The sequence below is a fragment of the Semicossyphus pulcher genome, unplaced genomic scaffold (genome assembly GCF_022749685.1).
Source record: "Semicossyphus pulcher isolate SPU_LCO1_2020_fin unplaced genomic scaffold, fSemPul1.0.p SCAF_29, whole genome shotgun sequence".
NCBI classification, from domain to species: domain Eukaryota; kingdom Metazoa; phylum Chordata; class Actinopteri; order Labriformes; family Labridae; genus Semicossyphus; species Semicossyphus pulcher.
In genome coordinates, this window is record NW_027211703.1 from 213,878 (window position 1) to 284,963 (window position 71,086).

At 39.6% G+C, this 71,086-nt stretch overlaps 6 protein-coding genes across 8 annotated transcripts in view; 4 read left to right on the top strand and 2 right to left on the bottom strand.

The window, feature by feature from the left end:
- Positions 1-59, bottom strand: part of mlh1 (mutL homolog 1, colon cancer, nonpolyposis type 2 (E. coli)) — a 10,192-nt gene extending 10,133 nt beyond the window's left edge. Inside the window, exon 1 of the mRNA XM_069677397.1 lies at positions 1-59. This exon is cut by the window's left edge and continues 274 nt beyond it. The gene's annotated coding sequence lies outside the window, so the exon portion shown is untranslated.
- A 4,168-nt stretch (positions 60-4,227) lies between these two features.
- Positions 4,228-12,855, top strand: fam83ha (family with sequence similarity 83 member Ha). Its single transcript, XM_069677402.1, has 6 exons — positions 4,228-4,400; positions 6,293-6,737; positions 6,963-7,127; positions 7,942-8,066; positions 8,206-12,016; positions 12,107-12,855. Exons 2-6 carry the CDS (start codon positions 6,294-6,296, stop codon positions 12,116-12,118), a joined length of 4,557 nt encoding a protein of 1,518 aa, XP_069533503.1. The 5' UTR covers positions 4,228-4,400; position 6,293; the 3' UTR covers positions 12,119-12,855.
- A 1,111-nt stretch (positions 12,856-13,966) lies between these two features.
- On the top strand, positions 13,967-15,506 carry LOC138605243 (androgen-dependent TFPI-regulating protein). Its single transcript, XM_069677370.1, has 5 exons — positions 13,967-14,119; positions 14,225-14,350; positions 14,434-14,535; positions 14,619-14,734; positions 15,305-15,506. The coding sequence occupies exons 1-5, from the start codon at positions 13,967-13,969 to the stop codon at positions 15,504-15,506; spliced, it is 699 nt and encodes a 232-aa protein (XP_069533471.1).
- Positions 15,507-18,172: 2,666 nt separating this feature from the next.
- On the top strand, positions 18,173-31,263 carry herc4 (HECT and RLD domain containing E3 ubiquitin protein ligase 4). Of its 2 annotated transcripts, XM_069677367.1 has the most exons (24): positions 18,173-18,296; positions 20,382-20,635; positions 20,749-20,908; positions 21,179-21,255; positions 21,380-21,601; positions 21,675-21,766; positions 22,369-22,499; positions 22,595-22,746; positions 22,983-23,059; positions 23,759-23,883; positions 23,981-24,040; positions 24,284-24,395; positions 25,061-25,250; positions 25,332-25,504; positions 25,572-25,691; positions 25,792-25,890; positions 25,990-26,157; positions 26,482-26,625; positions 26,884-27,050; positions 27,199-27,265; positions 27,369-27,451; positions 28,051-28,234; positions 28,459-28,561; positions 28,668-31,263. In XM_069677367.1, the coding sequence occupies exons 2-24, from the start codon at positions 20,410-20,412 to the stop codon at positions 28,874-28,876; spliced, it is 3,141 nt and encodes a 1,046-aa protein (XP_069533468.1). In that variant the 5' UTR covers positions 18,173-18,296; positions 20,382-20,409; the 3' UTR covers positions 28,877-31,263. The 2 variants fall into 2 exon arrangements, with proteins under 2 accessions (XP_069533468.1, XP_069533469.1); XM_069677368.1 differs by lacking the exons at positions 25,572-25,691; positions 25,792-25,890; positions 25,990-26,157; ... (5 more) ...; positions 28,459-28,561; positions 28,668-31,263 and having other exon boundaries at positions 25,061-25,243; positions 25,332-25,467.
- Positions 31,264-31,387: 124 nt separating this feature from the next.
- On the bottom strand, positions 31,388-32,721 carry LOC138605242 (cytochrome c oxidase subunit 5B, mitochondrial-like). The gene is made up of 4 exons (XM_069677369.1): positions 32,499-32,721; positions 31,911-31,981; positions 31,695-31,794; positions 31,388-31,618 (listed from the first exon to the last, which is right to left on the bottom strand). The coding sequence occupies exons 1-4, from the start codon at positions 32,629-32,631 to the stop codon at positions 31,506-31,508; spliced, it is 417 nt and encodes a 138-aa protein (XP_069533470.1). The 5' UTR covers positions 32,632-32,721; the 3' UTR covers positions 31,388-31,505.
- Positions 32,722-58,435: 25,714 nt separating this feature from the next.
- Positions 58,436-71,086, top strand: part of LOC138605248 (uncharacterized) — a 14,576-nt gene continuing 1,925 nt past the window's right edge. Inside the window, exons 1-7 of one of the 2 annotated variants that reach the window (XM_069677395.1) lie at positions 58,436-60,133; positions 61,588-61,623; positions 63,471-63,685; positions 65,345-65,446; positions 65,658-65,732; positions 69,744-69,800; positions 69,911-69,985. In XM_069677395.1, coding sequence (XP_069533496.1) covers positions 61,595-61,623; positions 63,471-63,685; positions 65,345-65,446; positions 65,658-65,732; positions 69,744-69,800; positions 69,911-69,985 — 553 coding nt within the window. In that variant the 5' untranslated portion in view covers positions 58,436-60,133; positions 61,588-61,594. Of the gene's footprint in view, positions 60,134-60,698; positions 61,624-63,470; positions 63,686-65,344; positions 65,447-65,657; positions 65,733-69,743; positions 69,801-69,910; positions 69,986-71,086 lie in introns of those variants that run through there. The other variant, XM_069677394.1, reaches the window with a different exon arrangement.

Genomic DNA, 71,086 nt, shown 5'->3' on the forward strand with positions numbered 1-71,086 from the left:
ATATCAAAGCACGCTTGAAGTATTATTCTCACAACAATCTTCGTCAGTAACCGCTTAAGTTAAACTACGTCACTCTCCTCATACAGCAGGAATCACAGGGAGGTTATTGTTTTATGTATTTTGTGGTTGTTGATGAAATAATGTTTCGTTACCTGTAATGAAGCAACTAACTGTATACGATCTTTGATAGTTATGCGCGGGTAGATATAGTGGGGGCGGGGCCTGTTATCTGCAGAAGGAAGACGTTTGCTGTGTTCGAAATGCCTGTACTAGCAGAACGGACACTATGAACAAAAATACTAGCAGTACGTACTGATTTGTCTAAAATGAAGTATGCAGTATGCAAACAAAAGCAAAATGTGCAGTATGCTTAAAAATACCCGGATGTCGTACTGATTCGGAAAAAATCTCCAGTATGCATCGTACCAGCCTACCTCGTCTACTGTATCCCACAATGCAAAGCGCTGGAACGTCACAGCGGCAGTTGAAATGACGGACAACAGCAGCATTCCACAGGAGGGGGCGCTTTAGCTAGAGAAGTAGCGGTTATTGGCCAAATCCCAATCTCCACACTCACGGATTTACGGACTTTGAGGCGCGTTCCCGGTAAATGCGTGAGTGCATAGTGCTGTCCCAATGTCAGATCAGCAAGTGTGTGAGGGCTCTGATGAAGTAGTTCAATAAAGTTTGACCAAAAAAAAAAAATTAAATGTAAATAATTCGAGCATGGACGGGGACGGGAACCGCAAATACGTTTATCTGTAAGTGACAACAATTAAATATTCGCAAATGATTAACATCAATGCCTTTCTGACTTTTGATAGTTTGTTAAATAAAGCTGATCTTATCTTATCTTAAAATAAACACCGTAGGACACACAAATACATGCTGCAGGTCAGCTTTTTTACATATTAAATTAAATGGCCCATCTGGTTTCCAGGCAACGTGTGATGTCATGATAGTGCGTCCCATTCGTCATTTTTATGCAGTTCTCAGACCCTCACGCACTCATGCACTGCACACCTGACGCCATTAAAGTCCGTGAACGTTCAGTGCTTAGGCTGGAGATTGGGATTGGGCCTTGGACTTTGAGGCGTGTTCTCGGTGAGTGTGTGAGTGCTTAGTGCTGTCCCACTGTAAGATCACAGAGTGTGTGAGGGCTCTGATGCGGACTTTTAAACGCCAAATCACTCCATGAGTCCGCATATCTGCAGACTTTCCTATGGGACTTATTCAGAGTTCATAGCGAACTTGGTGACGTATCCGAATGTGATTGCCCAGCCCCCCCACTAAATGTAAACAAATGTCGTAAATTGAAGTAGTATTCAAGAAAGTTTGAACACATGTAAACAATGCGAGCGTGGACGGAGATGGGAACCGCAAATATGTGTATCTGTAAGTCACAGCAATTAAATATTTGCAAATAATTAACATTAATGCCTTTCTGACTAGTGAAAAGCTCCTCCATACTTCATACTACCACCGAACGCAGTATGCAGTACATAGTACGTAGTATATAGTACAGCATTTCGAACTGGCAGAAACCAGGGGGACCCAGGTACACCCATCTACTGTCCGGAGAAGTCTGGCCACAAGTGGTCTTCATGGAAGGGCTGCAGCCAAAAAGCCTTCGACATGGAAACAAGGACAAGCCACTCAACGATGCACGAAAACATAGGAACTGGGCTGCAGAGAAATGGCAGCAGGTGCTCTGGACTGATGAGTCAGAATGTGAAATATTTGGCTGCAGCAGAAGGCAGTTTGTTCGCCGAAGGGCTGGAGAGCGCTACGATAATGAGTGTCTGCAGGCAGCAGTGAAGCATGCTGGAGGTTCCTTGCAAGTTTGGGGCTGCATTTCTGCAAATGGAGTCGGAGATTTGGTCAGGATTAATGGCGTCCTCAATGCTGAGAAATACAGGCAGATACTTATCCATCATGCAATACCATCAGGGAGGCGTATGATTGGCCCCAAATGTATTCTGCAGCAGGACAACAACCCCAAACATACAGCCAATGTCATGAAGAACTATCTTCAGGGTGAAGAAGAACAAGAAGTCCTGGAAGTGATGGTATGGCCCCCACAGAGCCCTGATCTCAACATCATGGAGTCTGTCTGGGAGACAGAAGGATCTGAGGAAGCCTACATCCACAGAAGATCTGTGGTTAGTTCTCCAACATGTTTGGAACAACCTACCAGCCGAGTTCCTTCAGAAACTGTGTGCAAGTGTACCGACAAGAATTGATGCTGTTTTGAAGGCAAAGGGTGGTCACACCAGATATTGATCTGATTTAGATTTCTCTTCTGTTCATTCACTGCATTTTGTTCACATATACATATATATATGTATATATATATATATATATTTTTTTTTTTAATGTGCTCTGTAATCTTTTGGAATGTTCTCTGTATTCATTACCATCTCTGCCTTGTGCAGATGATGTGGTTCTGTTGGCTTCATCCAGCTGGGACCTCCAGAAGACGGAGCTGAGCCTGAAGGCAAAGCTTGCAGTTCACCAGTTGATCTACGTTCCAACCCTCACCTGTTGTCATGTGTGGTCCCTTTGAAGGTTTTCCGGGCACGTCCAACTGGGAGGAGACCTCTGGGCAGACCCAGAGATCGCCAGTGGGATTATATATCCTACCAGGTCTGGTAACGCCTCAGGATACTCCAGGAGGAGCTGGAAAACGTTGTTACAGAGAGGGATGTCTGGGTCAACTGGTTTAGCTGAGACCCGACCAGACCCAACCCGACCCGACCCAGATAGAGGAAGAAAACGGGCGGATGGATTCAATATTTATTGTTTAAGATTTAACATTTGAAGTTCATCAGTTACTCAGCAGGATCGTCCTTATGACACAAGGAACACCGAAACACGTTTTATGAAGTGACTTCATCATCATCCTGTGGTCACATGACCCATATCAGTGACTGAGTGATGATTCATACGAGGCGGGGGGGGGGGGGTTGAACTCTGACTCATATTTTGGCATTTCATTATAAATCTGTCAGTGTAAGATTAAATAGCTGTGTGTGTGTGTGTGTGTGTGTGTGTGTGTGTGTTAGTTTCAGGGTTGAATAACTGATGTGATGGTGTGTGTCATATGTACTGTTGTACTGAAGCGTCTCTCTGTGAGTGTAAACTGTGTGTTGTGTGTGTTACAGATGGTGTGTGTCTGGTATGTGTGTTTGGTATGTTTGTGTAGTGTGTCTGGTATGTGTGTGTGTGTGTGTGTGTGTGTGTGTGTGGTCTGTACTCCCCTCTGTAAGTGTAAATGTGATGTTTGAACCTCGTCTCCTTCTGTTTGCTTTGGGAGGCGCCTGAGGAAACAATGAGGGATTGTCTTCTTCTTCTGCCCTCGAGCGGCCACTTGACATCACTTCCTGTTCCTCAGTTTAACAGACTTCATCCTGAGAGGCTATTTTAGGTCTCAGAGTGCAGCTACCATTAAAGGAAAACTGGTCCGCTGGTCCGTAGTCTCTCTCTCCTTTCAGGGTTGAAAAAAACATCTAGGGGCGCTGGTTTAGCTCAGTTGGTAGAGCAGGCGGCCCATGTACAGAGGCTGTAGTCCTCGTCGCACTGATCGCAGGTTCGACTCCAGGTCTGCCGATAATTTGGTGCATGCCATCCCCCCTTTCTACTTCCAACGTTTCCTGTCTATCTCCAGGTGTCCTATGAATAAAGGCACAAAAATAATCTTAAAATAAAAAAAAAAGAAACATCTACACAGTCCTGGAAACAAGAGTCTCCTTCAAAATAAAAGCCCTCTCACTAAACCATCAAAAATAGGATATAAAATCCTAGACTGTGTGTCATATCATATAATATAATAATAATAAATTAATAACAATGTTAATAATAATGATAACAATATTAATAATTAGAATAATAAACATAATGTTCATATTATTATTATTAACAATAATTATTATTATTATAAGGATATTAGCAGGAGGAGTTAATGAGACACTCGGCCGATAACATTTTATTTAGAGTCCAGAGATCAGGAGCCTCATATTAAATACTGTAGACATGTTCACAGTGAGGGTAATATGCAGTCTATATATACACAGAATGTATATATTCACAACATACAGACTCTATATGGCCACAGTATCCTGTATTTACAAGCTGTTTATTTGCTGAATGATCTGAAGCTGCGGTGGGGGCGGGGCCTGATTCGGGGGCGTGGCCTGATTGGTCGGTAGCTCTTCTCTCCAACATGCCTTCAGCATGACAGTAAACTGGTTTATCAAGTGAAGGAAAAGGTGAAGTAACAGAAAACTTTCGACGACTCCCACCTGGACGAGAAGCACGAGACGGTGAAGAAACACACGAGGAAGAAGATGAGTTCAAAGTTTAACCGAAGAAGAAGAGTGTGAGGAGTAAACAGCAGCAGGGTAAGTCGCTGAGCTCCGTCAGGCCTGTTTGGTTTAAGTGCCGAGTTCACTGTAAAGTTTAACATGTTAACATGGCAAGTCTAATATATGTACATGTATGTCTCGCGCTTGCTGTCTCGTGCCTCAGTGTTACGTGGCGGTGCCTAAGTTTCTTCCGTTAATCTCGGTGAAGTGTGTGTGTGTGTGTGTGTGTGTTTGATAAATAGCAGAAACAGCTGATTGTTTGTTGTCTGCGGAGTTTGTACTTTCTGTTTGATGAGTTTTTCTCGGTGAACTTTTAAATGTAGTTGAAGCTTCTTGTTCGGAGGAGCAGCCACACCCATCAGCCGTGTCCCCGGAGGTTAGACCCTGACTACATTCTGCGGTCACTGAAGCAACAGGAAGAATTTAACCCTTTAAATGAAGGTTTCAGAGTAAACTGAGCTGATAGCTGCTCCACATGTCGAAGTAAATGTTTCTGATGTTAAATTACAACATGAAAAAAAATAATTCAACCTTTTTACACCTGACGGAACAACAAATAAAGTTTCTCTTTTTATTAGTTTGAAATCACATGTTGTAATAAATTAAACCGACATATGTAACAACAGTGACTGTATATATAGATGGATAACGCGTCTCCATCTGCTCCCATTGTACAAAATTGATGCCAAAATAGCCCCTGTGATAGGCGCTGCCATCTTGCGATGGCGATGTCACATGGTGCCAGAGTCTGCGCAGTAGAGATCGGCGGGTGGCGCCGCCGTAGCCACTTCTGCTAACCCAAACACACACTTAACTTACTGAAACAACAGCAAGGATCCCGCACGCCGGCGTGTTTAACAGCAGAACAGCTTCTTGTGTTGGTCTGAGGTTAAAGTTCACAGGTATGGAAACTTCAATGACTGTAGTGATTGATTTAGTTACGTTTCCACTCGCGGATCATCCTCTGTTCTGCTCACCCGGAACTGATCGGCTGCAGGAGCCGAATGTGTCAACAGAGCTGTCAATCATCATTTTGACAGCATCAAATAACTAATTAAAAATAAACTTGTCAGAAAAATTAACACATGGACGTAAATCAGCAGGATAAGAACTAATTATAATGACAGAAACCATGTTTGAGAAAAATGTATTTTGATTTTATAGTTTGACTCATGTCCCATCTGTTAACATGGAGGAGGCGGGCTTTATGAGCTATACTGCAGCCAGTCAGCAGGGGGCGCCCGAAATGTTTTGGCTTCACTTTTAGGTAGCTGTCATGTCGTCCATCTTTTTATACAGTCTATGTTTAACAAAATAAAAGCACTCTTATACATATATATATATTTATATATATATATGTTCATATATATAGACACACACACACACACACACACACACACGTGTAAATGTATTTTTTTGTATAGGGACAATTATGAAGCAAGTAAACCGATGCCACACACTACAGCATTTATAGCCTTGGCTAATTCGCAATGCCCGTCCCTAGATGGGCTTTTAAAATACATAAAATCAACGACAAATGCACAAGAGTGCAAAACAGACTCAACCATAAAACAGATTCAGATTCAATATATCCTACAATAAAACCTACTGTAAAACAGGAAGCACAAAATCATACATGACTACAAGACTGAGCCCTCTTTAAAAACAGTTTCAGTTTGAGTTTAAAATGCTCCCGGTCAGTTTGAGCTGCAGGTAAGACATTCCACATATTGATTCCCTGAACAGTAAAAGCGCTTCATCCGAGTGATAATTTACGAAAGGGCACCCTACAATCTCCATTAGATGCTCCACGAGTTACAGAGCCTGATACTGTCAGTGGAACTACAAGGTCACTGAGCACCTGAATAGCCTGACGATATACAGTATGTATTACAGTAATATAATGGTGTCTGTTTGCGTCCCTTCAGGATGGCTCGGCGCTCTCAGTGCTCCTCTGCGGGGGACAACCCTCTGGACCCAAACTACCTCCCCCCTCACTACCGGGAGGAGTATCGCCTGGCTGTGGATGTGCTGGTGGAGGAGGACCTGGACGAGTACTATCACTTCCTGCTGAAAGCGGACGTGGTGGACTTCCTGTCCTCAGCTGAGATCGAGTACATTCAGCGCTCAGTTCGTGTCCCTCAGCACATCGAGCACCCTGAACAGCGTTTTCTGGAGGCGGGGGACGACGGCTCGTCCGACACCTACTGGCCGCTTCACTCAGACCTGGACGCTCCGGGTCTGGACCTCGGCTGGCCTCAGATTCACCACTTCATCGGCCCTACAGAGGTCACGACCCTGGTCAACCCTCCCGAGCCTGACATGCCGAGCATCAAGGAGCAGGCAAGACGTCTCATCAAGAACGCTCAGCAGGTACGCTTGTGTGTCCATGGTACTCTTTATTATTATTAATAGAAATCTATTATTTATTATTAGTTTATTTATAATTTAATTTAATTATTATATGTATTATGTTTCTGCTTTATATTTCACATGTAGGGTGTGTCCTGATTGCCTGCCTGACATTTTAATAAAGTTTGACTGATAGAATGTTGTTCCTCTTACTGTTTTTTTTTATGTGACCTTTGACCTCCTCAGGTGGTTGCCATAGTGATGGACATGTTTACGGATGTTGACATATTTGCAGATATTCTGAACGCGGCCATGAGGAACGTCGCCGTCTACGTTCTCTTAGACAAAGAGAACTGTCATCACTTCCTCAACATGGTCTCAAACTGCAGAGTCCACCTGCAGAGCATCCAGGTGAGAGTTTGTATGATAACATCACGATCATCAGAAGAAGAAGGCTTTCAGTATATTTTAAAACTTCAGGTCGTCTGGATTAATGAAGTTAATTAAGTGTTGTTAAAGTTCATTACCTCACACAAAGATCATTCTCTGGTTTACGTATTTTCCTCTTTCAGACTGTAAATAAACTCAGACTGTAACCTTTAAATAATTATCTAATTCTGAATTTAAAGTTAACGAGAGAAGCTGAAGATGAAACCTGCTGCCATGTTAAAACACATTTCTGAATTCTTAAAAAACAAATCTGGTGACTTTTTGTTTGACGGTCCAAACTAACATTAATGATAACATGATAACATTAAATATAAAATATATTAACATTAAATATAAAATATTATATTAATGTTACCTATAAAATACATCTGTCAGCTGCATGAGACTCATTTCTGTACAGAGGAAAATCATCAGTATTATGGATGTTTTTATCTGCTGTGTGTTTCATGTAAGTGATGTGTATGCTAAGCTATCAATGCTGTGTTGTTGTCTTTGTGTTTCTGAACCTGCTGAGAGGAGATTGAAGCGTGAGTGTTCTGGCACTTTTACATCACATTGATGTTAGTTAACTTGTGTTGTCCCTGAGTCAGACAGTAAAAGAGATATTTAAGTGTTTTCCCTCGATAGTTTTTACTGCATATGAAGGGAAGTTAAGAAGCCATTTTCTTTCTCCTTTGTTTAAAGTGGTGCTGCTAATGCAATGCTGCCCCCTAGCTGAGGTTGTATGTAAAGCACTACATTATGTACCAGCTGATTTAATGTGTGTGTGTTTCAGTGTCTGCGTGTGCGAACAGTCTGTGGAATCACGTATCAATGCCGCTCAGGGAAATCCTTCAGAGGTCAGATGATGGACCGCTTCCTGTTGACAGACTGCAGGGCGGTACTGAGTGGAAACTACAGGCAAGTCTGCTTAAAGAGACATCACACCTGGATTTGTCTGATTCTTTTATGTTCTAATAGATGTTTTCTATTTGTTTGACACACATATGCCATGAATTCAGTGCTTCTACTAAAACGGCTTTTTTGTGTCTTTGTGCAGCTTCATGTGGTCTTTTGAGAAGCTCCACCGCTGTATGGCACACCTGTTCCTTGGACAGCTGGTTTCCACCTTTGATGAAGAGTTTCGTATTCTGTTTGCTCAGTCCCAACCGCTGATAATGGAAAATGTGCTCCCTCCGATGGAAGACTTTAGCCTGTTACAGAAGAGACAATACCCCTCTGAAAGACATTTACCGTACAGGGAGCCAAGAAAATTCCTGTCACTGGATACCGCTCATCCAGACGACTGGGCGAGACATTCCCATGATGACCGTACAGATCCAGATCAGAGAATGATGCCCCTTAAAATACAGGAAGTGTTGTGTGGCCCAGCAGAGGTGTACAGCAGATATCTGTCCCAGCAATCACGCTTGGATCCGACTTTTGATCAGTGTCCCTCCAAGATGCAAATGATGGAAAATCCTGCCTTCAAACGTCACAGTTATGCCGAAGGAGGTCATGGTAGGTACTCATACCCATTTCTGCAGGGGGCACCAGAGCACGAGAACCAGGGGCGGCAGCTTCACAGGGGGCAGCAGCCGTTTGCAGGAGCGGAAAGAGAAGCAGATTGCAGTGGATATGACCGGTTCTGGAACCAAGACTTTCATACAGCAGATCAATATTCTGAACCTGGTTTACCACCAGAGATGGACCCACATGATGACTTCGACCCTGTTCTTAACTACTTATCATCCACCAGAAACGCAGACTTCAACCAAAGCTCAGAGAATTTGCCTGCGGCAGATTTACTGTCTAGTCCATCACAACACCGTAGACTGAGTTTAGGCCAGCCGTACGCCTGTCAAACGTCCCCAACCCCCTCAAATACAACTGATCAGAAAAAACATTTCTTAGAGACTAACACTGACCGCAAGGATCCGACGGTGAAAAGAGGGCTAAGAAACTGGAGGATTAACTCATACCTCAGTGCATATGATAATCCTGGAGATGATGGCCTACCATCAACACCACCTAATGCACCGAATCCTTTTGAGGATCCTTCTGAAACTATTCAACAGACAGCATCAGGCATAGATGTATCTGTCCCTAAAATTCCTAATGTCAGAGAGTTTAAGATTCCTGCAATTCCCAGGGCAAGTCAGATGCCAAGTTATGCCAAAACCACAGCACGAGAGCCGCCAAAGAAAACACCCGACGAACCTCCTGCAGCGACAGCAGAAGCCAAACCGACACCGACACCTTCAGAATCATCTTCCACGACTGAAGGGGAGAAGGCCGAGGAGGCAGAGCCAAAGGAACCTAAAACTGTTCAAAGGGAGGACTCGTTCCGCAGGAAGCACAATGCAGCTGTACAGAGGAGCTCCAGGTTACGCTCCTCTCTGATATTCAACTCTCTGGAGCAGCAGCATACTGCACAAGATACCAAAACTGCTCCAGGCCAACAGGATGAGGAAAGTAAGGCTGAACAGAAGAAACTACCTTATGTTTCTCAGGTTTTTGGACACAAGAGGTCTACAGCAAGAGAACCTTTTGAATGGAGCCGTTACATTAAGTCATCCACCTTAAATAATGCTGTCATAGACTCCAAACTGGATGATGGAAACATTAAAGCAGAAGATAAAGACTCAGCAAAGGACAAACATTCAAAGGATCTTTCAGAAAACTCTGAGGTAAAACCGCCAGTTGAGGAGAAAGTGAATTCATCAGCACCAATGCTTCAATCCAAGTCTCCTGATGCTGAGCCGCCCAAAGCTGGTCAGACACACAAACCTTCGCTCACTGGTCCAGTGTTTGTGGATATGAGTGATCCGGATAACAGGCTCATGTTTTTCAAAGAGTTAGCAGCAAAACGCAAAGCCGCTAAGGCAGCCGAGGCTGAAAAGAACAAAGACAAAATTCTCATGAAAACACCCACTGAACCAACTATCACTACTGTGAAAAAGGAGGAAGCAGTGCCAAACACACCCTCAGAGAAAATGGCTGATACCTCAGCATCTGAAGGTTTATCAGAAGAAAATGCCGCTAGAGTCAGTCAACATTTAGATCCCAGCGATAAAACTAACAAGGAGGATGTTCAGTCAAAGAATGATCCCAAAACCCCCCAAAGCTCTAACGACGAACAAAGCAGAATTTCAACTGATTCTGAGAAGAGAGAATCAAAGAACAGCCAATCAGAAGCAGCTCTGCACGTTTCTGCAGAGACAGAAACACCTCGGGTTGAAGCACCAAAAGAACAACAGCTGTCAAACCCTGCTGTGAATAAGAGAAGCCTCAGTCGTCCACCGACACTAACCAATGCTTTTCATGCTAATGTTCCTTCCATAGCACAAGGCACTGGGGAACCTGGAAGGCCACGCCTTGATTCTACCTCTCAGGATCCTGGTCCAGTGGAGATACCGTCATCCTCTCCTGCAGTGCTCCCTGAATGGCTCAATGAATCAGAACAAAACTCAGTTCACATTCTGTCACATCCTGGTCCACAGATCAGTCCTTCGCACTCTGGATCTGCTCCTTTTTCCACTTCAGCTGAGAACAAATCTTCTGATGTCAAATCTATTGAAGACTCAATCTCAACCCGGACTTCCAGCATTTTACCCCAAAATGCAAATGAATCCTGTAGCCCCTCTGAACCCTCCAAGTCAGTGAAGGAAATGTCTTCTTTCAGCCAAACACAGTCTGAGTTGACAAAAGCTCATCAACATTCAGTTTCCACTTTAACTTTGTCTAAAACCTGTTCAGCAGTTTTCTCTCGTGTTGAATCTGAGATTTCTCCTGGTTCACTCCCAGACCCTTCTTCATTGCAGACCTCTACAAAAATAAACTGTGGAGAAAAGCATGTTCCTGAATCAGAAAACAAACCTGTTGTAAAGGCTGTTATAGAGGGAAATGAGGTGGTTCATTCATCAAAGAACATTGAAGCTGATAGCACACCTCTTAGCATTAGCTCACCATTGTCCTGTTTACCTGAAGCATCTGATCTTGAAAGTAAATCCAGATCGGATCAAAATGAACCAATAACTCTACCCGGCTCCCCAGCAGACCCTCCGACTGAGCATCCAGATTTTACTTCTGGTTCCTCCACGTCAAATGCATCAAAACAAGTGACCCCTCCTCCTGAACCTCACCTCTCACCTGCAACTTCCTGTCCAGCTGAAACAGGATCAGCTTATTCCCCTCTGTCTGAAACACTTCTGTCCCCTGAGACTGAACAAACACACAGGTGCTCAGATTCGATCTGTCCTCCCAGCCCAAAGGACTCAGACCAAACTCTAATACTTCCATCAAAAGAAACTTCTGGCTTCACTGAGCCTGATCTGCTTCACACAACACCTCAGTCTATGACTGAAGACCCACCAGAGTCAACTGTACCTGCTGAAGACATTCAGAAAGAGTCTGGTGAGAAAGACACTGATGCAGAGACCACAAGCATCACCAATAAATCCACTGTACAAATCTGCAGCGAGAAAACAAACGACCAAAGCTCAGAGCTGCCAGAAATCCCATCAGATGAGGTGGCTCCTCAGTCTCCTCCGTCCAAGCTGCAGAAATCAAACCAGTCTCGCTACCACTCATCAACCGCCAACGTGCTCTCGAGCAGCAACCTCAGAGACGACACCAAGCTGCTTCTGGAACAAATTTCTGCAAACAGCCAAAGCAGGAACGAGGCGACCAAAGAGTCTGCGGTCACAGATGACGAGAAAGAAGATGAAAATGACAAAAATGCAAAGAGGGACAAAGATCGAGGAGTCCGGACGCGCAGAGAACCACCGAAGTCCGACCAGGAGCGCGACAAGCTGCTGGAGAGGATTCAGAGCATGAGGAAGGAGAGGAAGGTTTACAGCCGGTTTGAGGTATGAACACATCAATACTTTTATGAACTGTCTAAACGCATGTTTGGTTTCCCTGTAGTTATTCAGTCTGTGTCTGTGTAACTTTCACAGATGGCACCTTAAATGGATGAGAAGATGAGCGGATGAAGAGTGAATACAGTTTGATAGAAATGGAGACCAAGACACAAAAGAGGAAAGAGGTCTATTCATGTCACATAAACTTATTATGTGAAGAGGATCTGTGACAGAGACGAGCTTAAAATCTGTGATATAAACCAGTACAGACCAGATGTCCCAGTCATGTGTGCTGGTTCTTACTGTGTGAACGGACTCAGACTTAATGTATGTGATCAAATGTGTTTTTGTGACTGCGTGGGGACGTGCAATGTTTGCTGCAAGTTCTTTCTGAGAAGACGAGCGCCGACAGCCTCACTGTAATAAACTGTAATGACTCATTTAAAGTAGCAAACATACTGCAGTATGTATTTTATCACATGTATTCCACTGTTATATTAAACAAAGATGCTGATAATTTCACGTGTTTGTAAAAGAGGTGGATTTTAAATTCATCCATGCAGGTGATTTTGTGATGTAAATAAATCAAACTTTAATTTTGATGTAAAAATAGGATTTCATCCTGTGTTTACATCCAACTTTATTACGTATCTTTATGTTATTGACATAATGCAGCTGGAGTGTCTGGGGTCAAAGGTCAACTTCCATTAAAGGTAAATTCACCCAAATTACATTAATCAAATTTTGTTTAATTAAAGACAAACAAATAAATGTTTAAATGTAAAACAATATTTTTATGAGATTTTAAATCAAACCTGTCAAACGTGTTCATCAGATGTATGATACCTGTCAATAAAACATTTTAAACTGTTAACTGGTTCAGTTCTTAAGAATATAAATATATTAAAGTGCAGACATGTTGAAAGTTCTGATATATATTAATAAAGACTCTTTAACAGATCTGCACTGACGGAGAGACAACATGAAAATGTCTTTATTTAATCATCAAAAGCTTTTATAACTTTATTTATGATGTCTATTTAAAGTGATTCTTGAATAATTACGTGATTCCGTTTCCTCGTGAATACACGAACATCTTATTTAGAGGATATAAGGAACTTTTAATTTATATTATAATAATTGAATGTAGTATTTTTATATTATATTTTTGTATAATATTTGTATATCCTGTTATGTACTGAGTTTTAATGTATTGTTCTTTATTGCATCTATAGTAATTAATCGCTTGATAACATCATAAGGAACATGTTGGTGGGATGAAACCATAACTTACTTTGCCTGTGATTCCCAAGCCTACACACCTGTCCTCTAGCGCTGCCCTTAGGCCAAAAGTGTGGGTTACCACTTTTCACCAAATCCTTCAATTCATCTCACAAGGAGAAATAATATAAATCCAGAAATTACATTTATGAGCCTTCCAGTGGTAAGAAATAAAACCAATTAAATTAAGTCTTTATTTCTTCTTTAAAACATGTTTTTTTGTAAAATAATATTAAAGCTTCACAAAGCAGCCAGAACACATTTATTTTGACGTCACACATTAGAAGCATGAAGGACTTTAACTGATTTACTCACTTTATTCAAATTAATTTAAATTAAATAAACTGATTAACAAGTTTACTTTAAAGGACCTGACTGACTTGGTGGGGCTCCTGTTGTGAAGCCCTGTGAACATTTAATCCCAGCTGTGATGAAATGTGCTGCTGTGCTGGTTATGAAAGAGTGGCCGTGCTGCGTCATGAGGAACAGTCGGCCTCTTGTCTTTAATGTCGTTTTTCCTTCACAGCTTGAAAATGTCCCAATAATCTCGTGCTGCTTTACACTAATCTCTGCCTCACTGCATGAAAGACCTCTCAGGGGAAACTCCGGCTGTGAGGAAAACGTTTATTCAGAATTTCATGAACTTTTTGTTTGTTGGTGAAAGTTTGCACAATAATGACTTTAAACCTGAGGAAACTGTACCACATCACAGTGTTCAGCTGGTACGCTTTTGTTGTTAAAAGTCTGGCTGCCAAAGACGGAGAGGAGTTACCTCCTGGGATCTTTGTTTATGGAGGACCTTGGAAGTACCTCACGTTTTTGAATTTGGTGAGTCAGTTATCAATATCATCTGATATTTACAGTATGAGTGTGCAGTTATGTCTTTTGCAGCTATGACCACTGAAAACTATCATGTTATTTGTGATATTTAAGTTGTTGCAGATGTGTTTCTTTGGCCTGGCGGCTGTGAATGATCTTCAACACGGGAAGAACTCGGACAGTTCTCTGAGCAGATGTAAAGACCTTCTCTTCTCTGTCTTTGCCTTCCCCGTGGGCATGGTGAGAAAAACGTTAATTATTTTATTGTTTCCATCATTAAACAAGAGCTGTGCTTTACTTACCTCCACGTTCTGCTTGTTCAGTTTGTTGTTCTGCTTTTCTGGACAATCTTCGCCTACGACAGAGAATTAGTGTACCCAGCTTCTATCGACGCCTTCTTCCCCCCCTGGATTAATCATGCGATGGTCTGTAAACCTGCATTTTAATTACCTTAAACCAACAATAATTCTAATAAGCTGTTCTTTATAATGATTTACTGTTTTCTCAGCACACGTTCGTCCTTCCTGTTTTACTGGGAGAAGTGTTGCTGCAGCCTCACGTCTACCCGCAGATGAAACCTGCATTAGCAGCGTTAGCGGCTGTGGGATTAGCTTACTTATTCTGGTGAGTGTTGAGTCGACATAAAACCTACAGAGAAACTCGAATTTTAATATGGATAGGGTTAACTCACAAACGGCATGACATTTAAAAACATCTTTCAGGTGTCTTAAGGCTAAAAACAGTGTCAAAGTGTTAATTCATTCATTTATGTGCTAATTCAACATTTCAAGGACTTGAACTTTACTTGGATGTTTTCATTTGTGCTTCTTTTACCTTCCACAACAATTCAAGGGAAATATTTGGGCTGCACTTCGTTTTTTCACGGAGAAACGATGGATTAAAACCTCAGAAACAAACTCAGTGTATTTCATACAGAAAAATTGTTTCTATTTAAATTATGTTTTTACAAGACTGGACGAGTCTGCAGCCGTTCATCACAAACTGCTGGAGGGTAAAAATAAAAATGACAAACTACTGTAAAACTTTATTATTTACTGTCCATTTATCATGTTTAAAACATGAATTTCATATTTACTGTTTCAGTCTGTGTGGGTGGAAACTCTAAATATTTGCATTTCTGAGAGAGTCAGAAGACGTCCTGACAGAGTTTGTCTCTCTGAACGGGTTCTGCAGGATCGTCTGGGTGTTCCTGTCGGTGGGAGTTTGGGTGTATCCCCTTCTTGGACATTTCAGCCCCGCAGGTCTGGTGGGCTTTTTCTTTTTCAACATGTTGGTGGTGACGTCGCTCTACGTGCTGGGAGACAAACTCAACGCCCTCGTGTGGAGTAAGAAACAGTTAAATGTAGGAACGATGGTGGCTTTAATCTGTGTCTAACCTCTGTCTTTGTCTCTTTTAGGGAAGGACACGAACACACAAACACAATAATTCATAAAAACGTAAACCTGTATCTTTCAAAGGACGAACAGGCTCTTTTTACAAATAACAGTTTAATTCATAAACGATAAAATGCACCAGAGCTCAGTGAAACACAGTCTGTTTGAGCAGAAGCTTAAATGTTAACAACACTGAGTAAATATTGTTTTATACACATAACTGAATCATACCTCTAAATATAACATTTATCCTTTTAAATGTTTCTTCTCAACTTGTATAACATCATAGTTTTGGCTAAATGCTAACTTCTGTTAACAAACTGTAAGCTACTCTTTAGCATGAGCTCAGATCTAGCTAACATTATGCTAGTACTATCGATAGAGGCCGTGTTATCCTGTGCTCAACAAAAACACATAATCTCAGCATGTAAAGGGCTCATTAAAAACATTAAACAAGAGTTTTTAAAAAAAAGGCCTTTTAACTGTGAACACTTTATAAAACAATTAAAACATTAAAACAAGAAGAACTTTTTCTGTATTTCATTTAACAGTTTCCTGATTGAAAGATGTAAATGTTGTAAATTAATTGAATTAATTAATAAATAACTGAAGTCAGGATTCAACACAATCACAGCACAATGGACTTGGGTCATGTGACCATTGACCTTTAAGTGCATGTTTGTCCTTTAATTTGGTATCCTCTTATTTTGTGTAAATCCAAAAACACGCTGCTGAAGAGCCCAGATTGGATGCCATCATAAATCTGTCAGTTTGTCCTTTAATGACTGGTATAAGATTGTTTTAAAGATCATCCTCCGTTCAGGTCTCTGAAGCCTTTCAGATGTTGGAGGTAGTTTGGATCCGCGTCGACCAAACCGACCGAAAGGATTCTGGCCAATAAATGAACGTCTTCTTCACTAAGATCCTTCTGCAGACGACAGGATTCAAAAATACTTTTATATCATATATATTTATATTTCTTATCAACAACTTGATGAAGTTTGGAGACTTACCTTCTTGTTGGCAGATGATTCAGGAAGTTGTGATCTTTGACTTTTATTTCCCTGTCAAGAAAATCACACTTTTTTCCTCCAGCTGCTGCTATATTGTTATTTTCTGTCTTTTAAAGGTGGATTTACATCTTTACTCTTAAACAAAGAAATACTGAAGCGATTTACTCACCTCTTTGAGTCCTTTGGAGAAGCACATGATGATGAAGAGAAGGCCGACAACAATCTGAGCATGAAAACACACGTCATGATTCGAACTCACAGCTAGAAGTTTGAATATAAATTAAATTAAGTCTCAAATATGTTTAAATAGAAATTTTACTCACTCCCAGCAGGTGAAACATGAGTGTTTCTGTGGTTCTGTCCTTCCTGCACTGATTTCTTCTTCTGTTTGTGAAGAAAGTTTTCAGTCAGTCCGAGACGTGACAAGAAAAACACCGAAGAACCAGCCAAACAGGAAACGCAGCATTTCACCTCAGATGGTAATCATGACACAAAGTGCTGCAAACGTCTGCGTAAAACGTCTGTTCTGTCATTAATAATCATTAATAATCAGTGTTAACACAGTTTTTATTTATTCATTCATTCAACATGGACAGAACAAAACATTTAAACAGCATCATTAAAACGGTTTTATTTCACAGCACCTGTCCACAGGGGAAACATTAAAAAACATTATATAACAGCCATACACAGAAGAGTACAAGATGTTGGAACAGTGTAGTCTGTCTTTCAGCCATAATACCTTTTTTCAGGAAATAAAAAATTAGATAACAAAGGGAAGTGTGACAACAGATCGATTAAATAAGTCCAAGTTTCTTTAACACCTTAAATAGTTTAAAGGTTTACATGAAACAATATGTTATAAAATACTTTATGTAGCACTGCTACTTCTAACCATCTGAGCTCATGTGATGAATCTTGATCACATGATGAAGTCTCCCTGATCTGAATGAAACTAAGTAAAATGACCCACCTGCAGTAGTAGGTACAGGTTTGAGGTCCTCACCTGAGTTCTTTATGTCACTTTTGTTCCAGAACATTTATCGACAGTTTCAGTTACTCTTAATACAAAATTTGATGATTCTACAACAATGATTCTACGAAATCAGACCCTGCTAATGGTTTGTGTTTGTGTGTGTGTGTGTGTCAGGGGGGCATTAATTAATTATTATCCTGATCTACCTGATCTAACCCTAACTTACTTGTGGGATTTTCTGTCGCCAAACTCGTTTATAAATATGTTTTAAAATGTGAGTTAAATTGATATAAAGAATAAATGTAACAGCAGAGAGGCGCATGCGCGCGTGCGCCCCATCTAGAACATTGTGGATGCGTCGCGACGTTTCTTTACCTCTCCGTAAAGCGTTTGTAAAAGCCGTTGTACTTCCGGTTACATGGGTGTGCCTTTATATTAAAAGTCATCACATTCACAGCGAAGCTAAAGAACGTTTAAATACACGCTTTAAAATTAAAGCGCTCAGATTCTCCGGGTTTTTCTTTGAGTGAAGGAGAAACCGGAGGGCGTTGTCACACTCTACTGTACGCCTGGCCGGCGTGCTCCACCAGACTGAACTTTGTTTCTAAAGAATAAACCGGATATTCAGAGTGCAGTGACGGTAGCTTTACCGCTTCCTGTTGAACCGTTCAGCAGTTGTTGACAGTGTGTGGACGGGTTATATTGTCCGAACTAGCTGCTCGTTGTCTTTGGATAATAAATAATTAGCTGCTATGTTCTTTTTTAACAATCGGAGCAGATAAATAAAAAGTCACGCTGAGTGGTAAGATTTGTTTTACTGTTTTAACGTCACAGAGCTGGTTTTAACTTAAAGGACTGGCGGCTCGTTAAGTTCACACACTTAGCTCTGCAGTAACGTTACAGTATAAACTTACATTATGTTTGGTTAATGTTAGCTTTCTAACTATGTAAACTATAAGCCACATAATCTTACTATAAAGCTAGCTTGCTAACATTAACGTCAGTATACTGTACAGATGTCACCACGTGTCGAACGCATTCAATATATATTTGATTTAATCGTTAGCCGTCAATGCTAACTGTAACCATCACACGGTAATCAGCGCCTTATTAACTTGGCCAGTCAGCACTGATCTGTAATCATCGATGTAAAATAACGTCACAGACATGCTGCTGTTTGTATCCAGTCAACACAAAGAAAGTACTTCCGGTTTAATATTATTAACATTTTCTGTAACGTGCCCTACCTGTCAGCACCAATGTCCGATCGCACCTGAAGCTGTTTGTTGGCACTAACTGACTTTGTTTCCTCCTGTCTTGATCGTTACTTGTGTTGTATTAAATCTCAGCTGTACGTCGCTTTGGACAATAGCATCTGCTAAATGAAATTGTAACGTTGCAACATTGTGATTGTCACAGGAAACGTGACAGTTATAATTTATAAACACAGCGCTCATTTATGTTATAGATAGATGAATATGATTTAGAACAAATGTGGGCATCAAATTTATTTATAAAAAAAGTGTGCTTTATTTTGGAAGTCAAAACTTCTAAAGGAAACTTTGTTATTTCATGACGTTAACTAAAGTCACTCTCACCTTTGATTTGCAGCAAGTTCACCTGGCTTGCAGCAGGGCAGGAGGAATCATAACAAATGTATATCTTGAAATCGAAGACAGTGACAAACAAACTGTACATATGAGTCACTAGCCATATTTAAATCCATAGCCTCACCTCACCGATATGCGTGGTATCGAACAGAGCAGCTATCTCAACTTCTATTTGCGGTACTGCAACTTTTTGGGTATCTTGTTTTTTACTGTTAAATATTACAAGTAAGCACACATTATTTGTTGGAAAAGCTGTATAGTTGTCCTCAACTGAGCAATACATGTTAAGGGATTTACAATTTATTTTCAAATGAATTGTGGTTCCAAACGATTAGGCCCACACTATTTCCAATTTTCTTGTTTAAATTTAGTCAATCAGTGTAGATTTCTTTCATGACTAAAGAAGACATAGAAGAAGAAGATATATATATATCATATATATATATATATATATATATATGTATGTACTTTAGAAAAATTAGACGCATTTACAGATTGGGTTCCTCTAAAGCCATCCATGTGCTGTGAATTAGATATCCAGGAAGCCAGTTGTTGTTTCTTGTGGCTTAACCTTCAAGCTTACATGTTTTCCTCCTCTCCTACAATGTTTGTTCAATTGGAATACTCTGAAATTATTGCAGAAATATTTGCATCTTCCCAGTTATGAGCCTTCTTTGGTAATCTTGAGTGGGTTCCACACATTTTGTATTTTAAGACTTCTTTTCTCTGCGCCCACCTAACATGCACACTCATGTTAGACTGCTGAAACAAGGTGAAATGTCGTGCGTCTGATAACGAGGCTTGAAGCTTGGTTGGACCTCATCATCATGTGGTTTGTTGCTATTTTCCAGGTTCTTTACTTTTTCATTCATTCATCTTGAATGATTCTCCCGCGTCGGTGAGGGAGTGTTGGGATGTTAGGCGACGTATAATGACCAAATTATATTTACACTGTCAATAAATTGTAGCGGGAGACCAATGGTGTTGAATTACAGTGGAAATTCTTTTTTTATTGTCTAAATCTTTCTATCAAAAAAAACTTCACCTGGCTAACAGTTCACTGTATTTGTGTTAACCAGACTTAAATTCTGAGACATTAATGAAGCTAACCGCACTACGGTTATGTAGCCATGACGTCATATAGCCATAACTCTAACCCTAACCCTAACACCTGAGTCATGTGACACCAGCTGAGGTTTATCTTCAACTAAATTGTTTGTGTGAATGTGATAATATATAGATGAGTGAGTGCATTATCTGACCTCATGTTTTCACAGAGCAGTGGTCTGTTAGCAGGAAGCTAACATGCTGTGTTGGGGGAACGCTGCGTACGGTCAGCTGGGTTTGGGGGGCATCGATGAGGAGATTGTCGTCGAGCCTCGCAGGTGTGAATTCTTTCAGGGGAAGTGTGTGAGTGACGTTGGGTGTGGCCACAGACACACAGCGTTCCTGCTGGAGGACGGGACGGTTTACACCTGTGGCTGTAACGACCTGGGACAGCTGGGACATGACAAGTCCAGGAAGAAACCAGGTGAGGCTTTAGTGTTATGAAAACACCTGGTGATCCTTCATTGTGTCGTTTGTCTCCTAAGAGCAGGTGGTAGATCATCTTCATCGTGTGAATGTGAATCTTTGTCTCCTCAGAGCAGGTGGTGGCTCTGGACGCTCAGATCATCGTGGCGGTGGCGTGCGGACAGTCTCACACACTCGCTCTGAACGATAAAGGTCAGGTGTTCTCGTGGGGTCTCGGCTCGGACGGACAGCTCGGCCTCAATAACTTTGATGAATGTGTTCGTGTGCCTCGGTGAGTCCTGCAGTTACACTTATACGCGATGTAAATGTATGCGTGTGTGTTTAAATGTGATAAAAAATAAATATATGTCAATTTATATATAGATGTATACATCTATATATAAATATATAAATGTATACGAATACATATCAATATATAAACGTATAAATATATCTAAAAAATACATAAATGTATATAAATATATAAATACTGTATATAAATGTATAAATATATGTAAATATAGAAATGTATATGATCTTCTGTCTCCATGTGAAAAACCAGAAACATAAAGACTCTGTCAGATGTTCAGGTGGCTCAGGTAGCCTGTGGTTATTGGCACTCTCACGCACTTTCAAGAGGTAAGGATGGTTTTATTGACATTATTGACATTATTGACATTATTCTCATTATTCACATTATTCACATATGATTGCATTTATTGAGTTTATCGTATCTTCCTCATGTCTCGTTGTTTCTCTGCAGCTGGTCAGGTCTTTTCGTGGGGACACAATCGGTTCGGACAGCTCGGTTTAGGGACGAAGGGTCACAGTGTTTCCACGCCTCAGATCATTCAGTCTCTGCAGGGCGTTCCTTTCGCTCAGATATCAGCAGGGGGCGCTCACAGCTTCGCCCTCACTCTGTCGGGGGCGGTGTTTGGTTGGGGGCGTAATAAGTTTGGTCAGCTGGGTCTCAATGACACTAATGGTGGGTGAGCACAACTAACAAGTGTTTGAGAGTGTTAAAGATTGAAACTCTAAATGTCAGGCGCTGTTTTCAGATCGATGCTTTCCGGCTCTGCTGAAGTCGCTCAGATCTCAGAGAGTGATTTACATCTCCTGTGGAGAAGATCACACCGCCGTGCTCACAAAGGTACGTTATTCACTCTTTGATAAACGGAGCAGATTTTGTAACAGCATCTTCTATTTAGTCCTGATTGTTCTTATTTAATGTTGTAAAACACTTTTTCAATATGTGGTCAGTCTGAAAAGAAACCAAGAAATCTGAGCAGATAATGTGAAGGTGGAGATGATGTATGAAGAAAGTCTCATCAGTTTTAATGTTACACTTTGTTTATATTATTTTTTATACTTATGCTTCATGTAGAAGGTCAGTGTTTAACTAAGAAATACACTTCCCATCTAATAGAAGGTTTAAGGTAAAACATCCAGCTTTGTCTTTCATAATCGACTCCATTTATCAGCAGTTAAAGTCCAGAGTATTTATTACTTTTTTTCATGACTTACTGACTTTCAGAAAGAAAATAACTGAAACTTTTCTGACGTTTAACGCAGTGGTGAACTTAAAAACTGGCTGGTGAATAAAGAATGTGTCTGTTAAAGTTTTTTTATGATGACCTCAAGCTAAAAATCCAATCCGTTTACTGTAAATAGATAACTCAAATCACACATATGCTAACATGCTAATGCTAAATGCTGTCTCTGCTAACAGACAATCTGCTGCTGGTTTTACAGGAAGGAGGTGTGTTTACATTTGGAGCTGGAGGTTACGGACAGCTCGGACACAACTCCACCAACCATGAGATCAACCCCAGGAAGGTGTTTGAGCTCATGGGAAATGTAGTCACGCAGATTTCATGTGGAAGGTAAATGATTGTGTTTTAACAAGGAAAACGTGTACATGCTGTTATATTTCATAGTTTGAAAAGGTGAACAGGAATAATTGAATTTGCACTTGAAGGCAGCACACGTTGGCTTTCACCCCGTCCTCCGAAAAGATGGACTCTTTCGGACTCGGGGGGAACGGGCAGCTCGGTACTCGCTCCACCTGCAACAGAAAAAGCCCCGCCCCCGTCAAAGGCCCCTGGGTGTCCGCAGCACACCTGGACTCAGGTGAGACAGTAAATAAAGCTGCATCTGATTTTATAATTATAATTTAGTACAAAAACGCAACTTTTGTTTTGTAACCCTAACCTTCAGGGTTGTTTGTAGATTTGAGTGAAAGTGTGAAAACATTTCCCATTATACAAACTAATTTCAAATAAATTAATATAATACTTAATGATGTGTCGTACTTCTACTCAGGTTCATTTGTTCATTAATTAGTTTCTTTATGTTTGTGCCTGCAGACTTGGAGTCGGGCTGTTGTGTGAAGAGGATTTACGCTGGAGGAGACCAAAGCTTTGCTCACTATCGCACCGCTAACGTAAGCTTCCATAAATAAAGGGCTTCAATCATTTTTAGGATTCTCAGAGACACTCATGAATGTTTTTAAGTTGTAAAAATTTTATCTTTAACCATTGAGACTCTGTAACAGCTGAGGTTGCCTTCGTACACTAAACCAAAAAAAAAATCAGCTGTCGCTGATGTCACACTGCTCGCCCGTTTACACAGACGAGTAAAGACAACCCCATCAACAGTTAGGGTTTCATAACAATAATAATAATAATAATGATAATTAATTCCCCAAAACACAAATATTAATAGAAATATGAATTTGTTGTGGTGAAACCTCAGATTAAAGTGTATTTTAGGAAAGGGTTATGATTTCAATCTTTTAACTTAATTTATTCTAACAAACGTTGTCAAAGGTCATGTTGTCTACGTCTGACCGATTCTCATGAAGGTGATATCTCACCTGGGGGGAGGGGGGTATTTTTCTAACTTGTTTATTTGGTTCAAATAAACTCTGTCATTATGAAGAGTATTTCTTGACAGTCTGAAGATCTGCAGAGAAACAGACTTCTCTAGTTTCATGATGTTCACAAACAACCACTCAAAGTGCTGTTTTGTTTTTAGTCTAATTTATTCTTTCAGATATTGTAAATATAAAAAATGTCCCTGTAAAATATGTAAAGTGACACTTTTCTGCCTGATTCTGGTTTATTTTTATCTGTTTTTGTAGAAGCTGCAGAACTTTGAAGATGCGACGATAAAAGATCCAAACAGGAAAATCTGCTGCTTGAATGAAGAAAAAATTCAGAGATGGTTGAACCACTCACCAGGACGACTCCCTCAGGAAGTGTCCAAGTAAACCATCATGTTGATCCTATAGTTTCAATAGTTTCTATAGTTTTAACACTTTCCGTTTGGTCGCACTAAATATCTTATTTTATTTGTCCTGTAGTGAGATCGACCTTGTGTTCTCGGCAGCGAGCTGCCTGAACGGATCTTTTCTGTCAATGAGGTGATCACATGTCGATGATTTAAAACATCTTTTCTTTATAATCACTTTATGTCGACTCTGTCAGCGAGATGTTTAATTAACTCTGCTTTAATTCACTTTATTTATATCTCCTACAGTCATCCAGATCACACTACTCCTCTGCTTAATTATTAAACACATTTGAATGATTCTCAGTCATCCGGATCACTTTGGTCGATTCATGTTAACTCAATTAACTTCTTATTTTCTGTTTATTTAAAACAGTCATCCGGATCACTTCAGCACCAGCAGTAAATGTTCTGGTGTGGACATGAACGCAGCTCGCCTCCTGTTTCACAGGTTGATCACACCTGATCACCCTGAGGTCAATCAGCAGGTCAGAGGTCACACAAACAGTTATTACATCACTGTACACCTAACACTATACATTTTCCATATTATACATGACACCTTTTTAGGGCACATGCTGATCACCTTTTCTGCTCTTTTCAGCTTTGATAGAAAGAATTTCATTTGAAAAAGAAAATATTTACTTTTAGTTTCATACTTAATTAACACAACACTAATAATATTAATAATTCTAATACTTATAATATATATGAGTCTAACAATAATATTAATAATGTCCCAGTGAGTGACTTCTTTCACTTTACTCATTTGAATTTCTTTATTTAATTACAAAAATGGATCAAGCTTTATTGAAATTATGTAATTTTATATCATGCTTCTAAACTAATCGCAGTTTTTAGTTCATTACTTCAGAAACACTGAAGAATCAGAAGAATAAAGTGTGATATAAATGTTAAAACATAATATATTAGTAAGATGAAACTATGGTCACTGACAGTAATTAAGCTTCTTTATGAGCTCACATTAGAGGCTGTTTATTCTTTCATCATGTGAGATTCACCTTTATATACATTTATATTTAAAAAAAACTCGGATAGAAAAACTCAACACTTCTCCCTTGAAAGTCACAAACACAGACAGGAAGTCAGGCCGGTCTGAGCAATAAATCAGATCCACTGTTTCCTGTTTCAGATTGCTGCCAGTCTGGAGAAGAACCTGATTCCCAGGTTGAGCAGCTCTCCTCCGGACATCGAAGCTCTGAGACTCTTCCTCACGCTGCCAGAATGCCCCCTCTTCAGCGACAGGAACAACTACGTGACCATCGCCATCCCGTTCGCCAAGTCGCTGCTGAGCCTGAAGGAGGCTCCGCTCAAGGTGCTCGGTAGGAGGAAGGATTCTGCTTTATTCTCACAGGTCTGATTATCTGCTCTCCCTCTTTTTGACAGTTTATTTCTGGTGACAGGAAACTGGTGGTCTGCGCTCGAGCCCCCCGTCTTCCAACGGCTAGTTGAGCTGTATAAGGAGGTTGTGGTTTACTTGCTTCAGATGCACAAAGTTGGGATTCCTTCAGCAGAACAGAGAATCTTCACCTGTTTCCTCGACACGTCGCTGCGCCTGCTGGAGATACTGCACAAGGTAAATCAAGACAAAAATTAAATCTGTGTCACTTTCAGAAAGTGTAAACGACAGTTTAACCCTGTAGGTGAGCGAGCGAGCGGGACACATCATCCAGTACGATAAATTCTACATCCATGAGTTAGACGAGTTGATCGACATCAGAAACGACTACGTCAGCTGGATCCAGAGGCAGATGTACCCCATGGTGAGTCTGTGCTCGGCTTATTCACTCTGTGGTGATGGTGCATGAATAAAAAGTGATTGATTGATTGACTCACTGATGGATTATCTTTCCTGTGTCTCAGGGTCAGGACGGCGTGGTGACTCTGTGCAGGTTTCCGTTTGTGTTCGATGCTCAGGCGAAGACGACGCTGCTGCAGACCGACGCTGTGATTCAGATGCAGGTATTAATCACTGAATGAAGGTTTCTGTGTTTCTGTCATAGGATTATTCACTGCTGTATCTCTATAAAAGTCTGGATTGATCCCTGGTTTAATGGATAGATGGCAGTGGACCAAGCTCAGATGCAGAACTTCAGCTCGATGTTCCTACCAGCGGTGGAGTCTGTGAATCCATGTCTTATCCTGATCGTACGGAGGGAAAACATTGTCGGAGACACGATGGAAGTCCTCAGGAAGTCGAAGAATGTCGACTACAAGAAACCACTGAAGGTGAAAGCTGCTTTAATCAATATTTTATTTTAACGGTGGATCGTGTGACTGAAATGTTTCTGGCTGTTCGTTAATCTGCCGTTCTTCTGAACCAGTGTTTTAGTGTCTTTAAGCTCAGTTTTACAGTTTCAAACACCTGATCATCATCACAAATTAAAACCTGATGTTAATGTCATGTTTCAATCACTGATGGAGACACATACTTAATCCCTGACTGCTGATAACCTGGTGTTCAAACATTGACTGCAGGTGATAATTTTATCTGATGGCTGTTGTTCTTGTGATGTTAGGTGATTATTTAATCCCTGATTTAATTCCTGACAGGTGATTTTTGTGGGGGAGGAGGCTGTGGATGCCGGAGGGGTAAGGAAGGAGTTCTTCTTGCTGATCATGAAGGAGCTGCTGGATCCTAAATATGGGATGTTTCGTTACCATGACGACTCAAGGCTCATCTGGTTTTCAAATAAGGTGCCAACGATGTAATTTAATCTGAAATGTCCGGATTAAGGTGTAAAAATACTAAATAATTAAGTGTTTCATTATCAATTGGAATCCTGTTTAAAAGCACATAATGCAGAGTTACACATCCTGATCCATAATCTGAGCTGTAACATTAATCATTAAAAACAGATGAACACAGATTAATACAGATTTACACACCTTCTATATAACTTTTCTGTATAAAAATGAATGTATGACACACTGAGTCTTCGGTCACTCCTGCAGACGTTTGAGGACATCGACCTGTTTAATCTGATCGGGCTAATCTGCGGTCTGGCCATCTATAACCTCACCATCGTGGAGCTGAACTTTCCTGTGGCTCTGTACAAGAAGCTGCTGAAAAAGAAGCCAACGCTGGACGACCTGAAAGAGTTAATGCCTGACGTGGGAAGGTCAGAGGTCGCTCGCATTCAGTGCATCTGCAGTTAAATAGATTTATGTTGTACAAATATAAACACACAGAGTGTTAATGAAATATGTCTCATAATATAAATAATATTAAGTGCATTATAATAACATAAATATAATAATGTATACCAGGAGTCTGCAGCAGTTACTGGACTACACTGAAGACGACCTGGAGGAAACTTTCTGCCTGAACTTCACTGTAAGATCATCAGAAATCAACATAACATATTCAAGATTCAACAAATGTAACAAAGAGTTATAGATAAAGTTCACATAACTGAAATCTAAACACTATTTTTCAGATCACAGAAGAAAACTACGGAGCCACTGAGGTGTTGGAACTCGTTCCAAACGGTGAAGAAATCAATGTGAATAAATCCAACAGGTACAAAAATCCTGTTCAAGTTCAACACATTTTTCTTAGCTTTCCTGCCAAGAGTCAGTTGAGAAGATCAATCAAGCAATTAATCAGTCCATCAATCTATCAATTATCAATCAATCCATCAGTCAATCGGTCCACCAATCAGTCCACCAATCAGTCCGTTAATCAGTTCATCAATCCGTCCATCCATCCGTCCATCAATTAAGCCATCATCAATCAATCAATCCATCCATCAATTAGTCCATCAATTAGTCCATCAATTAATCCATCAATCAGTCCATCAATCTATCTATCAATCAATCCATCAATCAATCCGTCCACCAATCAGTCCACCAATCAGTTCATCAATCCGTCCATCAATCAAGCCATCATCAATCAATGAATCCATCAATCAGTCCATCAATTAATCCATCAAACATCAACAGTCAGAACTTCATGTTTTCATGAATCTGGACTTTTCCTAAAAAGTTGAACTCTTTCTTTGGAGCTAATCAGTTGATCTTTTTAACATTAATAATTAAACTCATGTTTTTGTGTTTTGTTCATGTTCACATGTTCACAAACTTCCCTCTACTTTTATATGAAACCTTTTTCCTCTTCAGGCAAGACTTTGTCAGTGCGTACGTCGACTACGTGTTCAACACATCGGTGGCTCCGCTGTTTGAATGTTTCTATGCCGGCTTTCATAAAGTGTGCGGAGGGAAAGTTCTAGAACTTTTCCAGCCCAATGAACTGCAGGCCATGGTGATTGGAAACACCAACTATGACTGGACGGAGCTCCAAAAGGTCTTTTTTTCAAATTCTGATTCATGGAAATACTAAATGTACTTGCTCATTATTACACTCTGCAATCCAGAGAGAAAGTTAATTGAATGTGTGTAAAGACGAAAAACGTCTTAATTTCAATAGTTAATAAAATCCTCTTATATAATATATGAATGTATTTTAACATGTAACTAAAGGAAACCTCGTAATTTAAACTATTACACTGGTCTTGTGTGACTCCTCAGAGTACCGAGTACAAAGGAGAATTCTGGACGGATCATCCCACCATCAAACTCTTCTGGGAAGTTTTTCATGAACTTCCTTTAGAGAAGAAGAAACAGTTTCTGTGTACGTGTCCAACATGCAGACCTTCATTTAAAATGTGTCCTTTTCATTTAAATACTATAAAGATAAATAATCAGTCATATTAAGTAAAAGGATGTGTCTGTCTCAGTGTTCCTCACAGGAAGTGACCGTATTCCCATCCTGGGCATGAAGAGTCTGAAGCTGGTGATTCAGCCCACAGGAGGAGGTGAGCAGTACTTACCTGTGGCTCACACCTGCTTCAACCTGCTGGACCTGCCAAAGTACACAAGAGCAGAAACCCTGAGAGAGAAACTCTTACAGGCGATAGATCACAATCAAGGCTTTAATCTGGCCTGAGGACTTTTATTTAACGTGGAACACTCCTGAAGGTCAGTTTGGAGAAAGACTAGAGTGTGGAGAGGAGAGCTGAGGGGGAGACGCAAGGAGGAGAGGAGGAAGAGAGGAGAGTCGAGGGGGAAACACAAGGAGAGGAGGAGACAAGAGGAGAGGAGGAAACAAGAGGAGAAGAGGAAGAGACGGGGAGGACAGGAGAGGAGAGGAGGAGGAAACACTAAAGATGTGGAAGAGTTGATGTCCAGACTTTTTGATTTTGAAGCTTTGTTGATGCCCTCGCAGTATTTCAGACGTTCTTTCAGACTTCAGACGTTGTTTCAGACTTCAGATGTTCTTTCAGACGTTCTTTCAGACGTTCTTTTAGACTTCAGATGTTCTTTTAGACTTCAGACATTCTTTTAGACGTTCTTTCAGACTTCAGACGTTATTCCAGACGTTCTTTCAGACTTCAGACGTTATTCCAGACGTTCTTTCAGACTTCAGACGTTATTCCAGACGTTCTTTCAGACTTCAGACGTTCTTTCAGATGTTCTTTTAGACTTCAGATGTTCTTTTAGACTTCAGACGTTCTTTTAGACGTTATTTCAGACTTCAGACGTTATTCCAGACGTTCTTTCAGACTTCGGATGTTCTTTTAGACTTCAGATTGTTTTTCAGACATTCTTTCAGACTTCAGACGTTCTTTAAGACATTATTTCAGACTTCTGACGTTCTTTCAGACGTTATTCCAGACGTTCTTTCTGACTTCAGACGTTATTTCAGACTTCAGACGTTCTTTCAGACGTTATTCCAGACGTTCTTTCAGACTTCAGACGTTCTTTTAGACGTTATTTCAGACTTCAGGTGTTCTTTCAGACGTTCTTTCAGACTTCAGACGTTCTTTTAGAAGTTCTTTCAGACTTCAGACGTTCTTTCAGACGTTCTTTCAGACGTTCTTTCAGACTTCAGACGTTCTTTTAGAAGTTCTTTCAGACTTCAGACGTTCTTTCAGACGTTATTCCAGACGTTCTTTCAGACTTCAGACGTTCTTTTAGACGTTATTTCAGACTTCAGGTGTTCTTTCAGACGTTCTTTCAGACTTCAGACGTTCTTTTAGAAGTTCTTTCAGACTTCAGACGTTCTTTTAGAAGTTCTTTTAGACTTCAGACGTTCTTTCAGACGTTATTTCAGACTTTCTTTTAGACTTCAGACTTTCTTTTAGAAGTTCTTTTAGACTTCAGACTTTCTTTTAGACGTTCTTTTAGACTTCAGACGTTATTCCAGATGTTCTTTCAGACTTCAGACTAGGGCTGCACGATATTGGAAAAAACATACATTGCAATATCTTTTTGTTCTGCGTTATTAATGCGATATTTATTGCGATTTTAAAAAATACAGTAAAGTATACCAGATAAACACGTGTGTTTTCATGTTTAAATATAAACAATTAACAATCATACTTTTTATTATTTGGGACTTTTAAGTCTATTAGCTTATGATAAAACAAACCCCCCCTCCTACTTTTATCCCGCTTGGTTTGGACTCTGACAGCCGCCTGAAACAGTAGAGAGTACAGGTGAAGCGACACGTCTTTATAAAACAAATACTAACAGACTTGTGGGCTGCAGTTGTGTGATAAATACGGTATGTCATCAACCATTGCTAATGATGATCAAATGTATGTTTACTCATCGTGATCAGCCCGGTGACAGTCACTGTATGAAACGAAAACTCGCGTCTCCTGCTAGGTGACAAGCAGCTTACTGTGTTTCACTTAATTTGCTTCAATATCTCACGTCCTGCGATGTGAATATTGCACATGCGCACTTTGCAATTGCGGTTGTTAAACGATATATCATGCAGCCCTTCTTCAGACGTTCTTTCAGACATTCTTTCATAAGTTATTTCAGGTCCATCACATTTGATATGACTGCTGATCTGCTCTTCTTCATGTGTGGATATGAAAGTATGATGAAGATAACTGCAGGTGAATACAGCAACATGAACACCTGCAAACATGATGACACGCAGCTGCACTACTTTATGAAGCTTAAAATGTTATAAGATGTTTCTGTTTATCTGTTGTGGTGCAAAGATTAATGAGAAACAACTTAAAAATATAAACTGATTCAAAATTATTTTAATCTGACAGAAACGTCACTTTTTAAGCTTCTGTGTGTGAATCTACAGTGTTTTACAGGAGTTCATGTTTTCATTTTGAACTATTTTAAGTTTGGACTGAGAAGTGAAAGTGTTTTAAATCCTCGCTGGATGTTCTCGGCTGTAAGCCTTAAATTATCCACAAATAAAAGCAAAGTACAGCCACTGGAATAAATGAGTTACTGTGGAGATAAAATAGTGTTGTTAAAGAAGTGATTTAGTATTAAAGTACCTGTAAACACGGTAGGAAAAGTGATGTTATCTCTGCAGTTTGTCTTTTCTATCACATTCAAACAGCATCAGTGAGTTAAGCAGGAATAAAATAACTTAACTTTACAACTTAAACACAACAGGAGGATCAAAAACTACACAAAGTGATGTTCAGGTAAATATTTTAATGATAAACTGTTCAATGATAAGCAGACATTACAGTATGTGGCCATGAGGGGGTGGTATATAAATGTCTGATGTGTACAGAGTGTGTGTTAAAGATTCAATGTGGCAGCTCGTGATGGACCAGTTTATAATGAGACCCACAGGAAGGACAGCGCTGAGCGTCGCCTTCATGGAGCCAGAACCAGACGATTGCAGTGTTGTCCTCCTCACCTGCAGAGTGAATGAAGGTTACCTGCTGTGTAATGTACACAATGATTGTTTGATTGTCCATATGAGTATCACTTACAGAGGCAGCCCACCAGCCGCTTGTTTCCGATGCATGGCACGATGTGAGGGTCGTCCCTGGTTCCAGCATACTCCTTTGGCTTCAGTATGCTGTAGGGGTCCTGTGCAGTGGATTCAAACATTACATTGACAACATTATATATCTCTCTATATATGGTATAAATATATATACACACACACACACACACACACACACACACACTCAAAATGGATGTACCTTCCCCTGTTTGAGGGCCTGCAGGGCGCGGCGCTCCAGTCCAGTGGCCTGCTCTTCATCAGTTGGGATTCCTGAAAATGAAAGGACAGATTTGCTGAAATCAGAAAAAGTGTTCAGGTTGCATTCAAGTCAAAAACACCTCCCATACAGACCTGCCCCCCCCCCCCAGGAAACACTGAAAGGAAGAGGAGGGTCTATCAAAGTCCAGATGACCTTCACTGTTTATTGCAAACATCTCCTGTTGTCCCATACGTCAATATGTATTATATATTACCACAAACCCACTTTATTATAAAAATTCAAATATCGTTTCTAACTGAATATAATAAATCTTCATAATAATGTTAGAGCAGTGACAGCGAGCTGACGTCACATTATGGACGTCGTGTTTGATAGACACCGAACTGCGCACTGAACTATAAATATCCCGTTTATAAACTCTAAATACTGAAAATGAAATCATTTAAATACCGTAAGTCTGACAGTTTAACATTAAGACCTTAGAAGGCTGCTCAGTTTGATTTATTATGTTTAAATCTGAGGTCATTAAAGTTATTTGAATGTCTCCGGTTATAAACGGACTCTGACCTTTCACTGTAGACATGAAACGGTGTAACGGTCGAGCAACCGCGTCGCTCCTCAGCTGTAATGTTGCTATAGTTGTTGTAGTTGTTGCTCTTGTTGCTGTAAAAGCTCGGAGAAGAAGCAGACGTCCCGCCATGCTGTCTCACTTTCAGGTAACGTTACCGAGAATGACCTGAAACTATCAGCTGGCCTGAGATGACCCGACACCGTCTGACTGACAGAGTGACGCACTAATGAGAGCAGACATGCGGCTGCGCTGGCCAATCAAAAAGACAGGAACGGGCACGAGGAACAGGTAGTAAAAACAGGTTTAATCTTACAGACATGATAATCATACACGTACAATTTAGTACTCTGTGATACTTCACGTTTTGAAAGTTAAAAATAATTTTTGAGAAGAAACTGTCTTCAAAGTTTTATCTCGGTAGTGGCACAAATACAGTGAAAATCCTGGATTCAATAAATAACATTTGGATTAATGTGGAGGAATGCATAAGCTAATGAAATGTCCGTTTGTGTGGAGGAGCCCTTGAACCCAGCAGGGGCTGGCTCAATTTGTGGCAGCGGCACCTAGCTGCGGCATCTCTTGTGGCACCCTCAGATGCCGCAGCTAGGTGCCGCTAGCAGTCGCGGCAGATGCCACTGTTTGGTAGAGCTGCCACTGCGGGTGCCACTGTTTGGTGGAGGTGCCACTGCGGGTGCCACTGCGGGTGTCACTGTTTGGTGGAGGTGTCACTATATGCTATCGGGATTTTACCATTATTTTGCAAGGTTTTCTTGATTAACCACCAACCAGGGACCATCTTAATTTTAGCAACACTCGAATTGATTGGGAGCAAAAATGTCCTTGAAAAAATTGCTATAAAAATGTATTTTTCTATTTTGCATAATTCTCTTATTTCCACCTTTCCATTGAAATAGTTTTCATCAACATTTATTGACAAATGCAACCATTCAAGATGGACAGAATAAAAGTAAACAAACATTTTATAACATTTTAAAATTTTAATATAAGATTTGGTTGTGAGTGTGTGTGTGTGTGTGTGTGTGTGTGTGTGTGTGTGTGTGTACGAGGATCACTCCTCCTCAAATCTTGAGAACACTTTTAAGTGTCTTTGGTCAAGAATCTCGTTGTTGAATTTTTCATAGTCCGTCTTTTTTCGGAAAGCAAAACACAGCTGTTCTGCTGGAGAAGATTCATCGTGGTCACCATCCCAGGCGTGCAGCTCCTGCAGTAGTTCTTTTTTCCCCTCTTCATCCATAGAGAGGACAGCAGGCAGTTTGAGTGTCCCCTCAAACTGTGTCTGGCGGCACCAGTCAGCTGCAACCACAACGTCTCTCAAAAACGCGCTTTCCTGCAGTAAAGATGAAACATGGTCCAGGTATGATATTGATGTCATTCCCAAGTAATGCTTTAAATTTAGAAAATATATATGTGTATATATTTTGTAAGTAAGAATGCTGTCTTTATCAACAACTGTGTCATTCAGCAACGTCAATTGTTCATTCACAGAAATAAGCAATGGGTATGTGATTGAATGAACACACACCTGACATATAATCAAATTTATGTCAATAGTTCATGTAAATACTTCAAAGTAATGTTTGCAACACATCTCTAGTCGGAGCTTGATCACTACACATCATTTAGTTGCCTACCACTGTTATATTGGGAGTCCACAAAAGCTGCCTCATGCCACAGTAGTTAAGTGATGCTGTATTGTCTTATGATGACGCAACATACATCTTATGGAAAGGTTATATGAGATTCATAAGGTTAATGTTAATTTTTTTTGTATTTTTTGGATCCCTCAGGAGGACTTGGAGGGTGTTGCTGGGGTGAAGGATGTCTCGGTTTCCAATAAGATACCATTGTGATCTCGTTCCGGATAAGCAGCAGAAGATAGATGGATGGACTTCATCTACCAGGTTTATATTCAGCTCCACTGTTATTTCTTTACATGCATATAAAATAATGAGTCTGGCAAAATGTACAGATGTCTGTGCTTCAGGTGACATAATTTAATATTTATGATGTTTTGATGTCTGTAAATGTGCTGTACGGCTTCTGCCATCAGGTGTCACCATTGAGCAAGTCAAGTGGGCTATGACACGAGCTGTAATACAAGATTATTATGTTTTGCATTTCATACTAAGAAGCAATAGTACATTCTGAGAGCCAATATATATGTCAAGCTTTTTTGTTAAGTGCAGAGATTGTAACTTCTTACCTCTTCCGTGGTCTCTGTGTCCCCTGTTATCATCTCCTCAGCACTGGAAAATAAAAAATAAAATGATATGTAAATGGATGGATGCAAAACCACTATATGCCACGGCTGGCATAATGGATTATTAAATGTCACACATTGGCATGTACACCCACAATGCAAATAATGTTGTGTACCTTTTCTCTTCCTTAGCAGATGTGCTCTTCAGAAGCATCGATTCGGCTCGATATCGGCACATGTTGCTGTTGGTTTGCAACCACCGAATAAAAACCTAAAAACCAAAAAAAGTAATATTAATAATAACAACAAAGTGTGTGTAAAACAGTAACAACATTAACCACATTGAAATCATCAGTCTTTTATACATGTCTTTTACAGTGGGAAGTCATGTTTCCATTTTGTTGTAGTTGTGGTATTTCTCCGAATTGTGTTCTCAAAATTTGAAAAAGTCCATTGACACTCATAGCTCTTACAGGCATATGCCATCAGTCACTCACTATTTTTTGCTGTAAATGTAAATTCTTGTAGTAATTATAAATTCTGGCAAAAGGACCTCAGTAAGAAACAGCTGCTTCTCAGCTACTGTTCCAGGCATGGACAGGAGTTTCTCCAAGCGCTGGATAATCTGTTCTGTCTGGGATAACCATTGAAGAAACATGAAAATCTATATATAACCTGCTGATATAGGACATTAATAATTCAAGAATTCAAGGCTCAATGTGTGAAATTGGCACACAGACAAATTATGAACTGACAAGGTAACATTCACTCCCCCCACCTAAAGTCATTTAATGCATCAGTTCAGTCATGTTATTACTATACTAGCCTATATTAGTTTCAAATTCTTTATGAACACATAATTACCACCAAAACTGTCTTAGGCATCCATGTGCTCTTTTACCTTTCCTCCTGATTCTTCCATCTTTTTTTGTTTTCGAAAAAATTGTATATCTTGTTACACAAATGCTTGTCTTTTGTTGTTTTTATAGGGGGGTTGGAGTTCATTTTTATCATGTTAATGTTTGCATTTTGAAAGTCATTAAAATGTGATATTTTCAAAAAATAATTGCTTGTGTATGTGTAGCTAACAGATGTGTTCCGTAAGTCATAAATGGTCTAAGAAACAACAGTAATTTCTTCCCTTTCCCAGGGTTAAAATAACCTTAGCTGTGCAGTTTTGCTGTTGAATGTGTGATATCATGTCATCCTTGTTTACCGCGTGTTGAATTTTAACTAAAAAATCCAAATTAAATAAGAATAAGAATAATTATAACAATAATACAAACAGACAACACTACTAACCTTTATGTCATCGAATACAGTGAGATGTTCACTGTATAGCTTTTTTACAGCTGGGTCAAACCCCCTGTGTCTCCACAGATACATTCTGCCCACTCAGCAGGTTTCTCTCCAAATCCTGTAGAATGTCAGATGGATATTTACGGTTAGATCAAGTTTGGCGGCTGCAATGGTATATGCAATCAGGGAATGGCATTTATGAGACAAAACATAATACAGCTCACTGGAGAAAGTTCACTGTAGGCCTGATATGTTATTACCTTTATCTCTCCATCGGACAGAATGTCATCTGCTTTAACGGACTTCAGGATGTTGTCTCTGTTTTACACAAAGCATTGCAAAAATTTGACCAAAATCTTTACATGTTTTACTTTGACATCATAGACTTTAAATTACCAAATATATCTAATTGTTAATTGATAATACTAATACTAATAATAATAGTTATAATAATTTATAACTAGCCTGATGTCTGATTAGGCTACATGTATCCAAGAGCTAAGAATCTCTTGTGTAAATAGCTTTCTATGTCTTAAAAAGGTATTTAATTGTTGTTTACTTAGTTCTTTAATATGGCAAATGTTTATGTTCTCCATAAGATTTCCTACTCCTGTGAACCCACGATGATGTGAAATATATTCTTTCTTTGATATTTAATGTAAAGGAACTGAAATTGACTGGACACATTAAGGTAAATTCCTCCCTAATCCTCTTTATCAAACTAATACAGTTATCATGTTGACTTCAATGGCTGCCATGGGTCTGACATGAGATTATTCTTACACATCTTGTACAACGTTGCATCCACAAAAGAAGTCTTTTGATGTCCAGTCACCCTCCACACCAGCACACTGAAAATGCAGCCAGTTTTTACAAACTGTGCATTGCACCCATGGGTACGTCTTGATGTGCTCATGGAAAACACTGGTGAAAAACAGAAGTGGGAAAGCGTTAACAATATTCTATAAGACAAATTGTACAATCAAGTTTGTCCATTTCAAATACTCCCAAAAGTGTTGTTACATATAATCATAAGTGACTTAACAATAAATGACCTTGTCAACTGTGTTGTGTGTAAAAAGCTATACAAATAAGATGAGTCGTCCTGTGTTTTATCTACACACCTGGTTGTCCTGGTTGCTCGCTGGAATAAGCATGATTTTATTTTCCAGGCCAGGCAATTGCTGCTGGAGTCTTTTTCTCTTGCATCCACTTCCTGCAGCTTTGCTTCTTTTTTTTTCCACCTTTAACAGGTCTTCCTTTGTCGGTGGGAAGTCCTGTACAACAAAGACCTTTGCTGTAACCATTTCTGTTATTACCAGTATAGATTTTGACATATTAAGACATAAATTAGTCTAACCTCAGCATTCAGGTTTTTCATCATCTGGGTGGCATGGTGCAGACGCAGAGTCCTGCACTGGTTCAGGGTTAGGGCCTCCACAGTCACCTCCAGATTTGTTACCTCATTTTCAGCTGCCTGTTTGGTAACAAAACAAACGACATTCATGTACCCACAGACAACACATGCACTGAACAGTAAGAGAAGCAGCTCACAGAATTGGCAACTCACAGAACACACGAAAACACCACAGTTGACTGAGTCCTGCTGCTTCCACTGTGAAGGATACTTGACACTCCAACCTTGGAGGCCACCAGATAATCTGAAGACATTTCTACAAAGGAAGAAGGTGGCCATTGTTTAGTATCACCATACGGTGAAATTACCTTTCTAATAAATGATAAATGTTGTATGAAATGCTACTCTCCCTTTACCTGAGGAGGTCCATGTCATTGTCTTCGATCCTTGTGTAAACCGTAAGTGAGTCGTAGATCCTAATTTGTTTGACTTTGAAGTCAAACACCTACAAGACAATAAATGTGTCATCACTACATATCAAAACACATAACAAAGTTGTAGCTCAACTGATATAAGTTTATATGTAGGTCATGGTATAGGTTATGGCTTTTGGTGTTTCAGCATCATTTAATGTAGGTTGATGAACAAAAGCATTTCGGCCAAAAATGTCACACTGAAATATTTACCTATCTAATTCTATTAAAGTCAAACAATAAAATAAAACCTTGAAAGTTATGGTGGCTCACCCAAAGAATGAAGTGGTTCCCTGTCTCTGGAGTTGAATGACCCACTATTCTTGGAAGGAAGATCTTGTCTGCGACCTATAGCACGACAATAACATCAGGTGGGACAACACATTCCATGTTAATAGCAGATGTGTTTTGTTAATTTCTACAAAATTTCTTCTATCATGCAAACAAAGAAAGGACCTACAGGAATGCGCTTCACAAGAACGTCACTGACAGCTTCACTGTTTCGCCATTCACGGTGCCACAAAATGTAGTCATACTGACCCAAAGAACCACACTAAAACAGAAAACATAGCATTAATATTTTAATAAACCTTTATCTGACATTAAAAATCATATATGGAAGGAGGAAAATAAAATCTATTACCATGTGCTCTTGAGCCAGCTGTGCTACTCGATAGTTTACAGCCTGGAATACAATATACTTGTTATAATACAAATCTGAATTTGTGATAAAGAAATAAATAATACAAACACTGCTGTAAATGTCATAACAGTTCATTTCATTGCAGCAGTATTATTTATGTTCTCTTACATCATCAGTCAGCCATGGCATACACAGTGAAGACTGTCCCAACAAATCTGGTGGTCAAACACTTCGAAGGTCCTCTATAGTCAATGGAAATCTCCTTGGGCAATGAGCCAGGGGTTGTTTTTCATCCCGAGATCCAGTGAATAGCTCCTTCAGTTTTGCCTTAATAAACACATAATAATGGAATAGGAACTGTTAACACCTATAATGTATGGCTTCATTTAAGACCAAAGGAGAACAAGACAGAGAATAATTACCTTGTCATTATCCCCAACAGCATATGATTGTGCTACAAATGAGGATTGCACAGTGTTTCCAGGTTGGGAACCTACAGGGGCAGACTGAAGACCTACTCCTTAACAAAAAAGAAAAAGAAAGAAAGATTTCCTGAAAACCGGGTTTACATTGTTACAACATATATGTTGTTGACCCCTGTTTGGGTCACACCAACAAGATTACAGACGGTTGTACATTCTTAACATTTTATCACTCTGCCTACTTTTATATTATTATCAATTAGTCTGTAATATGATATACTGACCAAAGTCACCAGCAGACTGGAGTCCCAGCATCCCATGCAGGCCAATACACAACTGTGTACTGCACAACGCCTCCATTTCTTCCTTAAAACCCCTGTTGATCTTCTCATTATGCAGGTCAATCAGCACCCTCACAGTCTGTTTGAAGTGCGTCTCTTTCATCTGGCACAATGAGTATCTTACAGACGCAAGTTCACGATTGAACTGCTCTGCAACCGAAGAGTTAACTTCTGTTCTCAGGGTGGGACAGATGTTGAGGCTTCTCAGCTTCTCCTCTGGACGTTTCTGATTTTTTTGATGAAACCTATCATACAGGGAGTATCTCTCAGTTGTCCCTGTTATTGGATGTCTCCCTGACATTCTGTCACTTTCTGCCAGTAGTGGGAATGGGGACCTCAGGTTCTTTACCCACTGCATATTGACCTTGAGTTCCTTCTTGGCTGCCAGTTTAATATTGTCAGTGGTTGGGGCACACAGTCTGCCGTCATGAGGTTGGAAAAACAACTGTTTTGTGCGATTGTTGGTGTGGCGAGCAACCTGTCCAGCTACGTCAGAAATGTAACAGGTGGGAAAGTGCTTAAAACTTAGCAGCCCGTCTGTGTGGTCTCTTGCTGACTCCGTCCAAAAGAGAAAGTTTACATAGTACACAACACCATGTACACAGGAAAAATGAAGGACACCACCTGAAGAAAAAAAAAACAACCTTGAATACCACATTAATGTTATTGGAAGGTAACAACAAAACAGGAAATTCATTAACCAAGGTATGACTTACCACCAGCTTTCTGTAGCTTCACAAAAAGCTTGGGATATACGTCCTTGAAGTTTAAGAGTTCCTGAAGCCTGTTCATCATATCTGCAATGGACCCCTCAGAGGACACACCCAGGGCGTAACAAGCCTCCTGGAGTTCTTTTTTCTGAGGCTGCAAAAGACCCATTTACATCATATGAAGCACCCATTACATCAACATCTTGTACTAAACACACACACACCAAAAAAAGGTTATGAGGACTAGCAACACTGCATATGTCTATATAGTCAAAGTATACTAACATATATATATTAGCACACTCTATACCTTCTTAGAGTCAATGATGTCGAGTATTATGTCCTCATTCATTTCTTTGGTAGGGTGCTTGGTGTCATCTGTCCTTCTTTTCAGGGCCTTTTTGACCTCAGTTTTAGGGAGAATATTTCCCACTCTGGTGTGCTCTCCCATCCATGGTGCCAAAGTGGAGCGGCCAACAGATGTGTGATAGGGGTTTGTCAGAGATGTTCCTTTTAGTGAAACATATAACATTGTAAATTCCTTTTTAAGAAGACTTTGTTAATGTAGCAAACATTTACCCAAAAGTTTATGGTTGACATCATTAGGGCCCGAGCACCAACGGGTGCGAGGACCCTATTGTAACTGTAGGGATTATTATTATTAGGGCCCGAGCACCAACGGGTGCGAGGACCCTATTGTATCTGTAAGGATTATTATTATTATTAGGGCCCGAGCACCGAAGGCGGTGCGAGGACCTCTTGAAATTGAAGGAATTATTATTCTTTGTTTGTTTGTTTGTTTGTTTGTTTCTGGTGCCAAATGAATCGCATATTTGGCGGCTTTAACATGCCCCAAAACTCATCAAATTTGGACTGTGCATCAGGTCTGGTGAAAAATTTGATATTTTGTGGGTTTCGCAGATGACTGTTGCAAAATGGCTCCATAGCGCCCCCTAGAAATTTTCAAAAACGCCTCCCCATAGAGGTTACTTTCACCTAGGTGTATGAAATTTGGTAAACATATTGAACAGCCCAAGACGCACTAAAAAGCCTCTTGCACCCATACCTCAAACATACAGGGTCTTGTCAGCCTGAAACTTTATATGTACGACATATGTCACTGCCTGAACACTCCTGCGTGTTGAAAATCAGTCTGTCGTCAGAGCGCCACCTACTGGTTCGAGGTATTCAGCCTCATGTGTCATGCATCCTTGACTTGACTGGCCGTACATGCTACTATGTGACCCAGACTTTCCAGGTATGATAAGGCTCCTGCCCTGAACACATTAATATGCCATAATTCACTGATGCGCCTAGCGCCACCTACTGGCGATAGTAAATATCAGGCAATTTCATGTTTTACGCTACAAGCTACTGCTCCAAGACGGTACAACATATCCTCCTCAAATTTCTCTCAGTAGAGTACGGTTTGGAAAAAAAAACCGGTGACTCTACCTCAAGAGGCATGGTCAAGGTGGCACATCAAAAAAAAAGTTGCCACAATCCTTCGCCATAAACATTCAAACTGCTATAACTCGCCTGTACATCAACATATCTGCATCATATGTCATGTGCTTAATAAGAGTCCCATTCTGAACACATCTACACTGAACATTTGCATAACAGGCACATTGCCATCTAGTGGCAACAGGAAGTCACTCTTTCTACTTTTACATGTCCAGTTCCTATTAGGTTTTTTGTAACCCCTTCATATTTGGTCAAAGGCCTTTGACATGCTCCATTTTAAAACTCATAGGTCTATGTCCCACGTTGTTGCCGTGGCGACATGTTGGTCGCCACTAACAGGAAGTACATTTTTCAGGTGCTTAATATACTGATACAGCCCTGAAAATCGGTAAACATGTCCCCAGTGGGGTAATGGGAATGTATGTATAGGTTTTGTTAGTGGGCGTGGCTAAATGGCTCAGCGGCGCCCCCTACAATGTTTCTAATATACAGCCCATGCAGAACATTACACCGAATCTGTGGCTGCACATTGCTCTGCGACTGCGACACGCCCCGGCGTCTGCGTCGCTGGTGCGAGGGCCCGTTCAATGCTGCTTGCAGCACTAGTTTAACTTTTTGCTCTATTCTACATTTTTGATTATCTAGAGCACTAAGAAGTCCAAACCTGATATGAGGCCTTCTGCTATGAGTGACCTGTCCAGATCCGACCATGCCTTCACAATGTCCACTTCAAGGTCTTTCTCTGATATCGTATCTGGATCAGGCCGTTTAAATGTCCCAACTACAAGTGAATTTTTTAACACAATTACAAGGGCATGACAACCACACAACCTTTCAAAAAGAAGCATATTCAATGCTATCAGTATGTCATTCCAAAAAATATGCAAAGTATTCCACAGCAACAACATTCAGAAGGAAGTTATTATTAAATCCTTGCCTCCCAAACATCCTTGATATGGGTTCAGGTTTGTATAGGCTATGTGCATAAGGTATCACAAGTAGCATCATTAATTGATTTTTAAAAAACATGAATTACATATACCAAAGAAATACTTACGTGGGACATCAAAGGCCAATTTCCAGTTAGCATCTGCTACCACCACAGCTGGGTGGTATCCACACTGGTAACAACAGAAGTTGTACTGAAAATCTGTCAGGGACAAAAAATGGTGGAAGGCTCTCCTCACTAGCTGATGGTGGTAGCGGTTGTCATTGAAGAATGACAGAGTGTCCAGCATGCGTCCACTGGTTGTCTTGTTCTGTAATTAAACATATTAAGTGATATATATATATAACAGGTCACTGCAACTTGATTTATTCACAAAGTTATATATTATGCTTAATTTTTTTCTGACGGAAACTGTATTACACAAAGGTTTTATGGCTGCCTTACCGCCAAACCTGACAGCAGAAGCTCACACAGTGGCAGTGTTAGGAACACACGGTTGTTAAAGTTGTGGAATCCTGATGAATATTCTTGGAACCTCACGACGTTTGAACATACTGGGCACTCTTTTATAGCGACAGAGACACCTGTTAATTAAAAGAATTGTATGTTTGGTTTTTTAACAAGAAATTAGTGAAGCAGTATTACATAAGCATTAGTATTACATAAACACAAAAACTTCAATTCTTCACTGTTACAGCTGTTATTGATGCCGGGTATGAATGTAATATCATGATGGAGTTAAACAAGCTAAACTATAGAGTTAGTTTTTTCATTGACTTACCTTTTTTTTTACATAATTCATCCCATACACCATAGCTTGAGTGGTCACTACTTTGGAGGGATTAAGTGCTGGAGGGGTGGGCCCTGGACAGTAGGGGCAGGTGTTCTCAGAGGGTGCAAAACATGGTGGTGGTTGTTCCTCCTGAGTCCTCAGCTTCACCGGTAGGTCCTGCAGGCATGGGATGCGCTTTTGTGCTATGAGGTAGTCTGTCATTACACAGATTTTTTGTGCATTTATTCTTTGTGGGTCACAGGTGATGATGCTTTCCAGCATGTGACTTTCCAAGTCATCTATATCATCCACTTGGATGTCAGAGGTGGCCGCTAGGGTGCCTGGGGACTCCTGGAAAATCCACCACATTCCCATCATACGATGGATGCAACGGTGAGATCTTCCGGTTCCCCGACACGGACAGTTCCACTGCCCGGCCACTGAATCAAATGTGACCCTGGTCCGCCCAAATTGACACCAGTTGTCGGTTTCATTGGTGAACACTGAAAAAAAGTGCCAACGTTGGGAGTGTTCTCCATCTTCCACAAAAACCGGGAAAACACTGTCAACTCCACAATGTATTGCAGCAGTGTTCAGTTCTGCACACTTGTCACCCCACTCAGAGGACATCAGCCCTTTGCTCAGCATGTCTTGTAGTGATGCACTTGTGAGGACTGCAGGCTTGATATATGATTTTGCCTTAGATGTTCTTTCCAGATGTGAGCACTCCTTTCCTGGGTTTCCAGAAGACCATGCTATTTGCATACATTTTCTGCACTTTGGTACTTCACAGTCTATTTTTTGCAAAGTTGTGGATTTGATGACATGAATGGGGAACACGGGACTATGGTCGTATTTGGGGGTGACATAAATTCCGTTCTTGACATCAACACACACCATGGGTGTGCAGTCAATGTCGTCGACATCTCTGATGTGACGCTTGAGGTTCTTCTGGGCACTTAAAACAGCTGTACAATGTGGACACGCAAAATGTCCAGGCTTGGACTTCACAAACTGCAGTTGCTGTGTTGACTCATCTGTCATGCTCTCAGCTTTTCTTTTGGTAGTACTGCTTGGCTTCTCTGCAAAAAAAACCACGAAAAAACAGCTGTTACAGTAAAACATGTAAACACTTTTAAGAGTTACAGCCATACTCAACCTACAGTACCTCTGCAATGCACAGATGGCATATGGGTGGTTCTGTAGGTGTGGGTTTAGAAGTAGAGAGACACAGACTTTAGAGTTAGTTTTTGCCACACAATGGGAACTGCAATTTATGACATTGCAGGTGAAAGCTCAACACTGTTGACCACCAGACACACCATCAAATGTTATGCTTATTTATCACAACTGGTGGAACAGAGACATATGGAATGGAATATGCTGTTAGTGCATGCTGCTGACAGTTAAGGCTCAGTCCAGACTACTCTTATTTATAGTACAGTGTAGTAAGTGAAGTAACCTTTTGTATTACCTTTTCTCTTCTGTGGTTCAATACCTGCAGGAAAATGCAGCACACATTAGGATTACATGATTATATAGGTTATACAATCAAAGTTGACATTTTTAAAACTAAAACATGTACCCCATAGTCAGAACAAAATAAAACAAAAAGATTCACTAATCTTACTACAAAACAGTATTTTTCCCCTTATGTAGTATTGATTTATACTGGTTTTGAGAATAAGCAGCATTCCGTGTGCTCCTCACTACCTACAGGCTCACACTACTACTGATTACCTCTTATTTTAAAACAACTTTTGATGTGCTGCCTATCACCACATGAACAAAACCTATACTCCACCTTTGTATTCAGAGTGAGCTATATACAAACACATTCAATAGTCAAATTCAGATGGCTCATACAGTGCCTGATTACCTAAATAAAACACCTGATAATAAAATGTCTCTTAAATTTTGTAGCTGTAATGAGAAGTACTATTGTTGACTGTCAATTTCACATGGTCACTTGTTTCTATTGTTTTTCTGTATGCTCATTAAAATTCATGAAATTATTATATTTTATTATTTACTTTGCATCTAGCCTACATATTTGCTTGGTTTTACTCTTAAACATGAGGCACTGTCAATTAGCCTACACCATACAAAGATCATCCTTCCATGTTTGTCCATCCCACTGCTGACTTAGTTTTAAAAGAAAAATCTCCCTCTCATGTTTGAGAATTTGCCTACATTTCAAAATAAGATGGTGATGTTGTTTGACATCAACATTAAATGTTTGTAGATGGCACAGCAGAACACCTACCATGTATGGCTTTTAAATGCTTTATAAATCCAGCTGACCGTGAAATAGATTTAAAATGACATAATGGGCAATGGTAGTGGCTTCTGGATTTTTGCTTGCTGTCCTTGCAGAAGCAGGCCACCACAAATTTCTCTGAAAAACAAATTCAAGACATTGGTAAAATGCTTTACTTTCTCCAAATTAAAACCAAAAAAAATTACATAATCTGCCTTTTAATACCTCAACTGTACTCCATACCTTCATTGTTTAAAACAAAATGAATTGCATCTTTGAGATGCTTTTTCTGGAGGTGTTCCTTATTTGCCAGTTCCTTTTTTTCACAGAACATACATTGAGGACCAGCACAGGCCAACAATGAGGCAACATCAGAGAACGTCTGATTTGAACCTGTGAAGAACAGTAACAGTGTTACTAAACCACCCCTCCCCCATCACGTGAGCTTTACAACCTTAGAATTAACATTTAAAGTTGATATTGCTCATAAATCAGCCGGAATATTTACACATAGTATAAAATTTATTGCACTGTTTTTTTTCATGTAGCTAGCCTACTTGTAAAATGTTGGTTTATGCTGCATCAGAATTAACTAGCAACTATTGGTTGCCGTTCTCACCTTCCATTTTCAGCTGAAAACAGACGCAGCAGCAACTGAAGTCTCTGTGGATATATTGAAGTGAATGGTCAACAAGAAATGACAATAAATGATTGAATAGCCTATCACTTTTCATTTGTACAAGTGATATTTTACAAATGACGAATTACTTACATCAAAGGCATAATTTATTATTTATATCATATGTTTGTTAGTGTATGTTCAATTTGAATTTGACTTTAACCATTTAGATTAGTGAAAAACAAGAAATTAGGGTTTAACTTTTCCATGACAGTTCTCTGCACAAACTGCTGTACTTCTGTTGAATTCTAACAAGGCTATATTTTTTTCTCGAACCTCTGCAGGAACAGTAGGACAGTAGACTAGTAATGGCGCCCGTGTTGCATATTGACAGTCCCTATTAGCCCGCTGTTGAGCTTTCTCATAGTAAACATAAAAATGGATATTGTTATGTTATATTGTTTTGATATAGTTATATAGCCTACAGCTGTTTGCATGCAAACGTTGTTATAAATGAAAATGACAGTCTTCCATTTGAAAACCTGAGCAAAAACCGTAACAGGCCTATAATAGACTAAGTATACCTAGGGGGGAGGGGGAAGGGGGGCCTTGCTGGAGGCGTAGTTGTAAGTTGTAGCCTACTTAACTGTCAATTCAATTGGAAAAAACAACAACACATGCTTAAAAATATATATAAAGAAAATTAAGGCACACATTTGACTAAATTTGATTACCTACCAATGTTTCTCCAGTCATCCAGTGTTTTAATCACTTTTGAGTTTACACATCCACAGGACCAGCGTGTCGTAAGTTGTAGTGACAAATAGGTGGGCAGTCATCACTCTGATTTGACGCTCTGTCGGGTTGCCAGGTGTGAGAGGTCACTTCAAGTATTGCAGCTTCAATCCAAAAGTGGGTTATGTTATTTACATCGTGATGTGGTAGCCTAACTATTTCCCATAATTTGAAAACATCTCTGACAAAGATTAAGTAGGCTAATTTAGTAGGCTACCTTGCCATTCATCATCCTTCTCTCCTGCCGCATCTCTCTCTCAAGCGATAACAAAATAGGAGGTCAAAGAAAAATCTGCATATTTTCCTCTGTAGCGCTATTCCAATGGGGTTATGAGTAATTATCGCCTAATATAAAGCCGACTTTCAAAATGTGACCTTTAGAATGACCAATCCCCGCAGTCCCCTTGTGTCATAAAGTGTCATAAACCCTATCATAAGTGTTGCCTCTGTACACTTCCAATTGGCATTTTCGTTCAAGTTGTAATGGATAAAGTAAGAGGGGGGGGAAAAACATTACCTTTCAAACAACACAAACAATGTAGCCTGAGTGTTTTAATCACAGATGAGCATTCAATTACCCAAAGTGACAGGAAAAACACAAACATGGCAACCATTTAAGTTACATATTTATTCTGTAAGTGTGTCATCAAAACATCATTTGATTTTTTTTCTACCTCATGGACCAGCAGCCATCTGCTGACATGTCTGTAAATGGTTGCCATCTTAAGTCTGAAACCACTTCACATTCATATATAAATGATTTTAAATGCAGTCTTATGTAAGATACTGTATTCAGATGATTTATTGTAACCCAATGGAAAAGTGATGTAGGCCTATGTGGCACAACAGGGCAACGCAAAGCACTTATGCATTAAACCAACTAAAAATATACATAACATGAATCATTAAAATGCAATCAAAAGATTTGGAATAACAGATATGTCATGAAGATTTTGTGCAATATACAATCCTCTCTGAAGATATAAACAATATCAAAGAACACACCAACATCAGCAAAATTGATGCTGGTTGACATGCAAAAACATTGCCAAAAATAAGTAGGTCTTTCACAATCAAATGAAATCCATGTAGTATATTATGGATCTGGATTTTTTTTTAAAAGGGGGAAAAAAGTTAAAAGTCTTTATCTGTTGAGTTGCAAATCAGTGGTTAAAAGCGTCATATGATGTTTCTGTCTTCAGATCCAGACGGATTATACAGTATTGAACAGTTTGAGTCCAAAAACACAGAGGGTGGGTTCCAAGTTGGTCCGATGTATTGACATTGTGAGCAGTATCCTACGTCTTTGGATCTGATGTCTCTTCTGGGGGAAAGTGCATAACTGACAGATATTTAAGATAAACTGTACAAGAAAATATACAGTAGCCTAGAGTCAGACTAAGTGGAAGCAGTAACGACTTCATATTCCTCTAAAAAAAAGAAAGAAAGAAAAAAACAATATGAAGATGGAAAACCTGCAACACAGTCGTATTACACATCATTTTTAATATAAAGAAAGATAATAGCCTAACCTAAATGTAAGCTATTCATTTTCTTTCTTTCCACAGCATTGCTACATAACATATTATTTATGTAGGTTTTGTTCACGTAATCCTATTTACATGTTCGAAATAAAATCATAAATGGCAATGAAATTAATGAACAAACGGTGATAGACTTAGACTTAGACTGGATTAATTATGTTAAGTTGATTGATGGTTTCAAGTAGGCTATAGTACTCCTGCCCTCTATGTGTGCTGAGATTACTGCAGTAGCCCGGAAGCGACCCCACGCTGGAGGTCTGCAGCCAGACCCTCTTGTCTTGCTGCAGCGGCATAAGCAGTGACACCTCCGCCGAACAGCGGCATGAATAAGCTGTGGCACCTCCACCAAACAGTGGCATCTGCCGCGACATGTGCCGTGATATCTCTGGTGGCACTCCAAGATGCCACGGCAGATGTCACGGGTAGCGGCACCCGCAGTGGCACCTCCACCAAACAGTGGCACCCGCAGTGGCACACGCAGTGGCACCTCCACTGAAAACACTGAAAATTATCACGATGAGGACATTAACTCAGCAGTACATGAAATTCATAAGTGTTGTAATGTAATATTTTGGGTAGTGCTTCGGAGGCTGCCACACGCTGCTGCAGTAGAGGTGCTCAAGAATCCACTGCATGCCCAGAGAAGCCTGTGTTCGTCCGTGTAGGATCATCAGGACGGGTTCTCATCACCGCTTCGCTCCACGCTTCAGAGAGGTTAACTTGGAGGGACTGTTACTAACAGTTTCTGATCTCTCCAAAGGAACCGTGAGTAACGAGTTTATTGCCATGAAGATTTTCAAACGAGCCCTAACAAGCGCGCCAACGCATATCATAGACTACCATAGTACCATAGACTAAATTACAAAACCCGGTGTATTATTATTTTGCTTCTTATTTTTGGGTCACAAAAATCTTTCAATGTTTAAATTACCTGATATGGAAAAACTTAATTTTTATTTTCTTTATTTCATACAATCCTTGTGTTTTGATATTGTCAGATAAAGAGAGAAAAAAAGAGGAAAATTGCAGTAGATTTGTAAGGGTAAGAACCGACGAAGCAATTCAAAAGTTTAGGAATGACCTTTTAAAAGAAGAGTGGAAAGGGGTTCATGTAGGAGAGGTAAATGCAGCATATGAGTCATTTCTCAACAGATATTTATCACTGTATGATAAAGGCTGTCCATAGATACTGTGGTCACTTAGAAGTAGTTGCACTAAAAAGCCTTGCATAAGGGCTTACAAAATGCATGCAAAAAGAACAATAAAATTTACCAAGACTTTATCAAATTTAGAACAAAGACAGCTGAAAAGCAATACAAGGTTTATAAAAATAAGTTGACAGTTATATTGAGACAAGCCAAACGAAAATACTACAACAAAATGTTAAAAGAAAATATATATACATATACGCCGATGCCGATATATTTGCAAAGTGCCAGTATCGGCCGATAAAATCGGTCAGGATCTAAAAATTACAGAACAAATTACAAAAGCAATAGAAACTAAAAAATACACAATTGGGGTATTTGTTGATTTACAAAAAGCATTTGATACTATAGATCATAAAATATTATTTTCTAAATTACAAACATGGTGTGAGAGGAGTAGTTCTAAACTGGTTATGCACAACAATATGTACAGTTTGCTGGCGTCTGATTGTATGAAGATTGAGTGTGGTGTCCTGCAAGGCTTATTGTTTGGGCCTAAATGTTTTATTTTGTACATCAATGACATATGTGAAATGGGCAAAAAGCAGAGTTTTACTAGAAAATCTACAAAAGGTGTTTGTTCTTAGTTCGGAGAACGAGGACCAGAGAAGGAAATTTAATTCTAAGCATGTGACAGTTTGACTTTTGGTGCCTCTGTTTTATTTTATTTTTTTGTTAGGGGTGCCAGGCAGGTTTCTCTCCTGGCATTTCCTATAAGTCAGTCAGTCAGTCAGTTTTGTTTGAATCTAACCTCACAATGGATAAAAACACATAAAATGCACACCCACAATAAATGACAAAGCCCCACCCAGCAGGAACAACACAAACTCAAAATCCTCAAATCAATATATTAAAGCACAAAACAAAAAATCCCACAATCCCAAAATCCACAAAGCAATACAACTGAGTTTTTAAATAAAAGTTTGAGGTCAGTAAAAAGAAAACAAGTAACAAAACTAAGAAAAACATTTTCTGGCAAAAATAATGTGTATTTACTCCAGTCAGTCCACTTCAGTCAAGTGGTAAATCCAGTTCCGGTTTTGGCTGTGACTTCGGTGAATGCTGGTTCTGCTGAGCAACAACGTAACTGAATGATCCAGGAGTTTTATTGCAGATGGAGGGCAGGTGACGATGGTGAATTAAACAAAATGAAGGGATTAAACAACCTTACTTTTTTTTATCGGCAAGATGAGTGTTTGCTCCGACCGACCGCACTGCTTCTGCTCTCCCCCTCTCCTCAAAACTGACAGGAAAATAAGGAAGTGGGTTTGAATGGTGGCGCAAGCCATGGACGAATCGGTGAGTGAGATGTGGAAATGGGTGTAACTGGGGTGTGTGTGTGTACGTGCAATCGTTTGGGATGAAAATCCAGATTGTCTCAAGCGTCGGTATGTCCGAACTACTTTAAAGCAAATGTGTACTTTGGGGGTTGGCATCAAATTCTGGAATTCTTTACAAATTGATTTGATATGTGTGCAAATATTTTTCAGTTTAAAAAAAATAGCAAATTAAGTATAATAAGACGATATGAAGTTACGTTGAACTGTGACTAAATCAATGTTACGACAAATTTTGGTTGTTAACAAGTGAATGTAATAGACAGATAATCTAGGTTTATTGTTTTATCTTTGTTTTGAGTAAGGGGCAGGCAATATAAGATTTTTTGTTCTCCCTGCTCCTTTTCGCTTATGGAATATGTAAATACAGCAATGCTGGATTATAATGTTGGAATTGTACAGACCATGAACGGAATAAATATGAAATGAAAAAAATATATGTATTTTTTCATGTCAATGTGATTGATGTTTATAGTTTTGCTTTAATATTATGCATGGGAGTTTAAGTGCAGCTGTAAGATAAATTAATAAGGCCAGAGTCAGAGAGCACTTCCGTTCACACCAGACGCGCATTTCTCCGCGCCGGTCGACAAGCGCCCCGTTCCTCAGCTGTCGTTTACTCACATTTGGAGCTGTTTTTTAATCATGCTCTCTCTCTCTTGCTCTCTCTCTCTGTTTGCGTGTGTGTTTTGACACCCCGCCCGCACGCCCTATAGCCAGTCCACTTTGTGTCTCTCTCTTTCTTGTGTGTGTGTGTGTGTGTGTGTGTTTGTATTGCTATACTTGTGTGGACCAACCCCTGACATCCCACCTTTCTTGTGTGGACATTTTTCCTTGTGAGGACATTTTGCCCGGTCCGCACAAGGATATTGCTAGGATGAGCTCCATTGACCCTAATGAATGATCTGTATAAGTTTCAGAAGAGGTCCCCAAAAAAATAGAAATCTCTGAAAAGTGTGTGTTTGCCAGCGCTCTTGGGCTCCTACTACTGACCGTTCACCTGTATTGCAGTTAAAATAAAAATTTGAGGGGAGGGGAGCAGTCGAATTTTCTGATTGGCTAAGGCTGAGGAATTTTGTGCTTGGCTGTTTCATGTCATGTGACAGCATGACTGTGGGGTTGAACAAGAGCAAAATGAAAACCAAAGGCAGAGAGTACATTTAAACTAGAAAAATAGAGCAAATAGTGTTTGTCAAATATAAATGATCACACTTAAGGTAAATTGTTAAAAGTTAAAATGATAGTAAATAACACTATGACACAACAGTGAGCAAAGGGGAAAAAGACTACTGATACAAGTACTGCTGAGGCAGACAGTATATTTAAACTGGAAAAAATTGCAAATATACATTTGTCAACTATAAATATTATAATATATTAAATCATACATTTTCAATGATTAACAATAATTATTATTATTTGATTATCATATAATATCATACATTATAAATTAGACTAAAATACACTATGACATTACACAAAAATTGAGCAAAGGGGAAAAATGCTACTGATGCAAGTAATGCTGCTTCAGCCTCTATTGCTTCAAGTAGTACATAATTACTTATATACACATATAGTGTCATTGCTACCAGTCTCTGAATATAAATACATTTACTAAAGTGCTGCACTTCAAGACAATTTAAAGGTACTTGTCTTAATGTCCCTTCTGTTCATGCCACATTTTATTTCTACTCCACTACAACTCAGAGGGAAATATTTCTACTTTTTACTGGATTAATTGTACAGTTCTAGTCAGTAGTTACTTCACAGATTAAGAATGTATGAATACAAAACATAGGGAGCTTATTAGATATTATGTTTATGAATAATATTACCCAACAGCAGCCTATAGATGTAGGCAAGTACAGCTGAAATGTTGACAGAAAATTAGATGGCAATTATTTTTATAATAGTCATTTCAGGGTTCCAGCTTCATAAATGTAGTGATTTGCTTCTTGTCAGCATTATTATTTTAGTAAATGTAATGTATTTTTCATCATTCAAGGATTGGACTATTGGTTGAATGTATTTGTAATAATGTAGAGGTTTGGACTATTATTTTTACTATGTACATTGTGCTTATTTAAATACTTTTATTACAATCATGGTTTCAATGCGCACAATGTTGATTGATTGGATGATCACCCAGCTGACTCCGATCAGGATCTGATGTAAATTAAACCTGAGGCCCGCAGGCGGGCCATCCGGCTACTTTGGTAATTTTTTCGACAACACCTTAACAGATAAGCTAACGGTTCAATTTTAGATTATAGTCTTGCCATGTATCATTTGAAATCTTTAATTCCACGCATGTCAACCATTTTAAGCCAAATCCACATCAGCCAGGTACTATCAAAAAACAAACAAGCAAAGTAGGTAACAAACAAGTATGTACAAAGTTTTGCCAACTCACAAAATGAAGCCTCCGGGTGGTTGACCGCTGCATCCATTTTCATCAAAAGACTGTTTTCTCTCATTTCCAACTGTCCAGTAAATCCATTTCAATGAAAATATTTAGTCAAAAACACAGTAATACGTGGATAAATGGTGAAAAAATAGCAAAAAACTGCAATTGTGGATACTTTTACATGCTTTTATGAGTCCAAAACTCCTTTCACAGCAGACACCATTAGGGCTCTGTAATGTCTTCCTGACTGCCAAGTTTGGTTGACTGCACTGACTGCACCCGCCTTGAAGCCTCAACAGCCAATGAGTGGTCGTGTATACAACAGACAGTCTTTCTTCTATCACTTCTCTCCCGAGCCACTTACATGCAGGGCTCCAGATGATTGACGCATCACTTAGCCAATGAAATTTCAAATCTGGCAATATAAATGTTTTTATGGTTTCTTAAAGGAAAGAATGCAAGTTTTTGCAAGTTTATAGAGTTTATGCCTTTTGCTCTTTATATAGGCAGTTTTCCAACCTGAGCACTTGTTTTTTTATTTATATTTATATTTGATTGATGCATTTATTTAGTGTATCTAGAAAAACAGTAACTTCATCCTGCTGTTATTTTGTGGTTACAAAGTGGCGTTTTTGGCAAGCACTTAGATATTTCTTGAGGAAAAGATGTGTTCATTTTCTATGACATTGTTATCAAATTTGAACTTGGATCATGTAATATTTTATTATGTGGAACCATTGCAGTTAAAGGGGGAGATTATAGTTCATTTGCAGGCTTATTTCATTTTCTAAAAATGAGCTATTATTACGGCTATTATTAGTAAAATAATAACACTTATAAAATAATGGCACTGTTGGAGCCTATTCATATTTTTTCATATTTATACTTTTTTTGGAAAATGGTAAATCAAAATAATAATGGTAATAATGTTGATTAATTATTGAAAGTGGTAGATATATTGCAGATAAATGATAATTTATTCTGATTGTTTTCTGCTGCTCAAGGCCCTCCTCCTATAATTGGTGATAGATAGAGGACAGCTGGGTTCTCCTCTCTCGGCTTTTTCTGTTAAAGGAGTGAGGAGTGAGACAGTTTATCAACCGCTAAATTGACTTTTTGTTTTGTTTATTGTACGAAGTCAACCACGGTGATTATTTTTTATTTAAATAAATTGAGAACCTTTTTTTTTCAACCTGGAAGGATCTCCGCTAGTGCTTATTATTTAGCGAGTCATAGACCTCCTCCTCTGAAGTCTTCTCTGCTATTTTTACACTTTACACTTTACAGAGTAGCCAGAACAGGCACATACAGAGCTTCTGACTGTTTGGAGTCAAAATTTGGACTGTGACCTGTCAAAATAGCCCAAACCACGAGTTTTTTTACTGTACGTATTTTTTTTTTTTTGGGCCTTTCATGGCTTTATGCGGTAGGACAGCTGAGACGTGACAGGAAACAGGATGAGAAAGAGGGAGGATGACATGCAGCAAAAGGTCACATATTGACTTGAATGTTTTTTAAAAGGTGTTTCGTAATATTTTTGCCAACATAGAAAAGACATTATACATTAATACATTATATTCACCACCACTATCAACTGAAACCACATGAAAAGTGCAGAGTTTTATTATACCTGTCTCGCACAGTACTGGGAAACAAACACCTCGCAGAGGTGGTGTTCATTTCGGGGATAACTATATGATGTGAATATTTTTGGCGCAAAATTATTTCTTTATAAGTGTCTATGAATAACTTATTAAAAAGAACTACAAATTTTTATGGTGAAACTGGTGAAGAATAGTTAATATTCTTTTGTCGGTATGGACATAGTATGTCGTTAGATCAGTTAGATTCTCCACAATTCAGGCATTTAGCTAATTTTACAGAAACCAGAAGAACAGAAAATGTATCCATTCAGATTTGCCAGTTTAGTAAACAAAAGAGACAGAAAAAAAGAGACAACTGCTACTTTTGAAGTGGTCTTAAAGTCCTAATATGTGTCTGTTCCTAGACAATTTGTATTCCATTGTTGAATAGCAGGCTCAGTGTCTGGACTGCGGGCACAGCACATCACTGTCATCGCTAACCCAACAACCTCAAGTCTCACTCACTCAAGACAACGTGTATTGTCATGAATGTCAAATGACATGACAAAAACATGGCAAGTGTGAGCACCCATTGCTTTCACGCTAACATGTCCATTTTGGGAAATTTTGGCTGCATTTTCTCTAGCCTTCTTGTGGACCTTCCCACACAGAGTTTTAAAGCCTGCAAACTCCTCTCCAGTTAGCTAGAACTGAAGCAGCAGATGGATGAGAGGTGAAACGTCTTCAACAAACTGAAACAAGTCCAGTTGCCCATGTACAGCACTTAGAAATGTTAAGACCCCAGAGATCGTATAAACATTTCTATATGTGCTTTTCATTGCCTCTGCTTAAATATCCCTCTTCTACCAGAGTGTGTGTGTGATTGGTTGCAGGTGTGTTTGATTGCCGGTTGTCCATAGAGCTGATTGGTTCCAGCCTCGCACCCAGGAGTTTAAAGGACGGGTCTTCACCAGTTCCTGGGGGCTCTCCTTGGTCAGCCAGACTACCAGCATTTTTGATTGTGTGCAAGATGTGTTTTTGAATAAAACCATTTAAAAATGCTTCGCTGCTGGTGGTGCTTTGAGGACAGGAAGAGGAGAAGAGGATTTACTTGTTGCACCAGGGTTTCCCCTAGGCCCTGGTCCTAACAATTTGGGCCTTGTCTGAATGAATTGGAATGTCCATGAGGTGAGGTAGACGTGGTTCAGTTTGTCTGTATTAGTGGCCTTCAGTTAAGTGTAGTGGTCATCTCTTTTGTTAATTTGTTGTTGTTGCTGTATGTTGTGTTTCTGACTGGGCAACCTGACCAGATAGCTGCCGGGCAAGTTCAAGAATTTGCCACCTCATTTTGCCTTTCTTATTTCTGGTGGTAATCCTGAGTGGGGGCATGCTTCAATGTATCGCAGTTGACTAGATTCCTGGTCTTCGATGTTGCACTGAATAGAACGTTTAAAGATGCCTCGAGCTCGGCAAGTCACTGAAGACTAGCTAGGTGAGTTAGCCATGTTGGTAGGCAAGTAAAGTTTGGTTGTCTCTGCAGTTTGTTTCCCTTAATTTTATACTTTGCACATCAACGTTGTTTTGTGTGACATGGCTGCTTTGTTTTTTTTTGGTCACTTTGTGATGTGTGGCTGTAAGTAAAACTTGTGTGCAGTAACTAGTTTGTGACCTTTTGTGGTAACTGCACACCACTTTTGTTGGGTCACCTGTGGTTGCAGCTTAAGTGTAAACTGGTAACATTTATATATAGTAGTGACTACACAGTGACGCCTTGTCTGTGGTTGTTGTAGTCCAGATATTATGCAGTAAGTTGTCCATATTTAAAGTTAAATTAAGTTGACAGTATGATAGATGTCACTTTTACATGTCAGGATCTGGTTTTTATAGACAGATTCAATATTTAACTGTCATTTATCATCACGGTAACAGCATTGCATACATTGGCAGCTGTAAACACATTGTAAAAATCCATCTGTGGGTTTGGTGCCGACCTGTATACTGAACATATAAGGAGTAATTAATGTTTATAATCATCAGAGAACGTTAAATACCTTTTTGGTTCCTATCTGTTCCCCAAACATACTTGTATGTGTGTGAATGTTAAAAAGGGGGGAGGTGTTATGACCCTAGAGGTCTTGTGAATGTTTCTATTGTTTGTGCTTGTATCTGTTTCAGTAACCCTCTGTTACCTGAGTGTGTGTGATTGGTTTCAGGTGTGTTTGCGTGAAGGTTGCCCAGGGAGCTGATTGGTTCCTTCCTTGCAGCCAGGAGTTTAAGGGCCGGCTACTCTGTGGGCTCTACTCGGTCAGCCAGACTGCCAGCATGCTTGTGTGTCATCTTGCACCATAGTTTATTACAATAAAACAGATATCACAGTTAAAATACCTGAAACTGCCTATTGTACTTTTATTCATGGTTAGAAACATATTTATGATTAACTTTCATCAAATATGCTTCCTTAGGGGGATGAATACTTCGAACCAATTAGTTCATTAGATTTGCTGTCAGATTGTAATATGTTCAATATTCTAATATTCCCAAAATGCCTATATATAATTATTATTATTTTTTTTTCCTTCTGGATGCTCATGATGTTGACATGATTTTGTTTTGCCAGGTTAGTGCAACAGTGAGACTTTAATCATTATTAACTTGGTCAGTCCAAGCAGTTTGAAGGAGCAGCAGAGAAAGGTGGGGGATGGGCAGCTCACACAGCTCTGCAGCTCTGAGGCAGCAGCAGTGCTGGTGGAAGGGGGGAACGGCCCCTCCCCTTGATGAAGCAGCCGCCTGGTAACAAGTTACAATGATTTAAAATAAAGCAAGAAGTACTTGAATAATTGTGCTAAATTGCTTTTCACTTCACAATTGTTATCATGAATTTGTGTTGGAATATTGCTTAAACCTGAATTCATGACAGACTACTGTGTTTTGTGGCTCTGTTAAAAAGGTCACAGGCAGGTCAGGCCAATTAAGCACCTGAACCCCACAGTTTTTTCTGAGAATGCTGCATTCAGGAAATTGCAGACTCACTGACAAAATGTGTTTAATGCTAAACTGAAAAACTGCTCATCCTTTTCATATTGCACCAGGGTTTCCCCTAGGCCCTGGTTGTGACATAATGAAAGATGGATTGTTTTATGAGTTGAGAAATGTTCCTCACTTAAGCTAAAACTCTTCTAAAAAACATTTGAATGAGCTGGTAAATGTTCAAATTAGCTCAGCTTTAAACATCTACAAATCAGTCATCTTGCACCATAGTTTATTACAATAAAACAGGTATCACAGTTAAAATACCTGAAACTGCTTATTGTCCTTTTCTTAATGGTTAGAAACATATTTATGATTAACTTTCATCAAATATGATTCCTTAGGAGGATGAATACTTCGAACCAATTAGTTCATCAGATTTGCTGTCAGATTGTAATATTTTCAATATTCTAATATTCCCAAAATGCCTATATATATATATATAAATTTATTTATTTTTTTCCTTCTGGATGCTTATGATGTTGACATGATTTTGTTTTGCCAGGTTAGTGCAACAGTGAGACTTTAATCATTATTAACTTGGTCAGTCCAAGCAGTTTGAAGGAGCAGCAGAGAAAGGTGGGGGATGGGCAGCTCACACAGCTCTGCAGCTCTGAGGCAGCAGCAGTGCTGGTGGAAGGGGGGAACGGCCCCTCCCCTTGATGAAGCAGCCGCCTGGTAACAAGTTACAATGATTTAAAATAAAGCAAGAAGTACTTGAATAATTGTGCTAAATTGCTTTTCACTTCACAAGAGTTATCATGAATTTGTGTTGGAATATTGCTTAAACCTGAATTCATGACAGACTACTGTGTTTTGTGGCTCTGTTAAAAAGGTCACAGGCAGGTCAGGCCAATTAAGCACCTGAACCCCACAGTTTTTTCTGAGAATGCTGCATTCAGGAAATTGCAGACTCACTGACAAAATGTGTTTTATGCTAAACTGGAAAACTGCTCATCCTTTTCATATTGCACCAGGGTTTCCCCTAGGCCCTGGTTGTGACATAATGAAAGATGGATTGTTTTATGAGTTGAGAAATGTTCCTCACTTAAGCTAAAACTCTTTAAAAAAACATTTGAATGAGCTGGTAAATGTTCAAATTAGCTCAGCTTTAAACATCTACAAATCAGTCATCTTGCACCATAGTTTATTACAATAAAACAGGTATCACAGTTAAAATACCTGAAACTGCTTATTGTCCTTTTCTTAATGGTTAGAAACATATTTATGATTAACTTTCATCAAATATGCTTCCTTAGGAGGATGAATACTTCGAACCAATTAGTTCATCAGATTTGCTGTCAGATTGTAATATTTTCAATATTCTAATATTCCCAAAATGCCTATATATATATATATAAATTTATTTATTTTTTTCCTTCTGGATGCTCATGATGTTGACATGATTTTGTTTTGCCAGGTTAGTGCAACAGTGAGACTTTAATCATTATTAACTTGGTCAGTCCAAGCAGTTTGAAGGAGCAGCAGAGAAAGGTGGGGGATGGGCAGCTCACACAGCTCTGCAGCTCTCAGGCAACAGCAGTGCTGGTGGAAGGGGGGAACGGCCCCTCCCCTTGATGAAGCAGCCGCCTGGTAACAAGTTACAATGATTTAAAATAAAGCAAGAAGTACTTGAATAATTGTGCTAAATTGCTTTTCACTTCACAAGAGTTATCATGAATTTGTGTTGGAATATTGCTTAAACCTGAATTCATGACAGACTACTGTGTTTTGTGGCTCTGTTCAAAGGGTCACAGGCAGGTCAGGCCAATTAAGCACCTGAACCACACAGTTTTTTCTGAGAATGCTGCATTCAGGAAATATGGAAATTGCAGACTCACTGACAAAATGTGTTTTATGCTAAACTGGAAAACTGCTCATCCTAGATGTTATACTTTTTAACTAAGAATCAAGGCTTAAAAATAACATATTGTATTTATCGATTATCGATTAGGAGTAATTCACTTCAAAAGTAGTAGATTTGTAGCTGTAAAACGTCCCTCCGACATGAAGTCCCACAAGTCCAAAACTCTCCTTGTGTACCTGAATGCATCGCCAAAGGACATGTCTCAGCAAAGGCAGTCGCAGAGGCTTCAACAACGGAGAGATCATCATGCGCGATGTGCTGCCAGATATGAGGTTGAATTAGCAGCAAAAGAACCAGATAGAGCCTGAACAAACACTACGACTTATGGAGGTAAGATATGTTTAATTTTTTGTTAGCCTGTGTTTTGTTTGGAAACTTTGCTAGCTAACTGTTGTATTCGACAGCCTGTTACCTGAGTGAAGAGTGTTTTTAAGCTAATGTAACTTTCGCTAATCAAGAGAAGTGTAACTTTAGATCGTAAGGGAGCAAAACACACTATATGGCAGCCTAAGTGTTATTGCAACTTTATATGATATCAAATATATAAGCATGAGACAAATTCAGTTTTGCTTACAACTTAAGCTGCAAATTTGTAGGAATGATTTGATACAATGTGGTCAGTAAAGCTCACTAACATAAATAAGTCTCACTTATTGTCACAGTGATGATACTAATCAAGTCATTATAAGTGTATTTATGATCTTGCATGCAGCTAATTAAAAAAGCACAGCAATATCAGGTAACATTAGCATTTTGTTTTGAGTAAGTGGAGTTTGAGCCATATGGCTTGTGGTTTCCTTGATACACAATATTTAAATGCCTTAGAAAAAATTAATCACTGTCAGTCTAACAAATATTTCAAGAGGAGAATAAACATTTTTTCCTGTAAAGTTGCATAGAATTCACCTTCCTGACAGTGGACAGTGGCTGTCTGGAATGCCTGGCTGTTTGCAACACTGTAGGTTTAGACATTTACAAACTCTAAGGATAAATGACAATTAAAAATAGTAATATAAATAAGTTGCTGGTAGTTTCCTCACCATCAAAACCACAAAGTATAATCTAAAAAATCTCCTGCTACCTTTTAACTGGCTAACTAATACTCACTGTAACTTTACCTGGGAAAATATAGCTTGTGGACCTGGTGGCAGGCAGAAGAGCTGTTGAGAATAAATAGAAATACTTAATCTTATGGCTGATGGTTTCATTTACTTATGTAGGTCATATAGAGACATCAGGACTAAACTGATTCTGTTTTTAAAAATAAAACAGTTCAAAATTCCCTAAGATAAAAAAGTCAAAATGAATTATTAGATAATAGTCATAAATATGAGATAAAAACAGTGAGAATTATGACATTTAAAAGACATTATGAGATAGAAAGTCAACAGTATGATGAGTCAAAAATGAGGTAAAAAGTCAAAATTATAAGATTCAATAGCAACCTTTATCAACCACCATCGAGTTCCAGTTTTGGCCCTCCAACATAAAAGGTTTGAGCAGTTCTGCTCTAGAATAATATGGATCACTATTCTAGTGAACACCACCTTTAACTGTAACCCCACTGATAAACATATCACTTAATTTATATATTTGCATGACCAGAAAGTGAACAATATAAGCCTTTTAAGAGTTGAATTACAATAGACTGTACAGGTGGACCTAATAAAGTTAAAGTTAAGAATGAGTGTGTTTATGCTTTATTTGTTTCATTGTTTGTTGTTCTGTGACATCATTGCTTTTTGTTAATCTAATAACCTTTCATTTTTACTGATGATGAACAGAAAGAAAATGGGGAAAAAGAGGCGCAAGACAAAGTGGTATGTATTCCTTTTGGCTTGTTTTTTATTCTGATGTGGTGTGTAGCAACAGAAACTAGTATTGGATAAAAGTATTCATTCTTTTTATTGCATATATCCCACCCATGTAGTCAGTTTATCTAGGGTGCAACAGGAATACTTGTCCTTTGCCAGTGAAAACTAGAAATTATCTCCAAAATTTCATAACTCGTTTCGGTGATTTCAGATCACATTTGAAGAAAAAAAAAAAGAGGAATGTCCCGATCAGGTTATTTTTACCCCGATCCCGATCCGAGTCCTTTAATATTTAGATAATGCCGATACCGAGTCCCGATCCGATACTTGGCCTTCACTAATATTTTCCTGGATAATACAGCTGCATTAAGAAAAAAGGTGCCTGCATCCAAGCTGTTCCTTAATAGGTTTTTTTATTTTGTTGAAACAGAGTATATACTTTCATATGGCTCTTTCTTATTCTGCACATGCTATTGCAACATTGGCCAACCACCTTCCATGTGTTAGCAGGTGAGTCTGTGACGCTGCAATGTGACAGCAGACCCTCGTGTACAGCCAGCTGAAGTGTGTGTGAGATGCAGCCCACTCTTGGTACCTCTATATCATCCATTGCTTTTTTCATATTCCTTATGTTATCACGTAAAATAACGTGGACGCGTTGCTTGTCTATTTCACACGCGTTCAGCAATACTGTCAACTAGTGCGCATACCGACACGTTGTAACTCGAAAGTGGAGTCAATATAATGTAATGCCGAGATGGTATGGCATACCGGGTATTTAAAAACTCCAGGTGACAAAGAAAACCCTGATCCTCTACCACAGAGATGAGCTGGTTATCCAGCGGGATTAATTCAGTTACCTTCTCTGTAATATGTTTGGCCATGTCGCTGTCTCGAGGATATTTCTCTATCCTTTCGAGAGTATCTGCAAGTGTTTGCTGCTTCAGTGCATTTACCTTTATTGCTTGAGTGAAATTGTTGTTTAACTGAGTGTTTTTGTTTTTTATGTGCCGTATGAAATGTGTAGTATTAAATGCAGCTCTTTTATTATCCTCTCGCGGTCGTATTGCAGATGTTACATGTCGCCGTTGGACTGCTTTTGCTTTCTAAATGACCAATTTCCACACTGCAGACATTTTATCCACAGGTTTGCCAGAGTAACGTGACGCGCGTGTCTGCGCTCTGCCACAAAGTGTGATCTGGGACCACATTCAAAATTGCCGATTCCGATCAGTGAAAAAATGCCCATATCAGCCCTGATCCCGATCCTGCAGATCAGATCGGGACATCCCTAAAAAAAATCTTTGTTCTTCATTCATGTCAATGTAATTTATTTATTGCTTGTGAGGCTGTTGTGGGCTCATAGTTTACACAGATGACTCTGATTTGATAAATTCATCATGTTAGGATACTGCATTATAAATATTGACCACAACTATTGACAGCAAATTATTTTTTTTCCAAACAGTCCTGGTTATTTTGAAAGAGATACAAATTTGAAGCTAATAAAACACGTTGGGAAGCTAATAAATGATTGCATTAACAAAACAAAAAAAGTTTTTGGCCTGGGACTGAAAGGGTTAAGAAGCATCTTTGTTTGGGCAGTGTATTTACTATGGCACAAATCCCAGTTCCAAATGTAATGTGCTAGTGATACAATTATGTATTCAGCTGAACACGCCTTAATATTCTCTAAATGGATAATAGATATATGATGATGATCTGCTGTTTGAGCATCTTCTTCATTAAATTTCATCCAAATTTGTCCGTAAGTTAACTTGTAAATTTGAGTGAGTGGTTATTGGTATGGCTATTTCATATTCAAGACTAAAACAGTTATTTCTTTCTTTCAGGAGGACTGTGCTACTGATTATTATTCTTATTATGAGACCATTATCAGATACCAGCCATTACCTGGATGGTGACCACATGCCATCAAGCTCAGAGCCCTCAGACAGTGGGAAGGATTCACAACAGGTCTACACAAAGTCCTCATTGGAAAAAAAACTCCAGAGCAACACAGAGGAGGACAGAGACTGTGGCACAGACGACACCAGTGACGATGAGGGTAAGGAAATGACACAGTCCCAAATTACAGTGAAATTCTGTGTAAAAGGACCAAAACTAAAGTGGGACAAGAGACATTACTGTGTTTACTGCACAAAACCACAGAGCAACATTCTTCCTCTTCAGGAGCCTTTTGAGGGAGATCTAGATGTGCTTCATTTTCAAACAACAAACCAGAAGATATAAAATGCTGATTTAGGGCATGTAGCATTCTAGTTTTATCAGTAGTGTTTTCATTTCCTACCTTTAATGATTGTGGAAAAGCACTGTATTTTTCCGTGCCCGTGTCGTTCCCTTTATTGAGGATTATTTAAGATGTCAGTCATTTCTTTAACATAGAAGTCCGATTTAGCTTTTCCAATTAGAGAGATACATCTATTTCTTAAGTGCCTAAAATGTTTCCAGTCTGATTGACATTTGGATTTTCTTGCAGTTGCCCAAGCAATATTTTGCTCATGAATAATATCAGAGAGTTTATCTGAAAACCATGGACTGTCACGTCCTTTGACTTTAAATTTTCTAAGAGGAGCATGCCTATTTATGACCTCCAAGAAAAGTGATTTAAAATAAGTCAGAGCCATTTCAGGGTCTGGAATCAGGCATATTCTGTCCCAGTCACATAGATAAAGATCATATAGAAATGCTTGCTCACAGAAGTATTTGAAATGTCTTTTGTATAGAATACGTGGTTGTTTCTTCGGGAGCTTTGTATCTCGCACTGCAGCAATTACGCAGTGATTACTAACGTCATTAGCGAATACGGCTGTGGCTTTATATCTGTGGGGAGAGTTAGTTAAAAAGTAAGTCAAGGAGCGTTGACTTTTCAGGATGTTTACGGTTGGGCCTTGTCGGAGATTCTATAAGCTGCGTCAAGTGTGCAGAATCGCAAAAATATTTAACAGGTTCAGAGATAGGAGCCAGCCAGTCCCAGTTTAAATCCCCCATAACAACAAGCACACTACTACAAAACATAGACAGGGATTCAGATAGTGAAGACAAAGTTCCCCTTGGAGCAGAGGGAGGTCTGTAACATCCCACAAGTGTCATAATACAACCTTCAGTGAATTCAACTTTCAATACAAGCAGCTCGTCCTGTTCAGGTTCAGATTTGAATAAAAGTGTCGTTGTCTGATACGTGTTTTTTATATAAATCTAACTCCTCCACCTTTTGCAGGGCGGTCAGTGCGAAAGATGTTGTATCCATCCATACAAACATGACTGTCTGGAGTAGATCTACTTAGCCATGTCTCTGATAATACCATGATATCAGCATTTGTTGTCTTAGCCCAAATCCTAACCATATCGATTTTCGGTTAAAGACTCGTGCACAAAACCAATACCAGATGTGTGCTGGAAGTCTTTGGGAGTTTCAAAGCGTTCAGAGTTTATTTCAGGCCCTGGATTAGACTTCATGTTTCCAGACAACAACATGATTATGCATTTCAGCGTGTGTGCACAATGCGTGCAGCTGACGTTTCTCTTTAGGTGAGATTTCCGCATGAGTTCTTGGCCAGAGTTTTTAGGCAAGAAACAGTTATTTAGGAGGAGGAGGCTTAGGAGATGAAGTCCTGCGCACTGATCGTCAAACTAAAACATTTGAGTAGTTTGAGGTGATATTTTGACATGATTTTGTTGTTCTGTGTATATTATGTCATAACAGTTCCCTCATCTTCAGAAGTGGGACCTGTACAGGAGTCACATATCAGTGGAAGTGTTGAGGTCCTCAGTGTGACGTCTTCCAAATCCACTCAAGAATCAGATGGTAGGAAGTTACTTGAGCAGCAACTGACAATTTCCTTTTCATCATTGATTATTCGCTCACTGTTCTTATTCATCAATTATATTGTCTATCAATGTCAGGAAGTAATGAAATAATCACTGTGAATACCAATTCATGATGGTATTCACATTTAATATTAGCCTATGTCAGAATGATGAATTTAATGCTGAGATGGTATCATCTTTTCTTGTAGAAGAAACACACGACATGACAACAGAGACCTCACCCTCAAGACCTCCAGACAAGGGGAAAAGGACTCAGACAACAGGTAAATTCTTCTTCTGTCTTACTTGTGTTTCCTCCTGTGAAGTAACAGCCCTGTAGTTGGTGTGAATGCTGAAAGCATATGTTCTTCTACTTTTTATTCTGCCGCGTTTTGGCGCGCTACTCCTTCCACAAACTTCAACCGATTCAAACCATTCAAACATCATTACGTGCGCTTCATTCGGGATTCATGTGCTATGACTTTTAGCATTCATACCATTCAAAAATTCAGAGTTATTCCTGTTTTTCCCGAAAAAATTCCCCATCTGGAATGAATGGGAAAAAAATTCAAACTCTCAAAAATTAACACTAAATTCCACCCTCCATAACTCATTCATACATTCACTTAGAAACTCCATTCCACCTTTCCAGCTTTCATCAAGACCATTCAGCTTTTTCATAGCATTCATACTTTCTTCACAGGACCCTTTCAAAGCACCTAAAGTTTTCACAAAACGAGTGAAAAATGCCCAGCATTAGAGTGGGTGATGTCATCGCCAGAGGGGGGATGCTGTGAAAAAACACTTCCCAATTTCCAATTTCCCAAACAAATTACAACAGCGCACAGAATGTTCCCTCCACAAACATAAAAAATGCATCAAATTGTAGGTAATCTTGTGCTGCTCGTGGTAAATGGCGGCCCAAAGCCAAAAAATGTACGCTTTTGCCACTAGATGCCTCAATGTCCCAGAAAGTTGCCCAAGTGCTCCATCTGCTCTAATGTTAAACATTTCTGGAGAACTCCAAATAAAAGCCCTTCTTTCTGTCGCCGCCCTGACCACATTTTTGGCCGTAGAGACATAAAATTCGAATGACAGCTTCCTGAAACCCTTGTGATGCTCATAAAATGTTGTGTTGGTAGCATTTACAGTCTTGGCACAATGGCAGGAGATTGAGAGGCTTTTCTCAGTTAAAATCTCAGTAAAATCAACTGCTCAGCCAAGGAGCCACACAGCTGCTGCTAATTAACCCACAGCCTCTCCTCATGAGCCATCACCACGGCAACTGCTGAGTTCAGCTGGGGGTCACTTTAGTTCATTTGGAGCTTAGTTGTCACACTTACACACCCAGGACAGACATTTTAACACTATCTTAGGCATTTTTCAAGGCTGCTCTTCAGTTTTAAACTCCTCCATCATCCTTATCACCTCCTCAGTCATCTTCTTCACCTCCAGACTGACTCTCGTCACCTCTAACCTAACCTTTATTACCTCCCCAGTCATCTTCTTCACCTCCAGACTGACTCTCGTCACCTCTAACCTAACCTTTATTACCTCCTCAGTCATCTTCCTCACCTCCAGACTGACTCTCATCACCTCTAACCTAACCTTTATTACCACCTCAGTCATCTTCTTCACCTCCAGACTGACTCTCGTCACCTCTAACCTAACCTTTATTACCTCCCCAGTCATCTTCTTCACCTCCAGACTGACTCTCGTCACCTCTAACCTAACCTTTATTACCTCCTCAGTCATCTTCTTCACCTCCAGACTGACTCTCATCACCTCTAACCTAACCTTTATTACCTCCTCAGTCATCTTCTTCACCTCCAGACTGACTCTCATCACCTCTAACCTAACCTTTATTACCACCTCAGTCATCTTCTTCACCTCCAGACTGACTCTCATCACCTCTAACCTAACCTTTATTACCTCCTCAGTCATCTTCTTCACCTCCAGACTGACTCTCGTCACCTCTAACCTAACCTTTATTACCTCCTCAGTCATCTTCTTCACCTCCAGACTGACTCTCGTCACCTCTAACCTAACCTTTATTACCACCTCAGTCATCTTCTTCACCTCCAGACTGACTCTCATCACCTCTAACCTAACCTTTATTACCTCCTCAGTCATCTTCTTCACCTCCAGACTGACTCTCGTCACCTCTAACCTAACCTTTATTACCTCCTCAGTCATCTTCCTCACCTCCAGACTGACTCTCGTCACCTCTAACCTAACCTTTATTACCTCCTCAGTCATCTTCTTCACCTCCAGACTGACTCTCATCACCTCTAACCTAACCTTTATTACCTCCTCAGTCATCTTCTTCACCTCCAGACTGACTCTCATCACCTCTAACCTAACCTTTATTACCTCCTCAGTCATCTTCCTAACCTCCAGACTGACTCTCATCACCTCTAACCTAACCTTTATTACCACCTCAGTCATCTTCTTCACCTCCAGACTGACTCTCGTCACCTCTAACCTAACCTTTATTACCTCCTCAGTCATCTTCCTCACCTCCAGACTGACTCTCGTCACCTCTAACCTAACCTTTATTACCTCCTCAGTCATCTTCTTCACCTCCAGACTGACTCTCATCACCTCTAACCTAACCTTTATTACCTCCTCAGTCATCTTCTTCACCTCCAGACTGACTCTCATCACCTCTAACCTAACCTTTATTACCTCCTCAGTCATCTTCCTAACCTCCAGACTGACTCTCATCACCTCTAACCTAACCTTTATTACCACCTCAGTCATCTTCTTCACCTCCAGACTGACTCTCATCACCTGTAACCTAACCTTTATTACCTCCTCAGTCATCTTCTTCACCTCCAGACTGACTCTCATCACCTCTAACCTAACCTTTATTACCTCCTCAGTCATCTTCTTCACCTCCAGACTGACTCTCATCACCTCTAACCTAACCTTTATTACCTCCTCAGTCATCTTCCTAACCTCCAGACTGACTCTCATCACCTGTAACCTAACCTTTATTACCACCTCAGTCATCTTCCTCACCTCCAGACTGACTCTCGTCACCTCTAACCTAACCTTTATTACCTCCTCAGTCATCTTCTTCACCTCCAGACTGACTCTCATCACCTCTAACCTAACCTTTATTACCTCCTCAGTCATCTTCTTCACCTCCAGACTGACTCTCATCACCTCTAACCTAACCTTTATTACCTCCTCAGTCATCTTCCTAACCTCCAGACTGACTCTCATCACCTCTAACCTAACCTTTATTACCACCTCAGTCATCTTCCTCACCTCCAGACTGACTCTCATCACCTCTAACCTAACCTTTATTACCTCCTCAGTCATCTTCCTCACCTCCAGACTGACTCTCATCACCTCTAACCTAACCTTTATTACCTCCTCAGTCATCTTCCTAACCTCCAGACTGACTCTCATCACCTCTAACCTAACCTTTATTACCTCCTCAGTCATCTTCCTAACCTCCAGACTGACTCTCATCACCTCTAACCTAACCTTTATTACCACCTCAGTCATCTTCCTAACCTCCAGACTGACTCTCATCACCTCTAACCTAACCTTTATTACCTCCTCAGTCATCTTCTTCACCTCCAGACTGACTCTCATCACCTCTAACCTAACCTTTATTACCACCTCAGTCATCTTCCTCACCTCCAGACTGACTCTCATCACCTCTAACCTAACCTTTATTACCACCTCAGTCATCTTCTTCACCTCCAGACTGACTCTCATCACCTCTAACCTAACCTTTATTACCTCCTCAGTCATCTTCTTCACCTCCAGACTGACTCTCGTCACCTCTAACCTAACCTTTATTACCTCCTCAGTCATCTTCCTCACCTCCAGACTCATTAATTCATATATTCATTCAACATTCAAGTGCAGCATTAGCAGCTTAGCGTCAGCTCTTCAACAACATATTACAGATCATTCAAACTTATATTCATTCAACATTCATGCACAGCATTAGCAGTTTAGCGTAAGCCCTTCAACAACACATTTCACATCATTCATACATTACATTAATTCATCTTTCAAGCACAGCATTAGCAGTTAAGCATTAGCACCTTCGTATTAACAGTTTAGCATTAGCAGCTTAGCGTCAGCTCTTTTAGCAGTGTAGATGCTATATTCAGCACACAGCATTCACACCCGATTTCTTCAGAAATTGCATTTTCTAGTTTCCTATAATGTCTTATGAACTTAATACTTTTCTTCATTGGTGGCTACTTTGAAAATATGTAACTTCACGATGTAATGATATTGTCTCATCTGTTTTTCTCCTCCTGAAGGGTCCTCCAAAGAAAAGAGGTCAAAGGCCAACTCTGAGCCAGTTCCAGATTCAGATGGTAAGGACACAACTTCATAATCAATGCAGAAACACTGTTATATGCGTATTATGGTATCTTTCAGTATGATAGTTTGTAATTAATGCTGAGGTGTTTTTTTTTTTTTGTAGAAGAAACACACGACATGACATCAGAGACCTCACCCTCAAGACCTCCAGACAAGGGGAAAAGGACTCAGACAACAGGTAACCTTCATGCACTGAAGGATATGTTGCTACAAGTCAGCCAAGAGAGACAGCTACTGAGTAGTAACCAAAAATGACAAGTGAAGTTGATCTCCTGTATTTTCAAAGGTAATGCAAGCACTATATGGAAACGGCATCATCCATTTTAGTGTATCATATTTACTGCATCACCAGCACCAATAAATAATAGGTTGCTGAACTTTGCTCCGTTTAGGACATTTTACATCCACAAGGTTTATCTTTTATTATCAAGGTTTTTACAGACTCCTGTCTGCAGCTCTCCTCACATCGCTGCTAAACCACAACTATGTATCAGATTGAAAAAGCTACATGCCTAACAGAGCTATTGACTTGGAATAAGTAATAAACTAGCTTTTAGAGGTCGACCGATTGATCGTTTTGGCTGATTAATCGGCCCCGATAGGACTTATTAAAAACTATAATCGTCTGCGGATCTGGGCTCTGATAGTGGCCGATGGCTGTGCAGCCTCAGGCGGGGACGTACATCGCGTGCATTCGCCTTTTTAATGGAGTCTCCATATGTGACATGCAGGTAATGCAGGTACCTGGGATAATTAATTAAAGTTAACTTTATAACACAGCTTTACTCACAAATTATGATCATGATAAGGTTGTTGTTTATAGTGTTGCATTATTAATGAATTAGACTATCGATAACTTTCACTGCTGTTCTGCCGAGCTCATGCTGCTGTCTCTGTTTAGCTAGCAAGCTCGCTACAATTTGGCTAGCAGTGAGCGCAAGCCTAGCACAACTAATGGGATGATATATGATCATTTGAGGGGCACTTCTGCTGAAAATATAAGTTTGCGTGTGCAACTCCCGACGATACTCTGAACAACTTTTAGAAAACCATGAAATGCCACTCGTACGTGGAGACCGTGAGAGGGGTGGGTGGGGGCTAAACCTTTGCTGTACCGGGGATCAGCTGATTCATATTATATCTGACTCGTTTCAGTTTATTTCTCCCCTCAGAAGTTATCTCTGGAATATAACGTAACAATATCAGCTCTCCACGATACAAGACAGGCAGGCAGGGAGGAAAATAAATCATTTAACTGTTACTTAGATTACTTACCAAT

Bases quoted from the DNA above. Each gene is read 5' to 3' on its own strand.
- LOC138605243 (XM_069677370.1), top strand. From the start codon at position 13,967: ATGACTTTAAACCTGAGGAAACTGTACCACATCACAGTGTTCAGCTGG. The intron at 14,351-14,433 runs GTGAGAAAAACG...CTGCTTGTTCAG, and splicing joins TTGCCTTCCCCGTGGGCATG to TTTGTTGTTCTGCTTTTCTG. The intron at 14,735-15,304 runs GTGAGTGTTGAG...CGGGTTCTGCAG, and splicing joins GGATTAGCTTACTTATTCTG to GATCGTCTGGGTGTTCCTGT.
- LOC138605242 (XM_069677369.1), bottom strand. From the start codon at position 32,631: ATGGCGGGACGTCTGCTTCTTCTCCGAGCTTTTACAGCAACAAGAGCA. The intron at 31,982-32,498 runs GTCAGAGTCCGT...TTTCATTTTCAG, and splicing joins TTTCATGTCTACAGTGAAAG to GAATCCCAACTGATGAAGAG. The intron at 31,795-31,910 runs GTACATCCATTT...TCCACTGCACAG, and splicing joins AGGCCCTCAAACAGGGGAAG to GACCCCTACAGCATACTGAA.
- fam83ha (XM_069677402.1), top strand. From the start codon at position 6,294: ATGGCTCGGCGCTCTCAGTGCTCCTCTGCGGGGGACAACCCTCTGGAC. The intron at 6,738-6,962 runs GTACGCTTGTGT...TGACCTCCTCAG, and splicing joins TCATCAAGAACGCTCAGCAG to GTGGTTGCCATAGTGATGGA. The intron at 8,067-8,205 runs GCAAGTCTGCTT...GTCTTTGTGCAG, and splicing joins GTACTGAGTGGAAACTACAG to CTTCATGTGGTCTTTTGAGA.
- herc4 (XM_069677367.1), top strand. From the start codon at position 20,410: ATGCTGTGTTGGGGGAACGCTGCGTACGGTCAGCTGGGTTTGGGGGGC. The intron at 21,767-22,368 runs GTACGTTATTCA...CTGGTTTTACAG, and splicing joins ACACCGCCGTGCTCACAAAG to GAAGGAGGTGTGTTTACATT. The intron at 23,884-23,980 runs GTAAACCATCAT...TTTGTCCTGTAG, and splicing joins CTCCCTCAGGAAGTGTCCAA to TGAGATCGACCTTGTGTTCT.